Raw genomic sequence first — 60,948 nt, 5'->3', positions numbered from 1 at the left:
TCGCCTCTTGAATTGAACTCTGAACCGCTGCCCTGACGACCAGCCTTGTGGCGGACTGCGTTCAACCTAAACATTTCATATATCTACCAATCTATCCGTTTTAATAAGTTTGATAGCTAAGTTGATAAAACACGAGTTTGTTAGCGTCACATTTTACCAAGAGTTGTTGACGTTATCTTCTTTGTCGGTAGAATAGTCAAAAGTCATGTTTTAAGACAAGGTGCGAGATGATGGTGATAAAGCTGTAAAGTGCTTCAGGAGTGCTTCAAGATAAAGCTATTGGCACCAGTGCCTCCAACTTACTGCAACAAAATGCACTTAAAAACACAAAACTGTAGAAAAATATGACTTTTAATTCCATTAAAAATACAGTAGAAAAGTAACATGCTTTCTGACCATGAAACTTTTTGAAAAATGTTCTTAGTCCTAATATCTTTCAAATATTTTTCAACCTCATGATTCTCTTACCATTTAGGTTATGCATTCATCACTAGGGTGTTAGGGTAAAACAACGGCTCTGGGTTTCATTGGTAGTTTGAGGTTAATTTGATCTGTACCTCCATTTCGGATCGGCTATATGTATTCACCACGTAAGACATACAGCAGCAGATGCTGCCCAATAATGGGTCAAAGGAGGCTAGCGTTACTCCTTATAGTTCAAGGACCTTACGTGTTCTGTTTAAAGGGCAAATTGGCTCTGCCAGCCAAAACAGCATCTAAACAGAAATCGATTCTCAATTGGGGTACGGTTATAGAAACATAAATCCCTCTACTTTCATTTCATATCAAAATAATTTCACAAATGGAAAATACACACTAACTGTACACTGTTTTAACCAGTATTAACACAGCCGACAGTATTGTTCAGTGACAACACGTTTGCGGCGTCTGCCTTCCGTTTACACACAGGTGTTCGGAGACGCAGATAGCTAATTAACACAGGTAGTCGCTTCTGTTTTCTGTCTGTTTTCCATAAACAAGCACTGTAACATGGAGAAATGGCTGTGTGGGAACCTTAACCCCATAAAGTAAATTTTTTCCTCACTGATATGAATATATACACTACTGTTCAAAAGTTTGGGGTCACTTAGAAATATCCTTGTTTTTGAAAGTTTTTATTGCTTCTTTAATCAGAACAACAGATTTCAGCTGTGCTAACATAATTGCAAAAGGGTTTTCTAATGATCAATTACTCTTTTAAAGTGATAAACTTGAATTAGCTAACACAACGTGCCATTGGAACACAGGAGTGATGGTTTCTGATAATGGGCCTCTGTACGCCTATGTACAGATTTTTATTCCATAAAAAATCAGCTGTTTCCAGCTACAATAGTCAGACCCCAAACTTTTAAGCGGTAGTGTACGTTCCTTATGTTTCAAAATTCGTCCCGGAAGCAATGCATGTTCACATTCAGAAAGAGCGTCGGGGCTCTTAACAAAACTCCCCCGGTCAGAAGTTACTATCATCAATAGGCCAGAAAAGGAAGTTAGCGGCTATGAATGGGCTAATGCTATAGTAAACTTGACATTTCCTTAAAACGTTCTGTTTGTCACTATCACACAAACATGCAAGGAAACATCATAATTAAAATGTACAGTAACATAGATAGCTGCAGCACATCACACAGTATGCAAAACAGCAAACTGTACAATTATTTTGGAGGGGATAAACTAATAAAAATGAATGTTTTAACTTCAATAAAATGTACCAACAGGAAAAGTGTTCATTTAATACAGTATACAATGTTGTAAAAAAAATCTAACAAATCCCCAGGGCCCGGTTTTTCTAACGTTATCTATCTGGATTTCGCCTATCGGATACAATTAAATGCATAGAAATAGAATGAATAGGACAGACAAATCATTGACTTGAATGGGGACTTCTGTTCTATTCATTCTATTTCTATGCATTTCAACCTCTCCGATAGGCGAAATCCAGATAACTTTTGAAAAGCTTGGCCCAGTTGATTTGGTCTATGGAGACCATTGTGTGGACAGACAGTCTTTACCATTACTACCATTTAGGTAGAATCCTGGGTCCAGGTCCACACTTGACACAGCCCCATTGTAGGTGACCTTCATCTCTAAAGGCCTGACTTACTCTTAGATGATTTATTTTTCTGAGGAGAACAAAAACAAAAACATTTAAGGCTCTGTATATTGCAAGTTATAGGTCTGAGGACTAAGGCATGCAGTGAGCAGTATAAACATGCTGGAATTCAACGTCAAGAAAGAGCACGTGTGTCTGTCTTGCTACTACTTCTACACCTTGGTAAAGATGAGGATGATAGCTTCCTTACCTTTCTAGGAGGGGTCTTTGTGGATGCCTGTACAGGGGTGACCGGAGTCTCAGGCACTGCAATCTCCACTGAGAGTTTCAGCTTGTTCTTCTCTGTAGAGAGTTTAACACACATTAAACAGACACTCTTCAGTATAAAGTTATTTTCTTGTCTGAGACAAGGACTTTAGAGAAAGAGTCACTCACTTTTCTTCTTCTCTGTTGGAGGATCAGGCGTTCCTGTGGTGGATGGAGGTAGTGGGTCACTTTTAACGCCATTCCCTTTAGTCTTGTTCTTGTCTTTTCCCCGTTTCTTCTCAGTCTCATTGTCCCTGCTCATCTTCACCTGTTTCTTCTCAGTCTCATTGTCCCTGCTCATCTTCTCCCGTTTCTTCTCAGTCTCATTGTCCCTGCTCATCTTCTCCCGTTTCTTCTCAGTCTCATTGTCCCTGCTCATCTTCTCCTGTTTCTTCTCAGTCTCATTGTCCCTGCTCATCTTCTCCCGTTTCTTCTCAGTCTCATTGTCCCTGCTCATCTTCTCCCGTTTCTTCTCAGTCTCATTGTCCCTGCTCATCTTCTCCCGTTTCTTCTCAGTCTCATTGTCCCTGCTCATCTTCTCCCGTTTCTTCTCAGTCTCATTGTCCCTGCTCATCTTCTCCTGTTTCTTCTCAGTCTCATTGTCCCTGCTCATCTTCTCCTGTTTCTTCTCAGTCTCATTGTCCCTGCTCATCTTCTCCTGTTTCTTCTTTCTTTCCTTCTCTTTTTCTGCCCCATTCTCCTTAGTCGTCTTCTCCTTTTTCTTCTTCTCTGGTTCCGTCTTCTCCTCTACAATCTCCTTTTTCTTTTTCTTCTTCTTGGGTTCTGGTAGATTCTTATCTGCTTTAGCCTTACTAATGTTCCCATTTTTCCTCTTTCCTTTCTTGGCTGTCTGTTTTCCATTAAGTGTTGTGGTAGAGAGCATGGAGGGTGGCTGTTTGTCTGCTACAACTATTAGGTCAGCTGTATTACTGTTGATCTCCTCTGCTTGGCCTTCAGGGGATGGGGAGGGAGGTGCTGCCTTCTTCACTTGACTAGACTTGGCTTTACTGTCTTTTGCTGGTGTCTTGGTCTTCCCATTCTCCTTAGCCATGGCTTTTTTTTCAGTTGTAGCTTTGAACTTTTTAGCATGACCAGCCTTTTTCACTGCAGCGTCAGCCTTGGGTTTTGGTGTTTTCGTTGCAGATTTGGCCCTGGGATTGGGGGGTGTTTCCAGTGCAGATTTAGCCCTGGGCTTCCTCGGTGCTCTTGTTTTCTTCGCTGCTGAGGCAGGTGAGGTGGGAGCAGGTGGAGCATTCAGTGCAGTGATGGTGTCTATTTTGGCAATATCAGCGTCTGTGGACAGAGGTAGGTCGACAGTAAATAAACAACATGGCTAACATAGACGGACTATGAACACCTCCTATACTTTATGTAAAATACATAATACAGATGAACTGTCAACACCTACTGTACTTTATGTAAAATACATCATGCAGATGAACTGTCAACACCTACTGTACTTTATGTAAAATACATCATGCAGATGAACTGTCAACACCTACTGTACTTTATGTAAAATACATAATACAGATGAACTGTCAACACCAACTGTACTTTATGTAAAATACATCATGCAGATGAACTGTCAACACCTACTGTACTTTATGTAAAATACATCATGCAGATGAACTGTCAACACCTACTGTACTTTATGTAAAATACATAATACAGATGAACTGTCAACACCTACTGTACTTTATGTAAAATACATAATACAGATGAACTGTCAACACCTACTGTACTTTATGTAAAATACATAATACAGATGAACTGTCAACACCTACTGTACTTTATGTAAAATACATCATGCAGATGAACTGTCAACACCTACTGTACTTTATGTAAAATACATAATACAGATGAACTGTCAACACCTACTGTACTTTATGTAAAATACATAATACAGATGAACTGTCAACACCTACTGTACTTTATGTAAAATACATCATGCAGATGAACTGTCAACACCTACTGTACTTTATGTAAAATACATAATACAGATGAACTGTCAACACCTACTGTACTTTATGTAAAATACATCATGCAGATGATCTGTCAACACCTACTGTACTTTATGTAAAATACATAATACAGATGAACTGTCAACACCTCCTATACTTTATGTAAAATACATCATGCAGATGAACTGTCAACACCTACTGTACTTTATGTAAAATACATAATACAGATGAACTGTCAACACCTACTGTACTTTATGTAAAATACATAATACAGATGAACTGTCAACACCTACTGTACTTTATGTAAAATACATCATGCAGATGAACTGTCAACACCTACTGTACTTTATGTAAAATACATCATACAGATGAACTGTCAACACCTACTGTACTTTATGTAAAATACATCATGCAGATGAACTGTCAACACCTACTGTACTTTATGTAAAATACATAATACAGATGAACTGTCAACACCTACTGTACTTTATGTAAAATACATCATACAGATGAACTGTCAACACCTACTGTACTTTATATAAAATACATAATGCAGATGAACTGTCAACACCTACTGTACTTTATGTAAAATACATAATACAGATGAACTGTCAACACCTACTGTACTTTATGTAAAATACATCATGCAGATGAACTGTCAACACCTACTGTACTTTATGTAAAATACATCATGCAGATGAACTGTCAACACCTACTGTACTTTATGTAAAATACATCATGCAGATGAACTGTCAACACCTACTGTACTTTATGTAAAATACATAATACAGATGAACTGTCAACACCTACTGTACTTTATGTAAAATACATAATACAGATGAACTGTCAACACCTACTGTACTTTATGTAAAATACATCATACAGATGAACTGTCAACACCTACTGTACTTTATGTAAAATACATCATGCAGATGAACTGTCAACACCTACTGTACTTTATGTAAAATACATAATACAGATGAACTGTCAACACCTACTGTACTTTATGTAAAATACATAATGCAGATGAACTGTCAACACCTACTGTACTTTATGTAAAATACATAATACAGATGAACTGTCAACACCTACTGTACTTTATGTAAAATACATCATGCAGATGAACTGTCAACACCTACTGTACTTTATGTAAAATACATCATGCAGATGAACTGTCAACACCTACTGTACTTTATGTAAAATACATAATACAGATGAACTGTCAACACCTACTGTACTTTATGTAAAATACATCATACAGATGAACTGTCAACACCTACTGTACTTTATGTAAAATACATAATACAGATGAACTGTCAACACCTACTGTACTTTATGTAAAATACATCATACAGATGAACTGTCAACACCTACTGTACTTTATGTAAAATACATAATACAGATGAACTGTCAACACCTACTGTACTTTATGTAAAATACATAATACAGATGAACTGTCAACACCTACTGTACTTTATGTAAAATACATCATGCAGATGAACTGTCAACACCTACTGTACTTTATGTAAAATACATAATACAGATGAACTGTCAACACCTACTGTACTTTATGTAAAATACATCATGCAGATGAACTGTCAACACCTACTGTACTTTATGTAAAATACATAATACAGATGAACTGTCAACACCTACTGTACTTTATGTAAAATACATCATGCAGATGAACTGTCAACACCTACTGTACTTTATGTAAAATACATAATACAGATGAACTGTCAACACCTACTGTACTTTATGTAAAATACATCATGCAGATGAACTGTCAACACCTACTGTACTTTATGTAAAATACATAATACAGATGAACTGTCAACACCTACTGTACTTTATGTAAAATACATCATGCAGATGAACTGTCAACACCTACTGTACTTTATGTAAAATACATAATACAGATGAACTGTCAACACCTACTGTACTTTATGTAAAATACATAATACAGATGAACTGTCAACACCTACTGTACTTTATGTAAAATACATAATGCAGATGAACTGTCAACACCTACTGTACTTTATGTAAAATACATCATGCAGATGAACTGTCAACACCTACTGTACTTTATGTAAAATACATAATACAGATGAACTGTCAACACCTACTGTACTTTATGTAAAATACATAATACAGATGAACTGTCAACACCTACTGTACTTTATGTAAAATACATCATGCAGATGAACTGTCAACACCTACTGTACTTTATGTAAAATACATAATACAGATGAACTGTCAACACCTACTGTACTTTATGTAAAATACATCATGCAGATGAACTGTCAACACCTACTGTACTTTATGTAAAATACATCATGCAGATGAACTGTCAACACCTACTGTACTTTATGTAAAATACATCATGCAGATGAACTGTCAACACCTACTGTACTTTATGTAAAATACATCATGCAGATGAACTGTCAACACCTACTGTACTTTATGTAAAATACATAATACAGATGAACTGTCAACACCTACTGTACTTTATGTAAAATACATCATGCAGATGAACTGTCAACACCTACTGTACTTTATGTAAAATACATAATACAGATGAACTGTCAACACCTACTGTACTTTATGTAAAATACATCATGCAGATGAACTGTCAACACCTACTGTACTTTATGTAAAATACATAATACAGATGAACTGTCAACACCTACTGTACTTTATGTAAAATACATCATGCAGATGAACTGTCAACACCTACTGTACTTTATGTAAAATACATAATACAGATGAACTGTCAACACCTACTGTACTTTATGTAAAATACATAATACAGATGAACTGTCAACACCTACTGTACTTTATGTAAAATACATCATGCAGATGAACTGTCAACACCTACTGTACTTTATGTAAAATACATAATACAGATGAACTGTCAACACCTACTGTACTTTATGTAAAATACATAATACAGATGAACTGTCAACACCTACTGTACTTTATGTAAAATACATCATGCAGATGAACTGTCAACACCTACTGTACTTTATGTAAAATACATAATACAGATGAACTGTCAACACCTACTGTACTTTATGTAAAATACATCATGCAGATGAACTGTCAACACCTACTGTACTTTATGTAAAATACATAATACAGATGAACTGTCAACACCTACTGTACTTTATGTAAAATACATCATGCAGATGAACTGTCAACACCTACTGTACTTTATGTAAAATACATCATGCAGATGAACTGTCAACACCTACTGTACTTTATGTAAAATACATAATACAGATGAACTGTCAACACCTACTGTACTTTATGTAAAATACATCATGCAGATGAACTGTCAACACCTACTGTACTTTATGTAAAATACATAATACAGATGAACTGTCAACACCTACTGTACTTTATGTAAAATACATAATACAGATGAACTGTCAACACCTACTGTACTTTATGTAAAATACATCATGCAGATGAACTGTCAACACCTACTGTACTTTATGTAAAATACATAATACAGATGAACTGTCAACACCTACTGTACTTTATGTAAAATACATCATACAGATGAACTGTCAACACCTACTGTACTTTATGTAAAATACATAATACAGATGAACTGTCAACACCTACTGTACTTTATGTAAAATACATCATGCAGATGAACTGTCAACACCTACTGTACTTTATGTAAAATACATAATACAGATGAACTGTCAACACCTACTGTACTTTATGTAAAATACATCATGCAGATGAACTGTCAACACCTACTGTACTTTATGTAAAATACATAATACAGATGAACTGTCAACACCTACTGTACTTTATGTAAAATACATCATGCAGATGAACTGTCAACACCTACTGTACTTTATGTAAAATACATAATACAGATGAACTGTCAACACCTACTGTACTTTATGTAAAATACATCATACAGATGAACTGTCAACACCTACTGTACTTTATGTAAAATACATCATGCAGATGAACTGTCAACACCTACTGTACTTTATGTAAAATACATCATGCAGATGAACTGTCAACACCTACTGTACTTTATGTAAAATACATAATACAGATGAACTGTCAACACCTACTGTACTTTATGTAAAATACATCATACAGATGAACTGTCAACACCTACTGTACTTTATGTAAAATACATCATGCAGATGAACTGTCAACACCTACTGTACTTTATGTAAAATACATCATGCAGATGAACTGTCAACACCTACTGTACTTTATGTAAAATACATCATGCAGATGAACTGTCAACACCTACTGTACTTTATGTAAAATACATAATACAGATGAACTGTCAACACCTACTGTACTTTATGTAAAATACATCATACAGATGAACTGTCAACACCTACTGTACTTTATGTAAAATACATAATACAGATGAACTGTCAACACCTACTGTACTTTATGTAAAATACATCATGCAGATGAACTGTCAACACCTACTGTACTTTATGTAAAATACATAATACAGATGAACTGTCAACACCTACTGTACTTTATGTAAAATACATCATGCAGATGAACTGTCAACACCTACTGTACTTTATGTAAAATACATCATGCAGATGAACTGTCAACACCTACTGTACTTTATGTAAAATACATCATGCAGATGAACTGTCAACACCTACTGTACTTTATGTAAAATACATAATACAGATGAACTGTCAACACCTACTGTACTTTATGTAAAATACATAATACAGATGAACTGTCAACACCTACTGTACTTTATGTAAAATACATAATACAGATGAACTGTCAACACCTACTGTACTTTATGTAAAATACATCATACAGATGAACTGTCAACACCTCCTATACTTTATGTAAAATACATCATGCAGATGAACTGTCAACACCTCCTATACTTTATGTAAAATACATCATGCAGATGAACTGTCAACACCTCCTATACTTTATGTAAAATACATCATGCAGATGAACTGTCAACACCTACTGTACTTTATGTAAAATACATAATACAGATGAACTGTCAACACCTACTGTACTTTATGTAAAATACATCATACAGATGAACTGTCAACACCTACTGTACTTTATGTAAAATACATCATGCAGATGAACTGTCAACACCTACTGTACTTTATGTAAAATACATCATGCAGATGAACTGTCAACACCTACTGTACTTTATGTAAAATACATAATACAGATGAACTGTCAACACCTACTGTACTTTATGTAAAATACATCATGCAGATGAACTGTCAACACCTACTGTACTTTATGTAAAATACATAATACAGATGAACTGTCAACACCTACTGTACTTTATGTAAAATACATAATACAGATGAACTGTCAACACCTACTGTACTTTATGTAAAATACATAATACAGATGAACTGTCAACACCTACTGTACTTTATGTAAAATACATCATACAGATGAACTGTCAACACCTACTGTACTTTATGTAAAATACATAATACAGATGAACTGTCAACACCTACTGTACTTTATGTAAAATACATAATACAGTTCTGTTTATATTGACATAATGAATTATTAAAGGGTGATGCTGTCTGTCTTATGGCTGTTATTATTTTAAATCCTTCACCCACTCTCTGACTCACAACCCTCTCCATCCTCTCATGTCCCTCCTGCTCTCTTCTTCTATCTCTCCCTCCCCTCTCTCCCTCCCTTCCTCCCCGCTCTCCCTCCCCTCTCTCTCACCTGACAGTTCCCGTGCCAGTTTCTTCCACTTCTCCACATCCAGTTCGGTGTCAGAGTCTGAGTCAGACTCGTCTCCCCCAGTAGGAGGAGGAACAGGAGGGGTCTGAGGCATGGCGACCATGACAGTCTCCGCCTGTGGAGGGGAGGGCTTCTTCCTCTTGTCATTAGCGGGCATGTCCCCTGGTTTCTCTTCACATCTCTTCCTCTTGGCTGATGAAGCTGAGGCCTGAAACCAGGGTTGGGTAAGAATAAGTCAGTTAGGGGGAGTTATCTAGCTCACAGTATGTGGTTCACCATGAGCATGTACAGATGAGACAAGTCAACTTAGAGAGTTATCTGTACCTGTGCTTTCTTTGTTGCTGTTGCTTTCTTGTCTTTTGTGGTCACCTTCTTTCCTTTTGGTGTGGCTGGGGCAGCTACATACAAGGGAAAGAGACAAACCTACATTAACTTACACCACCATCAAGGCAGAACACACATAGAACAGAACAGAACACACATAGAACAGAACAGAACACACATAGAACAGAACAGAACACACATAGAACAGAACAGAACACACATAGAACAGAACAGAACACACATAGGGCAACATGCAGTTTGTTTGGAATCATTGGAATCCTTACTAGATGGTGCCTTGCTTGGCGTAGCAGCAACCACTGGTTTAGCTGGGGTAGCAGGAGTGGCTTTTGTCTTGGCTGTTGAACTTGGTTTTGGTTGCTTCACTGGTGTAGCTGTAGTTGTGGCAGCTGTTGTCTGAATCAGCGTAAAGTCAGATAAAACAGTGTTAAGAAAACGAATGAAGATTATTTCGCACTACACAGGGATATACAGTGTCCTCAGAAAGTATTCAGACCCCTTGACTTTTTCCACATTTTGTTACGTTACAGCCTTCTGTAAAATGGATTAAATAAACAAAAATCTCAGCAATCTACACACAATAAACCATAACGACAAAGCAAAGAAAAAAAAAAATCTGAATTTTTGCAAATGTATTACAAACAAACAGAAATACCTTATTTACAAGTATTGAGACCATTTGCTATGAGACTCGAAATTGAGCTCAGGTGCATCCTGTTTCCATTGATCATCCTTGAGATGTTTCTACAACTTTATTGGAGTCTACATGTGGTAAATTAAATTGATTGGACATGATTTGGAATGGCACACACCTGTCTATACAGTGCCTTGCGAAAGTATTCGGCCCCCTTGAACTTTGCGACATTTTGCCACATTTCAGGCTTCAAACATAAAGATATATAAGCACCTAAAGACTCTTGCTGAAACCAAGATTGAACTATTTGGCCTGAATGCCAAAACATCATGTCTGGAGGAAACCTGACACTATCCCTACGGTGGAGCATGGTGGTGGCAGCATCATGCTGTGGAGCGGCAGGGACTGGGAGACTAGTCTGGATCGAGGCAAAGATGAACGGTGCAAAGTACAGAGAGATCCTTGATGAAAACCTGCTCCAGAGCGCTCAGGACCTCAGACTGGGGTCAAAGGTTCACCTTTCAACAGGACAACGACCCTAAGCACACATCCAAGAAAACGCAGGAGTGGCTTTTAAGGTCAGGGTTCTGTTCAGGCCAGTCAAGTTCTTCCACATCGATCTCAACAAACCATCTGTATGGATCTCGCTTTGTGCACAAGGCATTGTCATGCTAAAACAGGAAAGGGCCTTCCCTGTTTGCCTATGGCGATTGCATTGCTGTGTGCTTGATTTTATACACCGGTGAGCAACAGGTATGGCTGAAATAGCAGAATCCACTAATTAAAAAAGGAAAGAAAAAAAGAAAAGAAACAGGTCTGCTTGTCGGGGAGGATGTCTGCTACAAAGACAGAGCACTCAACCCAACTGTCAATCAATGTATCAATGCAACAATCTTCCATCCATACATGTGATTATTTTGCAGTCTATTTTTTGTCTACTTTCATGTTGTGTATCCGCTATTATTTCTTACAACCGACAAGAAATCTTGTAATCCCCACATGTTTTAAGATGACCGCAATCATCCCTGTTCCTAAGAACTCTAAGGTTTCATGCCACAATGACTACCACCCTGTAGCACTCAATTCTGTAATCATGAAGTGCTTTGAGGGGCTGGTTATGGCATATATCTACTCCACCATCCCAGCCACCTTAGACCCACTGCAATATGCATACATCCCCAACAGGTGCATAGATGACGCAGTTTCAATTGCTCTCCACACTGCTCTCACTCACCATCCACATTGATGGGGCGGCAGTGGAGCAGGTAGACAGCTTCAAGTTCCTCTGTGTCCAAATCACTAAAGACTTCAAATGGTCCAAACACACACGCACAGTCCCAAAGCAAGCAGAGTGTGCAAAGCTGTCATCAAGGCAAAGGGTGGCTACTTCGAAGAATCTAAAATAAATGTTGATTTGTTTAACACTTTTTTAGTTAATACATGATTCCATATGTGTTATTTCATAGTTTTGATGTCTTCACGATTATTCTATAATGTAGAAAATAGTAAAAATAAAGAAAAACCCTTGAATGAGTAGGTGTGTCCAAACAAAAGGCATTTCCCTGTACTTGTGCATGTGACATTAAGACTTGAAACATCTGTATCTCCACCCCCTCCTATTTCACCTGTGGAAGCAGACTCTGGCTTTCATCTTCACTCCCTGAGCTGCTGTCACTGTCTGAGCTCTCTGCTGGTTTCTTGTTCAGGGTCAATGGTGTGACCGCTGACCTGGCCTTGACCTTTGCAGCTGGAACATGATTGGCTTTGGGTGTCACAGGGATTTTCTTTAAACAGTGGGGGAGAGGAACAGAGGACACCATCATTAACAGGAAGAATATCTCACTTTGACATCATGACCTATCAGTGTTAACCTCTGAACTGACCAGTGTGATTCCTCACCTGTGGTGGTGTCTCCTCACTCTCTGAGTCTTCAGAGACCTCTGAGCTGTCAGACCCAGAGCTCTCCCCCACTGTGGCCTTTCCTCCAGAGGTGCTCTGCACTGCAGCCCTGCCCTTAGCTGGTCTGGCAGTAGCTGGGCTCTGATGCTTTGGGGTCTGGGAGCCTGGAAAGACAGATATCCTTAGAGTTAAAGAACATGACATACATGATCTTCAGGGCTCTAATTCCAGCTGGCATTAAGGCGGCACCAGTGTCAAACGCACGTTCTTGGCAATTCCGACCCGTTAAAGCCAGTGCTCTGCTATTTTCAAACTGTTGGATTGGTAATTGACCTATCTTCTATCAGCTAGTACAGTGGTTCCCGAACATTTTATAGTCCCGTACCCCTTCAAACATTCAACCTCCAGCTGCATACCCCCTCTAGCACCAGGGTCAGTGTACTGTTAAATGTTGTTTTTTGTCATCATTGTAAGCCTGCCACACACACACTATACGATGCATTTATTAAACATAAGAATGAGTTTTTGTCACAACCCGGCTCGTGGGAAGTGACAAAGAGCTGTTATAGGACCAGGGCACAGATAATAATATAATAATAATCAATCATTTTGCTCTTTATTTAGCCATCTTAAATATAAAACCTTATTTGATCATCAAAAATGGTGAATAACTCACCACAGGTTAATGAGAAGGGTGTGCTTGAAAGGATGCACATAACTCTGCAATGTTGGGTTGTATTGGAGAGTCTTAAATAATTTCCCCCACACAGTCTGTGCCTGTATTTAGTTTTCATGTTTGTGAAGGCCGAGAATCCACTCTCACATAGGTACGTGGTTGCAAAGGGCATCAGTGTCTTAACAGTGCGATTTGCCAAGGCAAGAAACTCTGAGCACAGCCCTGTCCAGAAATCTGGCAGTGGCTTCTGATTAAATTACATTTTCACAGAACTGCTTTTTGCAATTCCGATGAGGCTCTCTTTTTCAGATATCGGTAAGTGGACTGGAGGCAGGGCATGAAAGGGATAACAAATCCAGTCGTTTGTGTCGTCCGTTTTGGGAAAGTACCTGCGTAATTGCACACCCAGCTCACTCAGGTGCTTCGCTATATCACATTTGACATTGTCCTTAAGCTTGAGTTAATTTGCACACAAAAAAAATCATACAATGATGGAAAGATCTGTATGCAGTCCTTGTTAATTATGACAGTGAAGAGTTCCAACTTCTTAACAATAGCCTTAATTTTGTCCCGCACATTGAATATAGTTGCGGAGAGTCCCTGTAATTCAGATCATTCAGGCGGGAAAAAACATCCCCCAGACAGGCCAGTCGTGTGAGAAACTCATCATCATGCAAGTGGTCAGTCAAGTGAAAATAATGGTCAGTAAAGAAAACTTCAAGCTCGTCTTTCAATAAAAAAGTGTCAATACTTTGCCCCTTGATAACCAGCGCACTTCTGTATGTTGTAAAAGCATTACATGGTCGCTGCCTATATCATTGCATAATGCAGAAAATACATGAGAGTTCAGGGGCCTTGCTTTAACAAAGTTAACCATTTTCACTGTAGTGTCCAAAACGTCTTTCAAGCTATCAGGCATTCCCTTGGCAGCAAGAGCCTCTTGGTGGATGCTGCAGTGCACCCAAGTGGCGTCGGGAGCAACTGCTTGCACTCTGTCATGACTGTTGCGACATCAGTACAGATACCAACACATATTGACCACCAAAGTCCATTTGATGTCACAAAGCTGTCCAGTACAATACAAATATCCTCTCATGTTGTCCTGGTTTCCAGTGGTTTGCAGAAGAGGATGTCTTCCTTAACCTCTTGAACCTCTGGGGGCAGTATTTCATTTTTGGATGAAAAACGTTCCCGTTTTAAGCGCAATATTTTGTCACGAAAAGATGCTCGACTATGCATATAATTGACAGCTTTGGAAAGAAAACACTCTGACGTTTCCAAATCTGCAAAGATATTGTCTGTGAGTGCCCCAGAACTGATGCTACAGGCGAAACCAAGATGAAACTTCAAACTGGAGTTAATTTGGAAAACTAATTTCAAACTGGAGTTAATTTGGAAAAAAGTTCTGCGTTTTGATGACTGAATTTTTTTTTTTTTTTTTTTTTTTTTTTTGAACAAAACTGAGCGATTTCTCCTACACAAAGAATCTTTTTGGAAAAACTGAACATTTGCTATCTAACTGAGAGTCTCATTGAAAACATCCGAAGTTCTTCAAAGGTAAATGATTTTATTTGAATGCTTTTCTTGTTTTTGTGAAAATGTTGCCCGCTAAATGCTACGCTAGCTACGCTAGCTATCAATACTGTTACACAAATGCTTGTTTTGCTATGGTTGAAAAGCATATTTTGAAAATCTGAGATGACAGTGTTGTTAACAAAAGGCTAAGCTTGAGAGCTAGCATATTTATTTCATTTCATTTGCGATTTTCATGAATAGTTAACGTTGCGTTATGGTAATGAGCTTGAGGCTGTATTCACGATCCCGGATCCGGGATGGCTAGTTTAATTGACCCCCCATAAATGTAACGGGCATATACCAGCTGTGCCAGGCCCGCCACATCTGTTGACTCATCCCAGCTGTAACGCATATAATTCACTGGCTTGTATAAGAAGCAGTAATTGTTTCAAAACATCTCGTGCCAGGTCACTGATGCATCGTGAAACAGTGTAGTTTGATGAAGGCATTGTCAGTAAAGTTTTTTGGGTCTTTTCCCCCATCTTTGTCCCAGCCATATTCGTGGCAGCAGGAAGAATTAAGTCCTCCACAAAAGTATGGGGCTTGCCTGTCCTAGCCACTCAGTAGCTCACCATATAAAACGCTTCTGGCCCCTTCTTATTAATGGTATCTGTTGCTTTTATACATCTCGTATACAAGTCGTATTTATTCTTGCTAAAATAAACTCCCATGGTTTATTTTTCAAATTTCCATGTTTAATTTATAAATGTCTGCGCAAGAGTGAAGGTTTCCTGCGAGAGAGTAGCAGTTAATGGGATTGGGTGTTAATTATTTGACTAGGCTACCTGTATTCTGTAACGGTTTTCTTGAGGTGAAGGAGAGGCGGACCAAAACGCAGCGTGGTTGTTATTCATTGTTCTTTAATAAAGAAACTATACATGAATAAACTAACAAAACAACAAACGTGAGCAAACCTAAAACAGTCCTATCTGGTGCAAACACAGAGACAGGAACAATCACCCACAAAACCCAACACCAAACAGGCTACCTAAATATGGTTCCCAATCAGAGACAATGACTAACACCTGCCTCTGATTGAGAACCATATCAGGCCAAACATAGAACTAGACAAACTAGACATGTAACATAGAATGCCCACTCAGATCACACCCTGACCAGCCAAAACATAGAAACATACAAAGCAAACTATGGTCAGGGTGTGACAGTACCCCCCCCCCCCCCCCCCCCCCCCCCCCCAAGGTGCGGACTCCGGCCGCAAAACCTGAACCTATTGGGGAGGGTCTGGGTGGGCATCTGTCCGCGGTGGCGGCTCTGGTGCTGGACGTGGCCCCCACTTCACCATAGTCTTAGTCCCCCACCTTGTCCGCTTCCGTGGCCTCCTAACCACGGCGACCCTACTTAATGACCCCACGGGACAGAGGGGCGGAAACTCGGGACAGAGGGGCAGGGGCTCTGGCGTCTCTGGGCTCAGGGGCACTGGCGCCTCTGGGCTCAGGGGCACTGGCGCCTCTGGGCTCAGGGGCACTGGCGCCTCTGGGCTCAGGGGCACTGGCGCCTCTGGGCTCAGGGGCACTGGCGGCCCCTGGCTGACTGGCGACCCCTGGCTGACTGGCGACCCCTGGCTGACTGGCGGCACTGGCGGCCCCTGGCTGACTGGCGGCACTGGCGGCCCCTGGCAGACTGGCGACCCCTGGCAGACTGGCGGCACTGGCGGCCCCTGGCAGACTGGCGGCACTGGCGGCCCCTGGCAGACTGGCGGCCCCTGGCAGACTGGCGGCACTGCCGGCCGCTGGCAGACTGGCGGCCCCTGGCAGACTGGCGGCCCCTGGCAGACTGGCGGCCCCTGGCAGACTGGCGGCCCCTGGCAGACTGGCGGCCCCTGGCAGACTGGCGGCACTGGCGGCCCCTGGCAGACTGGCGGCCCCTGGCAGACTGGCGGCACTGGCGGCCCCTGGCAGACTGGCGGCACTGGCGGCCCCTGGCAGACTGGCGGCACTGGCGGCCCCTGGCAGACTGGCGGCACTGGCGGCCCCTTGCAGACTGGCGGCCCCTTGCAGACTGGCGGCCCCTTGCAGACTGGCGGCACTGGCGGCACCTTGCAGACTGGCGGCCCCTTGCAGACTGGCGGCACTGGCGGCCCCTGGCGGCCCCTTGCAGACTGGCGGCACCTTGCAGACTGGCGGCACTGGCGGCCCCTGGCGGCCCCTTGCAGACTGGCGGCACTGGCGGCCCCTGGCGGCCCCTTGCAGACTGGCGGCACTGGCGGCCCCTTGCAGACTGGCGGCCCCTTGCAGACTGGCGGCCCCTTGCAGACTGGCGGCACAGGCGGCCCCTTGCAGACTGGCGGCCCCTTGCAGACTGGCGGCACTGGCGGCCCCTTGCAGACTGGCGGCACTGGCGGCCCCTTGCAGACTGGCGGCCCCTTGCAGACTGGCGGCCCCTTGCAGACTGGCGGCACTGGCGGCCCCTTGCAGACTGGCGGCTCCTTGCAGACTGGCGGCACTGGCGGCCCCTGGCGGCCCCTTGCAGACTGGCGGCACCTTGCAGACTGGCGGCACTGGCGGCCCCTGGCGGCCCCTTGCAGACTGGCGGCACTGGCGGCCCCTGGCGGCCCCTTGCAGACTGGCGGCACTGGCGGCCCCTTGCAGACTGGCGGCCCCTTGCAGACTGGCGGCCCCTTGCAGACTGGCGGCACAGGCGGCCCCTTGCAGACTGGCGGCCCCTTGCAGACTGGCGGCACTGGCGGCCCCTTGCAGACTGGCGGCACTGGCGGCCCCTTGCAGACTGGCGGCCCCTTGCAGACTGGCGGCACTGGCGGCCCCTTGCAGACTGGCGGCTCCTTGCAGACTGGCGGCACTGGTGGCTCCTTGCAGACTGGCGGCACTGGTGGCTCCTTGCAGACTGGCGGCACTGGCGGCGCTGGGCAGACTGGCGGCACTGGGCAGACTGGCGGCTCAGGCGGCGCTGGGCAGACTGGCGGCACTGGCGGCGCTGGGCAGACGGGTGGCACTGGGCAGACTGGCGGCTCAGGCGGCGCTGGGCAGACTGGCGGCACTGGGCAGACGGGCGACTCTGATGGCGCTGTGCAGACGGGAAGCTCCGGCAACGCTGGAGAGGAAGGCTCTGGCAGTGCTGGACTGAGTAGCTTTGGCGCCTATGGAATGAGGGGCTCTAGCGCCTCTGGACTGAGGGGCGGGAGCTCTGGTAGCGTTGGAGAGGAGGAAGGCTCCGGCAGCGCCGGACAGGCGGGAGACTCCGGCAGCGCTGGAGAGGAGGAAGACTCCGGCAGCGCTGGAGAGGCGAGGCGCACTGTAGGCCTGATGCGTGGTGCTGGCACTGGTGGTACTGGGCCGAGGACACGCACAGGAAGCCTGGTGCGGGGAGCAACCACCGGAGGGCTGGTGTGTGGAGGTGGTACTGGATAGACCGGACCGTGCAGGCGCACTGGAGCTCTTAAGCACCGAGCCTGCCCAACCTTACCCGGTTGAATGTTCCCGGTCGCCCTGCCAGTGCGGCGAGGTGGAATAGCCCGCACTGGGCTATGCAGGCGAACCGGGGACACCGTGCGCAAGGCTGGTGCCATGTAAGCCGGCCCAATGAGACGCACTGGGGACCAGATGCGTAGAGCCGGCTTCATGGCACTTGGCTCGACGCTCACTCTAGCCAGGCCGATACGCGGAGCTGGAATGTACCCCACCGGGCTATGCACCCGCACTGGGGACACCGTGCGCTCCAAAGCATAACACGGTGCCTGCCCGGTCTCACTAGCCCCCCGATAAGCACAGGAAGTTGGCGCAGGTCTCCTACCTGGTTTCACACTTCCTGTGTGCCCCCCCCAAGAAATGTTTGGGGCTGCCTCTCGGGCTTCCTTGCCAGCCGTGTTCCCTCATATCGCCGGCTCCTCTCTCCGGCTGCCTCTGCTCTCCTAGCTGCCTCCACCTGTTCCCATGGAAGGCGATCCTTTCCCGCCAGGTGTAGCAACCCTTGCCCTCCAATACATCGCCCCACGTCCATTCCTCTTTGCGCCGCTGTTGCCCGTTACCACGCCGCTTGGTCCTGTTGTGGTGGGTGATTCTGTAACGGTTTTCTTGAGGTGAAGGAGAGGCGGACCAAAACGCAGCGTGGTTGTTATTCATTGTTCTTTAATAAAGAAACTATACATGAATAAACTAACAAAACAACAAACGTGAGCAAACCTAAAACAGTCCTATCTTGTGCAAACACAGAGACAGGAACAATCACCCACAAAACCCAACACCAAACAGGTTACCTAAATATGGTTCCCAATCAGAGACAATGACTAACACCTGCCTCTGATTGAGAACCATATCAGGCCAAACATAGAACTAGACAAACTAGACATGTAACATAGAATGCCCACTCAGATCACACCCTGACCAACCAAAACATAGAAACATACAAAGCAAACTATGGTCAGGGTGTGACATATTTGACATTGTGTTGTTATTTCACTGAACACAAGATGGTTTCATTTTATTTTTGGCAGTGAAACGAGGCTACCCAGGAGAGACAAAAAACCTCACCCAAATGTATAGCCCCGTTGTAAATTATAAATGTTTTGTTTTTAAATGTGAATTACATTTGTATTTGGCGCACCCCCGATGGCATTGCGCATACTGCAGTTTGGGAAAACGTGGTGTAGTGTATACAAAAGTATGTGGACACCCCTTCAAATGAGTGTTGCTGACAGGTGTATAAAATCAAGCACACAGCCATGCAATCTCCATAGACAAAACATTGTCAGTAGAATGGCCTAAGGGATGCCACCTTTCCAACAAGTCAGTTCATGAAATTTCTGCCCTGCTAGAGCTGTCCTTGTCAACTTTAAGTGCTGTTATTGTGAATTGGAAATGTCTAGGAGCAACAATGGCTCAGCCGCGAAGTGGAAGGCCACACAAACTCACAGAATGGGACTGACGAGTGCTGAAGTGCGTAAAAAACGTCTTTCCTCGGTTGCAACACTCACTCCCGAGTTTCAAACTGTCTCTGGAAGCAATGTCAGCACAATAACTTGACTAGCCTGCACAGAGCCCTGACCTTAACCCCATCACACATCTTTGGGATTAATTGGAACACCGACTGCCTAATTGCCCAACATCAATGCCCGACCTCACTAATGCTCGTGGCTGAATGGAAGCAAATCCCCGCAGAAATGTTCCAACATCTAGTGGAAAGTCTTCCCAGAAGAGTGTAGACTGTTATGGCAGCAAAGGGGGGACCAACTCCATATTTAATCCCCATGATTCTGGAATGAGATGTTCGACGAGCATGGGTCCACATACTTTTGGTCATGTAGTGTATCTTCATCAAGATAGACTTTGTGAGCCTTGAGATATAAACATATCTCTTCACAAAATCAATTGCTCATTAATGTCCATTGCTTTCCTCCACAGTCCTCAGATATGGATCTCCATCTGTGTAGATATTAGAAACCTTCAAACGTCAAATTTATTCTACATCAATTCCTTTCCTTCACCGTCTTAGAAATTCCTCAGACATCGGTATTTATCAGGATAGACTTCACGAGCCTTGAGTCATGAATATGTCTCTTCAGCATACCAATTTCACATCATTATCTGTTCCTTTGACTCACAGTCTAAAAGACAAATCTTGCTGCATAGCTGTATCTCTCTGTCTCAGACCTTGCTTTCCCAATGAGCACAAGACGTTGAAAAGATGTCGAAAAGACATTGAAAATACATATTTAGGTTGAAAACCAAACCATCTTGCTCATTTTGCTCACTGGGTTATCTCTATCAGTACTCAGTAGTAATGATGAACCTTCCTTCAGACTCACATCTCATTGAGATTGTTAGCAGTTGATGTTATTCTTCAATAACACAAACTCCAAAGCAAATCAGAGGGAGAAAAATAGGTTTATTTGAGAAGGACAAATCATAGATGTTATGCTGGGAGATAGATGTTCAGTCTCCCCTGTCCTCAGCTTTTCTCCACAGAACAAAGGAACAGGATGCCATTTATAACCCCCCACCCTAGCCTGGGGATGACCAATCAGATGTCCTTGCAGTACAACTGGGCCAATGGCCAAAGAACTTGCTCCAGACTCAATGTACAGACCAATGAAAACGTGGCACACGTAGCTCTGAGTCCAGGACTGACATTCCACAGATTCTACAGATGTTGAACCAAAGACCAACTATTTACATTGATAATTCCCTATTGACCATTAGTACTCTCGTCCTCTCATCCTCTGCGTTGTGTATTTATCTTCAAAGAATTCTTACTCTGAGACTGAGAAGGTGACAGAGGGAAGAGAGCTGCCAAACTCTCTGACACGCCTTGCTATTATTCTCATCTTACTGGAAATGTTTTGTCTCTGCTCCTGGTGTTGTCTGTGACAGACTGGGTTGATGTGATGTCTCTGCTCCTGGTGCTGTCTGTGACAGACTGGGTTGATGTGATGTCTCTGCTCCTGGTGCTGTCTGTGACAGACTGGGTTGATGTGATGTCTCTGCTCCTGGAGCTGTCTGACAGACTGGGTTGATATATCTGTTCCTCGGCGTACACATCACTAACAAAATTAAATGGTCCACCCACACAGACTGTGTTGTGAAGAAGGCGCAACAGCGCCTCTTCAACCTCAGGAGGCTGAAGAAATTTGGCTTGGCCCTTAAGACCATCACAACTTTTTACAGATGCACCATTGAGAGCATCCTGTCGGGCTGTATCACCGACATGTACGGCAACTGCACCGTCCGCAACCGCAGGGCTCTCCAGACAGTGGTTCAGTCAGCCCAACACATCACTGGGAGCACACTGCCTGCCCTCCAGGACAACTACAGCACCCAGTGTCACAGGAAGGCCAAGAAGATCATCAAGGACTCCAGCCCCCTAGATATGGCCTGTTCACCCCGCTACCATCCAGAAGGAGAGGGCTGTACAGGTGCATCAACGCTGGGACAGAGAGACTGAAAAACAGCTTCATCAGACTCGTAAATAGTCGCCACTAGCCGGCCTCCGTCCAGTACCCTTTTCTGAACTTTAGTCACTGTCACTAGCCGGCTACCACCTGGTTACTCATCCCTGCACCTTAAAGATTGTCACCCAATGTACATAGACATGGAACACTGGCCACTTTAATCATGTTTACATACTGTTTTACACACTTCATATGTATATATTGTATTCTAGTCAAGGCCATATATACAGTTGAAATTGGAAGTTTACATACACCGTAGCCAAATACATTTAAAAACTCAGTTTTTCACAATTCCTGACATTTAATCCTAGTAAAAATTCCCTGTCTTAGTCCAGTTAGGCTCACCAGTTTATTTTAAGAATGTGAAATGTCAGGCTGTAACATAACAAAATGTGGAAAAAGTCAAGGGGTCTGAATACTTTCTGAAGGCATTGTACACTATATGACCAAGAGTATGTGGACACCTTCTTGTCAAACATCTCATTCCAAAATGATTGGTTGTTGTTTACTTTGGATTTAGTCTCATACACTGTATGTCTGACACTACAGTTAGTTAGATGATTGGAGATAAAGGCTGTACCTTTAACAGGAGCTGTTAGATGATTGGAGATAAAGGCTGTACCTTTAACAGGAGCTGTTAGATGATTGGAGATAAAGGCTGTACCTTTAACAGGAGCTGTTAGATGATTGTAGATAAAGGCTGTACCTTTAACAGGAGCTGTTAGATGATTGGAGATAAAGGCTGTACCTTTAACAGGAGCTGTTAGATGATTGGAGATAAAGGCTGTACCTTTAACAGGAGCTGTTAGATGATTGGAGATAAAGGCTGTACCTTTAACAGGAGCTGTTAGATGATTGGAGATAAAGGCTGTACCTTTAACAGGAGCTGTTAGATGATTGGAGATAAAGGCTGTACCTTTAACAGGAGCTGTTAGATGATTGGAGATAAAGGCTGTACCTTTAACAGGAGCTGTTAGATGATTGGAGATAAAGGCTGTACCTTTAACAGGTTTTGTTTCTTCCTCTGCTGAACTTGAGCTCTCTGTGCTGCTTTCAGGGTCTGCTTGACAGTTCTTTTTTAACTTGGAAGAATCCGGTTCTGTTCCCTTTTCTGTGGTCTTGGAAGTACTTAAGAACACAGTTGAATGTTAAAATCAAACCCAATGCAATCAATTTATCAGACAAAATAATGGCTGGTATTTTAAGAAAAAGTGTAGGCTACTCACTCTCCGAACCATTTATTGTAGATCTCCAGTAGTGATGTTGACAAGGCTTCTGGTTCTCCACCCTATACAAAAAATAAAGACTGACAAAATCAAACACAGGGAAATCTAGCTAGCTACATAATGAAAACAAGAAACTCTACACAGCAGAGTTCAATCTATTAGTGTAATCTCCATGTATAGTCTACAGCCTCTACCAAGAGGTCTGGACCTTCATGGCACTGGCACAGTAGTGTAGAGAGCATATAGTAGGGGTCCCCAATAAGATTCAGGCGCGGGACGATTTTTCCTTGAGCGGATGGTCCGGAGACCGGAACATAGTTATAAATAATTTATACACTGCAAATTGACCGCAAGAATCCCACAAATATATAGTATTGGACAAAAACAGAATCATTTCAAACCTTATTTACATTGGGATACGATCACATATGACTCTCTACTTGTGTACTTGGGAACAGGGTTCAAATAAGCAGGCGCGGGCTGCCTATTGGGGAACCCTGCAATTGATTCTTGTTGCATACTCTTGTTCAAGCGTCGCTTCGGCTGTTCCTCCTAGCTACACTGTTAAAACTATTTTATTACATCGTAACACGTTTCCTAAGGAGATAGCGCTAATGTTACAATGGCATTAAGCAGGAAACATAATAGATATATCGACCTTCTTCACATGCTTCTTGAGTTCAGCAGCTTTCTGGAAGCCGTTCTTTTAAATACTGGTAGATCAAATGGTTCAATATTTGATATGAAGCATGCTCCTTCTTTAAAGACATATTCAGACGTTAACACAAGAAACATAATAGATATAGCGACCTTCTTCACATGCTTCTTGAGTTCTTCTGCAGCTTTCTGGAAGCCATTCTCTTTTAAATACTGGTAGATCAAATGGTTCAATTTTTGATTTGAAGCATGCACCTTCCTTAAAGACATATTCAAACGTTAACACAAACACAACAAGATAACGTTACATTTTAACTAATTTAATAAACTTGGCCACATCGGTGTGCATGCTTTCGTTCTTCACATCGGGCATGGTAAACTTTCAACTTTGGCCCATGAGTGTCTATCCGCCCAAGACCGTGTGCATGATGGGAATTGTAGTGCTGCCACTGCGGATGCACTGACTGGGTATTGTACATTTTTTCCAACATTATGCAAAGTCATATCGAGTGTTTCCCATGATGAATTTGACGCGATGGGACCGAACGCTGGTGACTTTCTTCAGCAAAGATGGCTGACAAGAATACTACGATGGAAGCAAATGTAAGTCATGTTAACGTCATAACGAATCATGCAAAACAAATGTACAGTTGAGAGGATTATGCTAGTTAATGTAAAGACAAATGGTTATGCAAATGTTTCTGTCATAAAGTTAATTTATCGTAAGAGTATGGGTGTTAACCCCGGTGTCCTGGCTAAATTCCCAATCTGACCCTCAAACCATCACGGTCGCCTAATAATCCCCCTCCTCTCCCCTGTAACTATTCCTCAGGTCGTTGCTGCAAATGAGAACGTGTTCTCAGTCAATTTACCTGGTAAAATAACGAATAAATACCATTTTAAAAAATACGAAAATCGCTATTTAGCAAGCTAGCTGACTAGCCAACATTAGCCAGCTATAGTAGATTATTATTATCTATAGTAGATAATAAATGACCTGGAGCCAGTGGGTTTGGCGACGAGTATGAAGCGAGGGCCAGCCAACGAGAGCGTACAGGTCGCAGTGGTGGGTAGTATATGGGGCTTTGGTGACAAAACGGATGGCACTGTGATAGACTGCATCCAATTTGTTGAGTAGAGTGTTGGAGGCTATTTTGTAAATGACATCGCCGAAGTCGAGGATCTGTAGGATGGTCAGTTTTACGAGGGTATGTTTGGCAGCATGAGTGAAGGATGCTTTGTTGCGAAATAGGAAGCCAATTCTAGATTTAATATTGGATTGGAGATGTTTAACATACACCCAAATGAGGCCTCCCGTGTGGCGCAGTGTTTAAGGGTGCTGTACCTGAGACTCTGGGTTCGCGCCCAGGCTCTGTCGTAACCGGCCGCGACCGGGAGGTCCGTGGGGCGACGCACAATTGGCCTAGCGTCGTCCGGGCGCAGTGCGCGCTAACCAAGGTTGCCAGGTGCACGGTGTTTCCTCCGACACATTGGTGTGGCTGGCTTCCGGGTTAGATGCACGCTGTGTTAAGAAGCAGTGCGGCTTGGTTGGGTTGTGTATTGGAGGACGCATGACTTTCAACCTTCTTCTCTCCAGAGCCCGTACGGGAGTTGTAGCGATGACACAAGATAGTAGCTACTAAAAACAATTGGATACCACGAAATTGGGGAGAAAACTGGGTAAAATTCAACAAAAAAAACATACCCCCAAATGTTAAATGTCAACAAACGATCTGTGCAGCACCTTTTTCCCCACAGATGCTGATGAGAGTCCAGAACTGGAATATGCTGACATCAATATTCTAAAGAAGATGGAGAATCACAGGGAGGTTCCAGAGGATGTGGGGTATGGACAGGTTGTAGTATTGAAGGGTTCCAGACCAACCACAGAGAGAGACAGACCTGAGGGGCGGGAGGAGACTGTGAATGCTGGAATATAGCTTGACCAATGAGAGAGATTCTTGTGAAGGGTTGATATTTAGACATAGTATTAAAGCTCTGTTGCTTCTTTTGTTACTGTAACTATTAGTATCTAACGTTCCCATATTTCTGTACATATTTTCATAAAATGTAAATGAACAACTAAACTGTATACACTTGCCGTAGTGTGTCCTTCTGTTATTGATTTAATATGTTTTTGTAACGTTTGCTTCCAACTCACACTCTCAAACACGTAGATCCCCTGAACGCAGCTCACTCTCCAAATCCCAATCACCTGAATTTTGATCACCTGTTCACACACCTGTATGTCATTTACACACACTATGTTGTTCAGTTCTTGCACCCCATCACTATGAGGTATTGTTTGTTTTGTGACACACGTCTTTCAGAGTGCTGGTTTTCCCAGTGATTTACTTCTCCCGTGTATGATAGTGTTTGCCTGCCTCACCAACGACGCCTTTTTGCCTTTTTTTGCCCCAGATTTCCTGTTATATACAGTGGGGAGAACAAGTATTTGATACACTGCCGATTTTGCAGGTTTTCCTACGTACAGAGCATGTAGAGGTCTGTAATTTTTTATCATAGGTACACTTCAACTGTGAGAGACGGAATCTAAAACAAAAATCCAGAAACCCACATACTAAAATAACATGCAAAACAGGCAACAACAAAAAAAGCTAGATAAACAGGTGAACTCAAAACAGGTGTCCCACCTGCTCTGAATTACGGGTCACCACTGGCTGTTAATATAATGAAGAAGTGAGACTTCGATGAGGCTCTTCCTCTTTCTATGTCAGAACCGATGAATAGGGTAAAAATTACACCTCTTCTTTTGCTTGTCACACAATGGGTGAATTCTTCTGAGCGGCAGGAACAGCTATCTCTCATACTATCCTTGCATTGGTTTTTGTTTATGCCGTAAACCCGTAGGTACGAGGTAATAACATGGCTATATACACGGACTACCAGTACCGAGTCAATGTCAAGGGGTACCCAGTAATAACATGGCTATATATGTAACAGTATTGCTTCCGTCCCTCTCCTCGCCCCTACCTGGGCTCGAACCAGGAACCCTCTGCACTCATCGACAACAGTCGCCCTCGAAGCACCATTACCCATCGCTCCACAAATGCCGTGGCCCTTGCACAGCAAGGGAAACAGCTACTTCAAGGTCTCAGAGCAAGTGACATCACCGATTGAAACGCTATTAGCGCGCACCACCGCTAACTAGCTAGCCGTTTCACACCGGTTACACTCACCCCCCTTTTGACCTCCTCCTTTTCCGCAGCAACCAGTAATCCGGGTCAAAGTCATCAATGCAACAGTATGGCTTCCGTCCCTCTCCTCCCCCCTACCTGGGCTCGAACCAGGGACCCTCTGCACACATTCGCAACAGCCACCCTCGAAGCATCGTTCCCCATCGCTCCACAAAAGCCACGACCCTTGCAGAGCAAGGGAAACAACTACTTCAAGGTCTCAGAGCAAGTGACGTCACCGATTGAAACGCTACTGGCACGCAGCCTGCTAACTAGCTAGCCATTTCACACTGGTTACATATACACGGGGTACCAGTACCGAGTCAATGTGCAGGGGTACGAGGGAATAACATGGCTATATACACGGGGTACCAGTACTGAGTCAATGTGCAGGGGTACGAGGTAATAACATGGCTATATACACGGGGTACCAGTACTGAGTCAATGTACAGGGGTACGAGGTAATAACATGGCTATATACACGGGGTACCAGTACTGAGTCAATGTGCAGGGGTACGAGGTAATAACATGGCTATATACACGGGGTACCAGTACTGAGTCAATGTACAGGGGTACGAGGTAATAACATGGCTATATACACGGGGTACCAGTACTGAGTCAATGTGCAGGGGTACGAGGTAATAACATGGCTATATACACGGGGTACCAGTACTGAGTCAATGTGCAGGGGTACGAGGTAATTGAGGTAGATATGTACATATAACTAGGAATAAAGTGACAGACAATAAACAGTAGCAGCAGTGCATATGATGAGTCAAAAAAGTTAGTGCCAAAAGGGTCCATGTAGATAGTCCGGGTAGTTATTTGGTTAACTATTTAACTAGCTATTTAGCAGTCTTATGACTTGGAGGAAGCAGAAGCTGATCAGGATCCTGTTGGTTACAGACTTGGTTCATCGGTACCGCTTGCCGTGCGGTAGCACAGAGAACAGTATATGACTTGGGTGGCTGGAGTCTTTGACCATTTTTAGGCACTTCCTCTGACACTGCCTGGTATAGAGGTCCTGGATGGCAGGGATCTCGGCCCCAGTGATGTACTGGCCTACACACTACAATCTGTAGCGCCTTCCAGTCAGATGCCAAGCAGTTGCCATACCAAGCGGTGATGCAAACAGTCAAGATGCACTCAATGGTGCAGCTGTAGAACTTTTTGAAGATCTGAGAGCCCATGCCAAATCTTTTCAACCTCTTGAGAGGGAAGAGGCGTTGTCGTGCCCTCTTCACGACTGTATTGGTGTGTTTGGACCATGATAGATCCTTAGTGATGTGGACACAGAGAAACTTGAAGCTCTCGACCTGCTCCACTACAGCCCCGTCGATATGAATGGGGCCGTTCTCAGCCCGCCGTTTACTGTAGCCCTCCATAAAGCTCTTTTGTCTTGCTGACGTTGAGGGAAAGGTTGTTGCCACGCAGCAATTTCTCAATTACAGAAACGCATATAATTGTACCATAGAGCACCCCGAGAAAACATCCCCAAAATACAAACACTTAGATATATTTTTATAATACTGTAATATTGTTCTCAAAGTTGTGTTTGAGGCTTTCTCCAAATCAGGTCTAACTTTGGAAGCAATCGCACAACACTCCGCGGTCAGCGTCACATGGTGAGGGAATAAAATCCATGCTCACCCTTCATGTACTTGTGGGTAAAAAATAACAACTACAACAACAAAATACATTTGCGGGTCAGTAGTAATGAGCTAGCTAGCAATTCCATTTTTATTCATCAAGATGGCCAAGCTTTGTGTAGATGCAGGTTGTAGCAACACTTGATATGCAAATGTGAGTATCTTTCTATGGGCACGCAAATGAACCACCTCGTAAAAAGAAGAATACATTTGTAAAAATGAGGCGGGCGAATTGGGAATCTATTCGTCATTCTGCGGGGAACATTTCATCCTTGAGAACTTCCATGGCTACCAACAATGGAAGGATAGCTTCAGAAAAACATTGCTTTTCAAATGTAGTGCTGTCCCTACCAACAACGTGGTTATAACGTATCACAAAGCCAGCAGCACCAGCAGAGACAGAGCATTATCAGGGCTTCACCAGGTAAGTTAAAGAGCTTGCTATACTCACAGACATCATTCAAACAGTTTTAGGAACTTCAGAGTGTTTTATATCCAAATATACTAATAGTATGCATCTATTAGCAACTGGGGCTGAGTAGCAAGCAGTTTACTCTGGGCACCTCTGGGCACCTTATTCATCCAAGCTACTCAATACTGCCCCCAGCCAGAAGAAGTAAATGTGAGTCTGGAAGGAGAGTTTACAATCTAACCAGACACCTAGGTATTTGTAGTTGTCCACATATTCTAAGTCAGAACCGTCCAAAGTAGTGATGCTGGACGGGTGTTCAGGTGTGGGCAGTGATCGGTTGAATAGCGCGCATTTAGTTTTACTTGCATTTAAGAGCAGTTGGAGGCCACAGGGGGAGAGTTGTCTGGCTTTGAAGCTCGTCTGTAGGTTAGTTAACACAGTGTCCAAAGAAGGGCCAGATGTATAAAGAATGGTGTCGTCTGCATAGAAGTGGATCAGAGAATCACCAGCAGCAAGAGCGACATCATTGATGTATACAGAGAAGAGAGACGGCCCGAGAATTGAACCCTGTGGCACCCCTATAGAGGCTGCCAGAGGTCCGGACAACAGGCCCTCCGATTTGACACACTGAACAATATCTGAGAAGTAGTTGGTGAACCAGGCGAGGCAGTCATTTGAGAAACCAAGGCTGTTGAGTCTACCGATAAGAATGTGGTGATTGACAGTCGAAAGCATTGGCCAGGTCGATGAATACAGCTGGACAGTATTGTCTCTTATCGATGCTGGTTATGATATCGTTTAGGACCTTGAGCGTGGCTGAAGTGCACCCATGACCAGCTTGGAAACCAGATTGCAGAGTGGAGAAGGTACGGTGGGATTCGAAATGGTCGGTGATCCGTTTGTTAACTTGGCTTTCGAGGACCTTAGAAAGGCAGGGTAGGATAGATATAGGTCTGTAGCAGTTTGGGTCTAGAGTGTCTCCCCCTTTGAAGAGGGGGTTGATCGCGGCAGCTTTCCAATCTTTGGGGATTTCAGTACAATCAGCTACAAAAAATAAAAATGAAAACTCTCTTGGTAAATAGTATGGTCTACAGCTAATCATATTCTAATTCAGACAAGCAGTACCTCGGGACTTCTTGAACATCAGTGATCACTAACCAGTTGTTGTTAACAAGGAGACACACACCTCCCCCTTGAACTTACCCAACGCTACCATTCTATCATGCCGATGCATAAACAGTTAGATGTATATTATCTTTGGAAAGTATTCAGACCCTTTGTATTTTTCCACATTTTGGTAGGTTACAGCCTTATTTTAAAATAGATTTAATTGTTTTTTATCCCCTCATCAATCTACACACAAAAAAACATAATGATTTTTTTACAAAACTGAAATATTACTTTTAAATAAGTATTCAGACCCTTTACTCAGTACTTTGTTGAAGCACCTTTGACAGCGATTACAGCCTTGAGTCTTCTTGGGTATGACGCTACAAGATTGGCACACCTGTATTTGGGGAGTCTCCCCCATTCGTTTCTGCAGATCCTCTCAAGCTCTGCCAGATTGGATGGGGAGCGTTGCTGCACAGCTATTTTCAGTTCTCTCCAGAGATGTTCGATCGGGTTCAAGTTGAGCTCTGGCTAGGCCACTCAAGGACATTCAGAGACTTGTCCCGCTTTGTTTTGTCTGTGTGCTTAGGGTCGTTGTACTGGTAGAAGGTGAACCTTCACCCCGGTATGAGGTCCTGAGTGCTCTAGAGCAAGTTTTCATCAAGGATCTCTCTGTACTTTTCTACCTTCATCTTTGCCTTGATCCTGACTAGTCTCCCAGTCCCTGCCACTGAAAAACATCCCCACAGCATGGTGCTGCCACCACCATGCTTCACAGTAGGGATGGTGCCAGGTTTTCTCCAGATGTGATGCTTGGCAGGCCAAAGAGTTCAATCTTGGTATAATCAGACCAGAGAATCTTGTTTCTCATGGTCTGAGATTCTTTAGGTGCCTTTTGGCAAAACTCCAAGCGTGCTGTCATGTGCTTTTTACTGAGGAGTGGGTTCCGTCTGGCCACTCTACCATAAAGGCCTGATTGGTAGAGTGCTGCAGAGATGGTTTTCCTTCTGGAATGTTCTCCCATCTCCACAGAGGCACTCTAGAGCTCTGTCAGAGTTACCAGTGGGTTCTTGGTCACCTCCCTGACCAATGCCCTTCACCCCCAATTGCTCAGTTTGTCGGGCAGCCAGCTCTAGTAAAAGTCTTAGTGGTTCCAAACTTTGTCAATTTAAGAATGATGGAGGCCAATGTGTTCTTGGGGACCTTCAATGCTGCAGAATGTTTTTGGTACCCTTTCCCAGATCTGTGCCTTGATACAAACCTGTCTCTGTCACACCTTGATCTGTTTCACCTGTCCTTGTGCTTGTCTCCTCCCCCCTCCAGGTGTCACCCATCTTCCCCTGTATATTTCTGCCTGTGTTTTCTGTCTGTCTGTGGCAGTTCGTCTTGTATGCCAAGTCAACCAGCTTTTTTCTCCTTGCTCCTATTTTTCCCAGTGTCTGTTTTTCTGCACCTGACCTCGAGCCTGCCTGCCACCCTGTACTGTTTTATATTCTGACCTGGTTGTGAACTCTTGCCTGTCTCCAATCTACTTTTTGCCTACCCCTTGGACTATAATAAATATCTGTATTCAGTGTCTGCATCTGGGTCTTGTCTTGTGTTGTTATAGTCTCGGAGCTCTAAGGATAATTCCTTTGACTTCATTGCTTGGTTTTTGCTCTGACATGCACTGTCAACTGTGGGACCTTATATAGACAGGTGTGTGCCTTTCCAAATCACGTCCAATCAAGTGAATTTACCACAGTTGAACTCCAATCAAGATGTAGAAACATCTCAAGGATGATTAATGGAAATGGGATGCACCTGAGCTCAATTTCGAGTCTCATAGCAAAGGTTCTGAATACGTATGTAAATAAGCTTTTCATTTCTTTTTTTTAGCACATTTGCAAACATTTCTAAAAACCTGTTTTTGCTTTGTCATTATTGGTTATTGTGTGTAGATTGCTGTGGTTATTTTTGGTTATTGCTGTGTGCTCGCACGTTGGCCTCTCTTGCACCGTTTCTTTCTCTTCTAAGTGTCGGGGATTAGGGCCTGGTCCGGGGTTAGCAGTATGTCCTGCTAGGCCGACTCAGAGCAGCAACCAAACGTGGTAAAAGAGCTGCTGGCACGGTTGGTGAACTTCAACTGGACGTCGATCCCTGTGCGGTACTCCTCGGACGACCCAGACCTGAATGGGGGTGCGTGGGGACACTGGGCTGGGGATGAGGAGGAGGAGCATGGGGACGGAATCTGCCATAAAAAGAGCAAGGGACAGGAAGAAGAAGTACAAACTGTCTGAAACCAAATCCTTCTTCGGGAGACTTAACACTAGGATCATGGCCAAACGAATACAGGAGCTGCTTCAGTCTTAAAGCAACCTATAGCGACAATATGGAAGCAGACTGTTAAATCAATTACACTGTTTACACTCCACAACCTGTACGTTTCTGTATGTCTTCTTGTGTAAACAGTGGCTATCTGATTTGTGTTCAGAATTAAGTTGACAGTGGAATCACATTTTGTACTCTGGGCAGAGCTGTCCTGACTTGCCCTCCTGGATGGAGCTCAAAGGTGCCGGCTAACCAAAGATTTCAAGACCCCCCTCTTCTGGGGGAGTTGGCCAGTTTTATGACGCTCGTAAAACATTGCAGGAACTTTCTCTCCCATTCTATGTAGTATTGAGGGGAAAAAAACTTTTGTTACAAAGTGATTCTTCCCGACAAAACTCCAACATCCAAAAGTGGATAATGAAACAATATTTCTAACACAAAGAATTTGAGAAATGGTCAGGAGGGACTTAAAGAACAATCATGTAAGATAATTTAATGTTTTGTGATATCATTAAAGACGTTATAATGGAAACATTGTAACTTTAAGAGCTTTCACAATGTACAGTTGAAGTCGGAAGTTTACATACACTTAGGTTGGAGTCATTAACCTCTAGTGTCGAGCAATCCCGTATCCAGGAGTGTAATCATAGCCTCAAGCTCATTACCATAACGCAACGTTTCCTATTCATGAAAATCGCAAATGAAATGAAATAAATATATTCAAACACAAGCTTAGCCTTTTGTTAACAACACTGTCATCTCAGATTTTCAAAATATGCTTTTCAACCAAAGCTACACAAGCATTTGTGTAAGAGTATTGATAGCCTAGCATAGCATTAAGCCTAGCATTCAGCAGGCAACATTTTCACAAAAACAAGAAAAGCGTGTGAGTGTATGTAAACTTCTGACCCACTGGGAATGTGATGAAATAAATAATTATTCTAACTATTATTTTGACATTTCACATTCCTAAAATAAAGTGGTGATCCTAACTGACCTAAAACAGGTAATTCTTACAGGATTAAATGTCAGGAATTGTGATAAACTGAGTTGAAATGTATTTGGCTAAGGTGTATGTAAACTGTATTTCAGATTTACATCTAAATGTTGTAAAACTTAGATGATTAAATATGAAACTATTTGTGAGAAGATGAAATGTGATTTTATCCTTCTAGATGAGATAATTGTTTTTACCCAGTCAGTAACAACACCCACGTGAGCACAGACATTACGCCAAAAGGATGGAACGCCCCTTTTTCGAGAGTGCTCATTTATTAATTTTAGTTTTTATTTCACCTTTATTTAACCAGGTAGGCAAGATTCTCTTGAGAAAGACCAAATTAAATATGAATGAATGTGAAAAACATCCCACTTCCAGTGTCTTCCTCAAATGACCTTCCGGAGGTAGATCCAAGAGGTCAGACCAATGGGCCTTCATCACATCACACTGAACTTTGTGGACCAGACATATCAATATATTATTTTGGGCGGCAGTTAGCCTAGTGGTCAGAGTGTTGGGCCAGATTGCAAGATCGAATCCCCAAACTGACAAGGTAAAAATCTGTCGTTCTGCCCCTGAACAAGGCAGTTAAACCACTGTTCGTCATTGTAAATAAGAATTTGTTCTTAACTGACTTGCCTAGTTAAATAAAGGTTAAATTTAAAAAACTTATGACTGATGGAACATTGCCCTTTGATGGAAGTTAGGAGAAGCTACATTTTTATGCCACCATAAGTTTATTTTATATATATATATATTTTATTTGTATTATAAACACAACACATACAAAAAAAAAAACAGAAATATACAAACAAGAGTACATAAACCTAACAGACAGGGAGGGGTATTACATATCAAGATTAATTTTCAATTTGTTAAATACTTTTATGGTGCGTATTGCTTTTTTGTTTTTACATTTACTGATCACTTCAAAATAATATTTAAATTCTATCTTAAATAATGTGAAGAGGGGTTTGTTCTCTGCCCACTTCATTTTATGGATAAAGAATCTTCCATGAAAGATAAAAAAATGAACAATGAAAGTTAAATCAGGACCCATATCATTTGGATCAAAATGAGACATAATATCAGTCTTTCAAATTAAGATTAATAGTAATTTCTTTTAAAATTATATCTTCTAAATCACTCCAAAATCTTCGGACATAAGAACAGTCCCAAAATAAATGGTCAAGAGTTTCTGAGTCACAACAAAAAATACACATTTGTTATCAATAGCTATTTTAAATCTGTGTATAATACAGGTCTTTACAGGGTAGATTCTATGAATGAGTTTGTATGATAGGGCTGCATTCCAGTACATTTTAGCAGAGAGAATAGTAACATATTGACATAGTTTCCATATATACATGTTATTACATGTATAGTTTACAATGTCAATTCCTTCTAATTGTATTGAGGCTACAAAATTCTAAACAGTTGCACTTGGAGTATTGTTATATTCTCCTAAAAGAAGAATAGCAACTTTAGGGACAGCTCTAACAACAATTTGGTACTCCTCAGGAGTGAATGTAACATTGTGTGTTCTCATAAACTCTGGATAATCATATAGTTGTCCATCATTATTCAATTATTGTTTAACCCAAATAATGTTGTTGTCAAACCAGTTCTGGAAAAATAAATACTTTTTTTTGTATTTTATGTCTTTATTATTCCAGATTGTATACCTATGAGGGGAAAAAATTGTGTTTGTACATGAGGTTCCAAGTTAGAAGTACTTGTTTATGAAAGTTTGCAAGCTTAATAGGGATTTTACCCTTATCAAAGTTGCATTTGAGTAAGATATTTTTTGTTGTTGTTTTGTTTTTTGTTGTTGATGAATTTTACCCCTTTTTCTCCCCAATTTCATGGTATCCAATTGTTTTTAGTAGCTACTATCTTGTCTCATCGCTATAACTCCCGTACGGGCTCGGGAGATACGAAGGATGAAAGTCATGCGTCCTCCGATACACAACCCAACCAAGTCGCACTGCTTCTTAACACAGCGCGCATCCAACCTGGAAGCCAGCCGCACCAATGTGTTGGAGGAAACACCGTGCACCTGGCAACCTTGCGTGCACTGCGCCCAGCCCGCCACAGGAGTCGCTGGTGCGCAATGAGACAAGGATATCCCTTCCGGACAAGCCCTCCCTAACCTGGAAGACGCTAGGCCAATTGTGTGTCGCTCCACGGACCTCCCGGTCGAGGCCGGTTGCGCCTGGGCTCGAACCCATGGTCTCTGGTTGCACAGCTTGCGCTGCAGTACAGCGCCCTTAACCACTGCGCGAGTAAGAATTCTTGACCACCAATCTGTTGAAATATTAAATCAATGGTTGATATTCCAAATGCAATCCTTATTTCTTAAATAGTTTTGTATCCATTTAATCTTAAATATTATATTAGAGGTTTTAAAATCCAGAGCAATCAACCCTCCCTCACCTTGGGTGCTACATATTACCGCTTTTCTTAAATAATGAAGTTTATTCCTCCATATGAAGTTAAATAATTTATATCAACCATTTTAGTTACTGACAGAGGAACATCAAAGGCAAGGGAGGTATAAACTCATCTGGACCTCCAGATTGATAAAAGTACACGTCCAGATAAAGAAAGATCTCTTAATAACCAGGAGTTAAATCTCTTTCCAATTTTCTCTACAATAGGAGATAAATTTAAGTTGGTCCTTTCTTTCTGATCTTTGCTAACTTTAATACCAAAATATGTGATCACATCTTTTACAGGGATATTACATACTGAGTTTAAGCTACATCTTTTCAATGCAAATAATTCACATTTGCTGATATTCAGAGATAAACCTGATACACGTGAGAAGGCATTAATACACTCAAAAGCTTTTTTGACTTCATTATGATCTTTCAAAGAAATAGAGGTGTCGTCAGCCAATTGTGAACATTTTATCTCTTTGTCTTGTATCTGAATACCCCTAAAACTATCCTTATTTATATGAAGTGACCAATAAGAAAGGAGAAATTGGGCATCCTTGTTTAATTCCACGTCTAATGTCGAATCTTTGTGAAGTTCCATGGGATAATTTAACAGAGCTGTTACTATTATTGTAAAGTGTCTTAATTACACTTTGAAAATATTGGGCAAAACCAATAAATTGAAGAATCAAAAAAAAAAAAATATTCAACTATATCAAATGCCTTGTAAAAGTCTACAAATAAAATAAAGCTATCTTCCATAATGTGCTCATTGTAGTCTATCAAGTCCAATACTAGTCGAATAGTATTATATATTTGTCTGCCCTTCATAAAACCAGACTGGGTATCATCAATGATTTGGTCAAGACCTTTTTTAATCTTTCTGCCAAGATGGATGCAAGTAGCTTTCCATCATTGTTCATTAATGTGATTGGTCTCCAACTTTCTAACATCATAGAATCTTTGTTTGGTTTGGGTATTACAGAAATTAGGCCTTGTGTCATAGAAACAGGTAGGATCCCTAAACCAATTGCCTCCTTAAAAACATGAAATATAAATTAAATAATATCCTGATGAAAATATTTATAGAATTCACCGATAATGCCATCATTCCCTGGATATTTGTTCTCTTTAAACTTGCTGATACATTTTTTTATTTCATTGATAGAAATAATAAGTCTTCATCTATGACATTTGCATAGTCTTTGACAGAGTCTAGAAAGGCAGACATGTCACTAGTAGGACAGGCATTACTGGTATAAAGGTTACCATAGAATTCTGAAACATATTTTGAAATATCTTTTGGGTTTTCATTTTTTTTCCCTTCTATATTAAGCTTATGAATAGATGTACATTCAGATTTTTTTCTTTCTAAATTGTAAAAGTATTTTGTATTTTTTCACGTTCCTTCAACCATCTCCTTGATCTTACAAATGCCCCTTTTGCTTTCACTTCATACATCCACCCTCTTTTCATTTTCCTGGCAGATAACTTCCACTTTCTTCATGTCACTTTTGAGGGTTTTCACTTCTCCAAAGATGAAGTCAACAGATTTTTTAATGGCCTCAATTTTCATCGCTTTCCCCCTAACCATGTCCCCCAAGCCATTTGCCATTTCATCTATCTTTGCTGTCAATAAGCATTACAATATTGTTTTGCATCTCAAGAAGTGACACACCCTCTTGGCCTCTCATCTTATTCCCCTGGGGCTTGACTGGAGGGCCAGGGTTGTAAGGTAATGGCCATGAGCTGGGGACTGTGCTCACCACATTTTCATCACCTATTGCAGTATTTCCCCCCACAGTTACATTCTGAAGAGGAGTACCCAAAAACATACCAGTAGAAATCATCCAATTGTCATAAGGTCGGGTAAGGAAATCCAATAATTCCTACAGCTACCAAAACAAATGATCTGCGCTGACTGCCATCTTGCCCGCGCACCCCAAGCCACCATAAGTTTAAAACCTCTTCTCTCACTTCCCTTTCAAGTCAGTTCCAGTAGATCAGAAGTGAACCCACTCCAATCTATATAGAGGATCAACAGCATGGTCTGTATCAGTAGAGGCAGTATTATGAGCTATCCTCCCCTCAGCAGCCTCCACTGGTGTGTATGGTGGTAAACAACATGTATAAGCGGGTAAAAAGGCCTGGCTTTGCCTAGTAGCTAATCTAACCAATCAGTTGGCCTACTTGAACAAAACATTATTGTTGGCCACTCAAACTCTCTGTCATCAAACACTTCCTCTTTCAGTCTGATGTGCCAAAGAAATAAACATATCAGTGGTTTTGTCACTGACACAGGCCACCTACTATGCTAAGCCCAAACAAACACATACACATTTAATTCAGAGCAGTATATTGCATGCCAATCAATCAATCAAATGTATTTATAAAGCCCTTTTTACAACAGCAGATGTCACAAAGTGCTATACAGAAACCCAGCCTAAAACCCCAAACAGCAAGCAATGCAGAGGTAGAAGCCAGACTCCATGGGATGTAGAAGTGAGATGTGACCCTTGTGTTAAGCACCTCCCCTGCTCACAGAGGCAACACCATCACTTGGTTTCCTGAATCAACCACCTCACTACTTGTCTGACAACTAGGTTAATCAATATGTTTCTGCCTTTAGGATCAATTAACATTTTTAAGAGACTACCTAAACAAGCTTTTTTTAAGGTAATTGGACTCAGAAGGTTGTTGTGTGAAGTGACATGGAGGCTGTGTTTGGACTAGTGTTGGTGATCTGGACTAGTGTTGGTGCATCAACTACATGGTTTCTATTGTCTACTTTGTTTTGTAAAGATGTGAATGGTTATTGAGTCAAATGCACATACAGCATCATGCATTACATCAGTGTTATTTTTGGCACCATGTCTTTCATTGAGATCCCACTGACAAGATTGTGATTCTCATTTTCTCTCTCTCCTCAGCCACAGACATGGTGACCACCTGTAATGCTACTCAGAACTTATCCCAGTGTTCCGTGGTTCTGGATGGAACTCTGGATGTCTAGCTAATGACCAACGCTAGTGGACGGGAACTGCTGTTTAAAAAGAACCTCTGAACCACAGGTGGCCAGTGTGAAAAATTCTATGACGTACACTTTCAGATTTCTCCAAATGTTCAGATTTTCACACTCAACTTCACACTTTTTAACATAAAAACAAAAACCAAATGATGTTCTAAGCCCATAACAATTCTTAAACCACATCAGGAGATAACTTTTGACGTCTGCACCCAAAAGTGTGCAGGCACCTAGCAATGTTGTTTAGTTTGCAGTGTTTCTGTAGCACATGAGATGGAGTTTGCAAAGGAAATGGCTACTGGTTTGATGCAAATAATCATGATATCATGATATCATTCTGATAAGCTACTTTGGAGCTACTGTAGTCAACATTTAATAGAGAGTTAACATTTAATACAGAAGGTTTTTGGGAAAGCCTTTCCATCTACCAGAAGACGGTTAGGCCTATCATTACCATTGCTATATTTTTCCTTTTCCTTAATTGTTTGAAACCTGGACATTTTACTTCATATTATGAGGATGACTTACCTTGAAAGTAGCCTATCACCAAAATCCCACCATAGAAACATGGAGGATAATGCCTTCAACATTATCCTCACATCTCCATCTGAACCGAAAATGATTTGCATTGATACCCCCCCCCCCCCTTTGTTTTTACACTGCTGCTACTCACTGTTTACTATCTATGCATAGTCACTTTACCCTTACCTACATGTACAAATGACCTCGACTAACCTGTACTCCTGCACATTGACTCGGTACCGGTACCCCAAGTATATAGCCTCATTATTGTTATTTTATTGTGTTACTTTTTAAAATTAACTGTTTAACTTTACTTTATTTAGTAAATATATATTTGTTAACATTTTGTTAAAACTGCATTGTTGGTTTAGGGCTTGTAAGTAAGCATTTCACAGTAAAGTCTACACCTGTTGTATTCGGCGCATGTGAAAAAACATTACCAGATTGAAACAAACCTTCCATAGTTTACTACACTATAGAAAGCAGTGACAGAATGTGAAACTAATAATGAGTCTGTGGAAGGTCTATACCATAAGAGGGATTTCTGTGTCAAATGGTTGAGAATGTGGACTTCATTACATTCAGAATAACCTAGGTCACACTTTACATTATGTTGCACTGATATGTCAACAGGAATTGCTCAACTGATTTGCTCTGTAAATAAACCCATCTCTCATAGCAAAAGTCTTATTTGATTTAGTCCTATTCTTTACTTTTCATTTGAACTTAATTTTTTTAAACTTTCGACAAGTAAACAACTTATATGTTAGGATCACATCTCCATCTCAACCAAAAATGTATATTAAGGAAGAAGATTAAGCCAGTGGCTCAGATGAAACTATCCAAGCACCTTTAAATGTTGATATTTGGTTGTGTTGTCAACCAATCACAATTCAATATTACTAATGTAAGATAGTAAATGGTCTTCAGCGGGGGTGTCAAACTCATTCCATGGAGAGCCTCGTGTCCGCAGGTCTTTGGGTTTTCCTTTCAATTAAGCCATAGACAACCAGGTGTGGGGAGTTCCTTACTAATTAGTGACCTTAATTCATCAATCAAGTACGATGGAGGAGAGAGAACCTGCAGACACTCAGCCCTCCATGGAATGAGTTTGACACCTGTGGCCTAAAGAGTAACACATCACTGGCCACATTTTGAGGTTACTGTCACTATAATGTCCTCTTATGTAATCATAGAAAGTGTTCATGTTCAAGATAGCATGCAAAGGTCACAGGTCTGTGGAGATCTTCGCAATTGCTATAATAAAGAATCTCAAACAATGTTGTTCACTTGCACTATACATCGCGTGCACACTTTTAATGTAATCTCAACTGCAATCCACGTCTTTTGGTTGTACTATAAGATGATGCACTGTGAAAATACATAAAGTTGTTTGTTACATGTTTTAGTTTGTCAATTTATGTTTAGAGGTTGTATTCTGGCACATATAGCTTGTTAGCACGTAGGGCGCAGATTGCCGTTATTCGTTAGTCAGTATGTGTTACACCTGTGCTGGTTGCCATCTTGTTAGTGGGAAGGTGTTTCACCTGTGCTGGCCCAGGTGCTATTTAAGAGTGGCTCCAGTTGTATTGATAGATGTGGAGGTTTAATCTATTTTGTTAGTGTGCCTTAGTTTGAGGTCTAGACAAACAGTCCTTTATTTGATCTTCCCTGTTTTGGTTTTGCACCACTTTTTGGTTTGCTTCCTGTCTGGTGTGGGTTTTTCTCTTGTTTGCCTGTTCTTGGGCAAATTTACTGGCCACTCATGGTGGGTGTCTATTAGGTTCCAGTTGTTGTTGCTCGTCAACTTTCAGTGGACACCCCCATGAGTGTCGTTCAGAACCCCACCGGTTTTGTTTTAGTTGTTGTCAGTGACTTTTTGTTAGTTCCCCTTTCTGTTTGAGCTACATTATTTGGTTTTCTAGTTGGGGAACGTAACATATTGTATAAATAAACAAAATATCTGTCATTGTATTCACCTTTCAACTTTTCTGTGCATTTTAACTAAACTAAACAAATCCAAAATTATTTTTCCATTGGAATTTGGTTGTTCTTTTAGATGGTTGAAAGCATAGTGATAGCACATTGGGTATTCAACACACTGGGTATTCAGCACACTGGGTATTCAACACACTGGGTATTCAACAGATTGGGCATTCAACACATTGGGAATTCAACACATTTGTGTCTGTCTTTTTGAGTGAGTGAATATAGGATCTCATCTCTCAACGTCTCACAAATATTACCCATTGTCCAAGTTGAAATGATGTGGTGTTCCCTGTGGGAACTCTATGGGTGTTGTTGGCTGGTAACAGTCACCTGAATTCAGTCAAGGTCCTGCATCAGCTACAAATATAGGTAGTGTGTATTTCCATTAATATGCTCATCTCTCCACCATGTTAACTCTCCTCTACCTAGGACCAGGTCTACCGATGGTGCTCATCTCTCCACCATGTTAACTCTCCTCTACCTAGGACCAGGTCTACCGATGGTGCTCATCTCTCCACCATGTTAACTCTCCTCTACCTAGGACCAGGTCAACCGATGGTGCTCATCTCTCCACCATGTTAACTCTCCTCTACCTAGGACCAGGTCTACCGATGGTGCTCATCTCTCCACCATGTTAACTCTCCTCTACCTAGGACCAGGTCTAACGATGGTGCTCATCTCTCCACTATGTTAACTCTCCTCTACCTAGGACCAGGTCTACCGATGGTGCTCATCTCTCCACCATGTTAACTCTCCTCTACCTAGGACCAGGTCTAACAATGGTACTCATCTCTCCATCATGTTAACTCTCCTCTACCTAGGACCAGGTCTAACGATGGTGCTCATCTCTCCACCATGTTAACTCTCCTCTACCTAGGACCAGGTCTACCGATGGTTCTCATCTCTCCACCATGTTAACTCTCCTCTACCTAGGACCAGGTCTAACGATGGTACTCATCTATCCACCATGTTAACTCTCCTCTACCTAGGACCAGGTCTACCGATGGTGCTCATCTTGGGGTCAGGTTCAGCTGGTAGTCTCCTCCCAGTAATTTTTATTAGGATCCCCATTAGCTAATGCCATAACGCTAGCTAATCGTCCCGGGATCCAACACCAATTAACAAGACATTACAAACAATCACAATCAAGACTTCACAAACATTCAACAAATAGACAATACAGATGATTAAAATACCTGACAGGAAACATATTCAGGTGATACTTTCTATTTGCTGTCCAGTCATATGGTCTATCACATTATTCTTTTTTTATTTTTCTTGAAGGTGGAATTACTTTTTGTCTGAGAAATATGGATTGGTAAAAGGTTCCATTCAGCTATGGCTCTATATAAAACTATCGATTTAAGGTGATTTGTCCTTGGCTTGAGTTGTTTTAGCCCCCCTTAATTTGCCTGTCTGGTTTGGTGGTTATGCGTGTTGCTAATATGTACTAATTGGACTGAAAAATACTGTGTTTTTTTGAAAAATATGACATTCCTAAGGAAAATCAGAAGACTAGATAGTAATTTGTTTTTAACGTGAAGCCATGAGAGATTTTGATGCATTTGGATAATATTCATACGGTTAGAGCAATGAAGAGAATCTGGCAGACATGTTTTGAGCCATTTGGAGATTTTTTAAATATCTTTCTTTGCTGCAGATGACCATATAACTGGACAGTACTCTAAGTGTGATAGGACCAGGGATTGACCATATAACTGGACAGTACTCTAAGTGTGATAGGACCAGGGATTGACCATATAACTGGACAGTACTCTAAGTGTGATAGGACCAGGGATTGACCATATAACTGGACAGTACTCTAAGTGTGATAGGACCAGGGATTGACCATATAACTGGACAGTACTCTAAGTGTGATAGGACCAGGGATTGAACATATAACCAGACAGTACTCTAAGTGTGATAGGACCAGGGATTGACCATATAACTGGACAGTACTCTAAGTGTGATAGGACCAGGGATTGACCATATAACTGGACAGTACTCTAAGTGTGATAGGACCAGGGATTGACCATATAACTGGACAGTACTCTAAGTGTGATAGGACCAGGGATTGACCATATAACTGGACAGTACTCTAAGTGTGATAGGACCAGGGATTGACCATATAACTGGACAGTACTCTAAGTGTGATAGGACCAGTGATTGACCATATAACTGGACAGTACTCTAAGTGTGATAGGACCAGGGATTGAATCAATTTATTTAGTGTTACATAATCAGAACAATTCCCTTGCCCATATTAATAATAATATTATCTGTGTTCTGACCGTGACAAAGCTGCGTCCAACATGACGCCTAGGAGTTTTGTTTTTTTCACTTGCTCTACATGTATTATATTCATCAACAAATTCAATTGGGGATCATCAGCAAGCATATCTCTTGAACTAAATACAACACATTTAGATTTAGAAATGTTCAACACCAATTCATTCATATCAACCCACTTAGACATCATTCTTAGTTAACTGCTCAGTACATCTATTAGCTCATTACATTCTGATGCTGTGCTACACATTACTATTTAAAAAGCTACCATTAAAAAACACACTTTTTTCCTTCTCCTGGATAGATAGCTTTCCATCCAGGATAGAGCTGCAGACTTAAAACCATAACATTTGAGTTTTCTTAGTAACAGTTCATGATCAATGACATCAAAAGCAGCACAGAAATCCAGCAACACTGCACCAACTAACTTCCTGTCATCCATACTCTTTAAACAATCAACTGTCATTTGTGCTGAGGCCGTACTCGTAGAATGCCCTTCTTTGTATGCATACTGGAAACCCGTTATCAGACCATTACATGAGAAATAATCCTTGACTTGAACAGATACAATAATTTACTTAACACAAGTATTAGGACCAGTGAATGCAGATTTTTTATAGTAGTGCTGCTGGTAGCCTGCTGTACTCAGAGGAGGAGGAGAAGTCTAGCACCACAGGTTAGAACACAGCAATCACCTCAACCTGTCACGCCCTGGCCTTAGTTATCTTTGTTTTCGTTATTATTTTGGTTAGGTCAGGGTGTGACATGGGGGATTTATGTGTTTTGACTGGTCTAGGGTTTTTTGTATGTTTATGGGGCTGTTTCCTTTCTAGGTAGTTTGTATGTCTATGGTTGCCTAGATTGGTTCTCAATTAGAGGCAGCTGTCTATCGTTGTCTCTGATTGGGAACCATATTTAGGCAGCCATATTCTGTGGGTACTTTGTGGGTGGTTGTCTTCTGTCTTTGTGTCATTGCACCAGAGAGGACTGTTTTGGTTTTCACATTTGTTGTTTTGTATTTTGTAGTGTTCTCATGTATGGTCCTGATTAAACATGTTGAACTCTAACCATGCAGCATTTTGGTCCTCCTCTCCTTCAAAGGAAGAAAACCGTTACAGAACCACCCACCACAACAGGACCAAGCAGCGTGGTAACGGACAGGAGCAGGAAAGGCAGCGATGTCAGGATTATTGGACTTGGGAGCAGAATCTGGACTATACAACTTGGGAAGAGATAGACAGGTGGGCGGTCGACCCACGGAGAGTGCCGGAGCCCGCCTGGGATTCGCTGGAGCAGTGCGAGGAGGGTTACAGGAGAATGGAGTTGGAGAAACGAGCACGGCGGCACGGTAGGAAGCCCGAGAGTCAGCCCCAAAAATGTATTGGGGGGAGGCACACAGGGAGTATGGCGAAGCCAGGTAGGAGACCTGCGCCAACCTCCTGTGCTTACCGGAGAGAGGGACCGGGCAGGCACCGTGTTGTGCGGTGTCTCCAGTGCGGGTGCATAGCCCGGTGCGGTACATTCCAGCTCCTCGGATCGGCAGGGCTAGAGTGGGCATCGAGCCAGGTAAGGTTGGGCAGGCTCGGTGCTCAAGAGCTTCAGTGCACCTGCACGGTCCGGTCTATCCAGTGCCACATACACGCACCAGCCCTCCGGTGGCAGCCCCCCCGCACCAGGCTTCCTGTGCGTGTCCAGAGCCCAGTACTCCCTGTTTCTCCTTCTTGCGCTGAGGTGCGTGTCCTCGGCCCAGTACCACCAGTGCCGGCACCACGCACCAGGCCTACAGTGCGCCTCATCTCTCCAGAGCTGCTAGAGTCTCCCGTCTCTCCAGGGCCGCTGGAGTCTGTCGTCTCTCCAGGGCCGCTGAAGTATCCCGCCTCTCCAGGGCAGCTAGAGTCCCCCGCCAGTCTGCCAGGAGCCGCCAGTTAGCCAGGAGCCGCCAGAGCCGCCAGTTAGCCAGGAGCCGCCAGAGCCGCCAGTCAGCCAGGAGCCGCCAGAGCCGCCAGTCAGCCAGGAGCCACCAGAGCCGCCAGTCATCCAGCCCCTCAATCAGGAGCTGCCCTTCAATCAGGAGCTGCCCCTCAGTCCCGATCTGCCCCTCAGTCCCGATCTGCGCCTCAGTCCAGTGGGGCCATTTAGTAGGGTTGCCAATACTAGGTCGGCGTACTTTGTGGGTGGTTGTCTTCTGTCTTTGCGTCATTGCACCAGATAGGACTGTTTCAGTTTTCACATTTGTTTTGTATTTTGTAGTGTTCTCGTGTATGGTCCTGATTAAACATGTTGAACTCTAACCACGCTGCATTTTGGTCCTCCTCTCCTTCGACGGAAGAAAACCGTTACACAACCATAATGTTACTATCAATGAGGCTACAGTACAGATGTGTGTTCACCTAGGATCTGACTAGTCTTGGATATCCCGACCTTGGAGCATCGTAATTAGGGCTGGATTACCGAACGGGGTACGCAGGGCACGTTGGTTGGGGCCCCCTGGAGGTCGAGGGACCCCCAGATAGCAACTAATAGCAATGTGTAGAGTTGCAAAAAAATGGCTTAAACTGCAACATTTTCTGTCATCCTCATGGCAAAGTGTGAACAAAAGCGTGAGGTGAGCTATAAAACAACAACAAAAAATCACTGCCCCCATTGCAACATGTTGAAATGCAGGAAGTTAGTTGATTTCCCCCGTGGCCGAAAATGTGGTAGTCCGTCCCTGATTGTAAGCCTGTAGGCAACTGATTCAAAGATTGCAGAAGTAAGCCGTCTGGCTCGAGAGACTAGGATCTGATTGTGTCAAATAACTGATTTCACCCATCTCATATTTTCAGACCAGAACTAAATTGATCTCAGCCTTCAGAATGATCAAACTTGTGGGAACTTATAACTGAGATGAGAGAGGTTGTGCGCTCTTTAGTAGGCCAAGCAGAGAGTGGTTATTGACAAGAAACTGCAATGGAGAGAAAATGCCCTTTTCAAGAAACCCAAACTTGTTTAGATTTCCCTTATTCCTTTATTGCATAAAATACAATGCAGTACTGCTACTCTGCATGTTTGTTCTACCAAAGTGTTGTTGCAAGTGGGCTCACTTATGCAATTATGTTCTGGAGAGAGGATTTGAATCACATCATTCACAGTGCTTGAATTTGTAACCCTGGCAATAAGATGTATGGACTCTGCAGCAACCATAGAGTCAATACATCTAGCACAATCCGTACAATATAAAACAGGTAGATGCTCGTTGAGGCAACAGAATGAACAAAACCTTTCGTCAGGATAACAGATGAATGACTGCATTTTAACTTGCTAATAAATATGAATGTAATGTGTTTTTATATGAAGATGTTTTTCAACCTAACAACTATGTCGTTGTTGCTTTGAACTTTAAATGTGTGTGCTGCCCCATACTACATGGTGTGATATTCACTTCGTCACACACAACTAAAAGATACAGTGTACTTCAGAAACATGTTTTAAAAGAGTTCTGGATCAGGACTGGGGCGAAGGTTCACCTTCCAACAGGACAACAACCCTGCGCAAACAGCCAATACAGCGCAGGAGTGGCTTTGGGTCAAGTCTCTGAATGTCCTTGAGTGGCTCAGCTAGCGCCCGGACTTGAACCTGATCAAACACGCCTGGAGAGACCTGAATATAGCTGTGCAGCAATGCTCCTCATCCAACCTGACCGTGTTTGGGAGGATCTGCAGCGAAGATTGGGGAGAAACTGCCCAAATACTGGTGTGCCAAGCTTGTAGCATCATACCCAAGAAGACTCTCGGTTGTAATCACGGCCAAAGGTGTCACAGGGTCTGAATACTTTCCGAAGGAAGATTAGAAGATTAGATACATGGGGAATGTTAAACTGTAAAACTGATATATGATTAGATACATGTGGAATGTTCCACTGTAAAACTGATATATGATTAGATACATGGGGAATGTTCCACTGTAAAACTGATATATGATTAGACACATGGGGAATGTTTCACATTTTAAAACTGATATGTGATTAGATACATGGGGAATGTTAAACTGTAAAACTGATATATGATTAGACACATGGGGAATGTTAAACTGTAAAACTGATATATGATTAGACACATGGGGAATGTTCCACTGTAAAACTGATATGTGATTAGATACATGGGGAATGTTAAACTGCAAAACTGATATGTGATTAGACACATGGGGAATGATCCACTGTAAAACTGATATGTGATTAGACACATGGGGAATGATCTTGAGGTCAATAATCAAGAAAGAGAGGAGGCAAACATTTATTTATTTACAATATTCATTGTTAATAAAAAAATCATTATTTATGGATTCAAGCAAAATGTCCTAGTTCTGTAGATACACTAACCAAGCATTAACAGATTGAGTAACATTTTTCTAAGTCATTTCTAATCTGAGTTACTGTGTTGTTACTTTGTACCTCGTGTTACTTTGTTCCCCAGTCTCCCCTATTGCGTTTCTGAATATGATAATATTTTCTCTGGATTTGATAACTAAATGTGAAGACTTCTTGTCTAGAGACAAATGTGTCATTGTTTTATCAAAGTAAGGAAGTTAAATAACAACCTTGTGTTTCCGCACCCTTTTGTCAGAGAAAGGGGGGCTAGCTAATGTAAGAACTGCTGGATAAGAACTGTTAATTCTAGAACGAGGAAGACAACACATCAAGAGAGGTTTCAGTTGCAGATTCTTCTCAGTTTGACTTGCATAGCCAGACTTGTGGACAAAAGTAAAGGAAACGTCTTTTTGGGACTCATTTGAAGTCAGTTAATTGAATTAGGGAGTGAAGAGAGAGACATGGAGGCTGTTTTTGGATTGTTGGTGATGATCGCAGGAGTGTCTCATGGTAAGTTATGTCTTTATTTGTGTCGTAGCTCATTATGCAAGAGCCTACTATTTTCAGACTGTGAAGACTATGGCTATATGGCGACAGGAGGGAAGAAGAGAGTTATAGAGAGGTTTTCCATTACAACCATATCTGAGTAGAACTGTTGATTGCTTGTGTGTCCTTATCATTGCAACAGCATAATTGGTGTCTGGAAAATATATTGATAAAAGATATGCCAAACCTGAGACGGCTCCATCTGATTGTTCCTTTCGATACTGTTTTCTGCTGTATCCCACTCATTGTATAAGTCATCTTTGAAGTTATTGGCAACTCAGTGTCAGACAATTAAATTACAAGAAACCACTCCAGTTCAGTCATACTTATGACAGTAACATATTTTCACTTTATCCACTTATACCAGTTGTGTCAGCATTGTGACACAATGTTCAACTTTGTCCTCAGGCATGTTGACCTCCTCCTGTAATGCTAGAGAGGATGGATGTCAGTGTTATGGAGCTCTGGGAGGAACTGTCTATCTCCAGCTGACTGATACCACAGTATCTGAACTCACATTTAAAAAAGATCCCACTGGTGTAACTACAGAGATACTCCGAATGAGAAGAAACAAAATGATCATCGCTGACTCCATTAAAGCTAGATCAGAGTTCTTCATGAACAACAAGACATTTAGGATGGATAACACAGAAAGGACGGATTCTGATGAATACCTCTTAGAAACATTTCATTCTAATGGAAGTTCATTGGCCACCAGAAGACTACACTTGTTCATTGAAGGTAAATAGCTAACCCTCTTTAAAAAATATATAGCTACATGACTGTATAGGGATACTTGAAAGTTGGGGCAATCCTTGTCTGGCAAGGAAACTTTTCTTTTTTAATCGTTTTCATTATTTGAGCCCAAAAAATACATTTAGGGAATTTTAAAAGGTAAAATATTTGCAATATTATTCATTTCCATGTTGGGCTCTGTGCCAGGAAATGCCCTTGTCTAGAGCAAAGGTCCACAATTTCAAACTCCCCCAAAAAGTGTTTGCGAAACTTGCGAAAATTTATAATAACTGTTAAAGGAGCTCATGTAGTTTCCTGCAATAGCCCTTTCTGACTTAAAATAATATTTCTCTCAAAACTGTGATTCCTAAAAAAATATGTGTCCAGAGTTTTGGTCAACTTCGTCATATTTGTCTAAAATCCTAAATGAATCTGAAAGGATCGGGGTCAGCTGTACCATGACAACGCCTTCATCTCCTGATTAACTGCAGTGCAACAAGACAGTGCATGGTCCTGAAAGTCCTCTACTTTTGATCGATTTAAACAAACAATATTGAAATCACCATGGTCACAGCGGATATGCAGCAAGTGCAGGTGATTTGCATGCGATTCTATTATTTCATGTCACAGCAATATATCATATCTGTTAGCAAACAATTAAATTGTATTTAAACAATGTGTTCATATAAAGCATAAGTGGTTGCTTTCCCATTGTATTGTTTTTGGTAAATTTGTATTGAGTCAGGCAGCTCCAAAATGCAGCTGTTTCAGCCTCACTCTGTTCTTTCTGTGGTGGAGGGGCAGACAGAGAGCATGATTGGCTCAGGGTGCTGTTACTCATGGGGACCCTACTTCATTGCAGCAACAGCTGGGAGAGCTAGCCAGCAAAACATCAATTTTTGTAAGGGTTCTATTTATGAAGGCTGAGGGTATATCTGGGTTTGTTTATACAGTTCGATTTCTTTTTGTACATGAATCCACATGTAAGGAGATGAATAACTCATTTACCAATGTTGTATGGAAAAACAAACATCACCACCTTAAAAAGAAAGTGTTCTCTGTGACTAGGGTAGAAGGAGGTTTTCAGTTATTGGATTTTGTGGATATGAATAATGCCTTTGAGATTAAGTGGTTGAAAAAAAGGCATAACATCTCCAGAGACTTTATACTTTTTTATTCCTCATAACATTTTTAAGAAAATTGTGAGTTTACAATTGTTGTTGTCTTGTAATTACAACATACTGTATATATTTTTCTATCAGCAAGCCCTTATGGCATGGGCATTATGTTTTGTGCATGACTTTTCACCTCTTAAAGCTATTCTGTGAAATAATGGTAATATCACTATTAAAAACAAAATTATTTTTATGCAAAATTGGACAGAGAAAAACATAATCTTTGTAGGTGACATGTTTGATAGTGGTGGCCAAATGTTAAGTTATGAAGTAATTCACACTGGAACCGCCTGGCCTTTCAGCCTATCAGCACCCCCTAGAGAACGTTGGGGGAATCTACTTTAGCATATGCTTCAGATGCATATCAACAATGCTTGATAAATAAATACTTGATAAATATATTGTAAAGGAAACCTCTTGAAACTAGGGGGCACTATTTTTATTTTTGGAAAAATAACGTTCCCAAAGTAAACCGCCTATTTCTCAGGACCAGATGCTAGAATGTGCATATAATTGACAGCTTAGGATAGAAAACAGTCTAAAGTTTCCAAAACTGTCAAAATATTGTCTGTGAGTATAACAGAACTGATATTGCAGGCGAAACCCTGAGGAAAATCCAATCAGGAAGTGCCTCTTATTTTGAAACCGTTGTGTTCCTATGCACCCCTATTGGCCATTGAAAGGGATATCAACCAGATTCCCTTTTCTACGTATGCCCTAAGGTGTCTACAGCATTTTGATGTAGTTTCACACCTTTATGTTGAAGAATGAGCCAGCTGAGGGCTCTCAGAGTGATTCTAGCTTAAAAGACAGAGGTAGTCATTTTTCCTCTCGCTCCTACTGAAAAGTAAATTGTCAAGGTTGATATATTATCGAATAGATATTTGAAAAACACCTTGAGGTTTGATTATAAAAAACGTTTGCCATGTTTCTGTCGATATTATGGATATAATTTTGATTTTTTTTCGCCGTTGTCGTGACCGCTATATCCGGTGGATTTCTCAACATAACGTGACCAACAAACAAAGGTATTTTGGGTATAAAAATAATCTTTATGGAACAAAAGGAACATTTGCTGTCTAACTGGGAGTCTCGTCAGTGAAAACATCCGAAGATCATCAAAGGTAAACGGTTAATTTGATTGCTTTTCTGATTTTTGTGACCAAGCTTCCTGCTGCTAGCTGGACATAATGCTATGCTAGGCTATCGATAAACTTACACAAACGCTTGTCTTGCTTTGGCTGTAAAGCATCATTTCAAAATCTGAGATGACAGGGTGATTAACAAAAGGCTAAGCTGTGTTTCACTATATTTCACTTGTGATTTAATGAATATGAATATTTTCTAGTAATATTTTTTGACCGTTGCGCTATGCTAATTAGTGGAGTTGATGACAATTCTCCCGGATCCTGGGATGGGTAGTTCCAAGAGGTTGCATGAATAAACATTCATGGGAATATATCAATAAAAAAAATAACAACAATAGTTATTTGTTTAGCCAGAGTCAAGGATATGTTTTGAACAATTCTACAAAGTCCTAGAAAATACATCCGCATATAGCCTGTTTTAGTTTCCTTTACATTAAAACATAATTGTAGTCCATTTGACCAACTTTATTTGTAGATTCGATTAGTAATAGTTATAGTAATAAAGTCCAGTTACAGGTTACTTTGACAAAGAAACGAAAAAGAGGATAATAATAATAACTGGTGAAATGATTTGCTGTATTCCTAAAGAAAATCACCCGCGGATAAACAATTGTCAATGATTAATTGCACAAAGAAATATTGGTTAGTGTCATAGAAACTGCTCAATATACTCTTTCAGATGCAATATAGCAATCAAAATATTTTACATGCATATCCCTGCATCTGTCAATTACAAGATGTGCCAATCTCTTCATGTACAATTTGACAACTGATAGGCCTAATATTGTCACTCATCAGATTATTGTCAATTAAATCTATAACTCGTATTATATGTGAAATTAGTTTTGGTATAGTTTAGGTGTAGTTTCGATGTGCAGGCATCGTTTGTTTCCCGCTCATCAACGTGGACAGAGTCAATGATATGTTTAGCATTATTCGAAAGGCCTCCTGCAACATGTAGCGTTTTTTGGTTCCGTTAAAATACGTGTGATTAGTAATAGAGCTACAGTAAATAAAACAGTCCCAAAACAGGTTATTTTTACAAAGTAAAAAGGTACGTGGTCAAATATTTAACATGATCGCCAACACTGATAAATACAGTGGGGCAAAAAAGTATTTAGTCAGCCACTTAAAAATATGAGAGAGGCCTGTAATTTTCATTATAGGTACACTTCAACTATGACAGACATAATGAGGAAAAAAAATCCAGAAAATCACATTGTAGGATTTTGAATGAATTTATTTGCAAATTATGGTGGAAAACAAGTATTTGGTCACCTACAAACAAGCAAGATTTCTGGCTCTCACAGACCTGTAACTTCTTCTTTAAGAGGCTTCTCTGTCCTCCACTCGTTACCTGTATTAATGGCACCTGTTTGAACTTGTTATCAGTATAAAAGTCACCTGTCCACAACCTCAAACAGTCACACTCCAAACTCCACTATGGCCAAGACCAAAGAGCTGTCAAAGGACACCAGAAACAAAATTGTAGACCTGCACCAGGCTGGGAAGACTGAATCTGCAATAGGTAAGCAGATTGGTTTGAAGAAATCAACTGTGGGAGCAATTATTAGGAAATGGAAGACATACAAGACCACTGATAATCTCCCTCGATCTGGGGCTCCACGCAAGATCTCACCCCGTGGGGTCAAAATGATCACAAGAACGGTAAGCAAAAATCCCAGAACCACACGGGGGGACCTAGTGAATGACCTGCAGAGAGCTGGGACCAAAGTAACAAAGCCTACCATCAGTAACACACTACGCCGCCAGGGACTCAAATCCTGCAGTGCCAGACACGTCCCCCTGCTTAAGCCAGTACATGTCCAGGCCCGTCTGAAGTTTGCTAGAGAGCATTTGGATGATCCAGAAGAAGATTGGGAGAATGTCATATGGTCAGATGAAACCAAAATATAACTTTTTGGTAAAAACTCAACTCAAGAATGCTGAGTTGCATCCAAAGAACACCATACCTACTGTGAAGCATGGGGGTGGAAACATCATGCTTTGGGGCTGTTTTTCTGCAAAGGGACCAGGACGACTGATCCGTGTAAAGGAAAGAATGAATGGGGCCATGTATCGTGAGATTTTGAGTGAAAACCTCCTTCCATCAGCAAGGGCATTGAAGATGAAACGTGGCTGGTTCTTTCAGCATGACAATGATCCCAAACACACCGCCCGGGCAACGAAGGAGTGGCTTCGTAAGAAGCATTTCAAGGTCCTGGAGTGGCCTAGCCAGTCTCCAGATCTCAACCCCATAGAAAATCTTTGGAGGGAGTTGAAAGTCCGTGTTGCCCAGCAACAGCCCCAAAACATCACTGTTCTAGAGGAGATCTGCATGGAGGAATGGGCCAAAATACCAGCAACAGTGTGTGAAAACCTTGTGAAGACTTACAGAAAACGTTTGACCTCTGTCAGTGCCAACAAAGGGTAAATAACAAAGTATTGAGATAAACTTTTGTTATTGAACAAATAATTATTTTCCACCATAATTTGCAAATAAATTCATTAAAAATCCTACAATGTGATTTTCTGGATTTTTTTTCTCATTTTGTCTGTCATAGTTGAAGTGTACCTATGATGAAAATTACAGGCCTCTCTCATCTTTTTAAGTGGGAGAACTTGCACAATTGGTGGCTGACTAAATACTTTTTTGCCCCACTGTAGATACAGCACAAACTCATCATTACACTATTGTTGTTCGAAATTAAATCAACCTCTTCACCCTCCTTATCATTCAGTTAGGCCTAATTTAAGTACAATTGTGAAGGTGCACAATTATCGCCCATTCGTTGTTAATTCAGTGAGGAGAGAGACGCATTAGCACCTGTCCTACAGCATTTTGTCTTGGCTGTAGGTAGGAACAGGGGTGGGGAAAAGGCTCTAAATACTTTTCTGTTTGTGATTAAAAAATTATGACAAATGAGCTTAGCTTTTTTTTATAGCTTTTTGGGGGGGCTGATTTTTTAAATTTACTAAATCAAATGTTAGTGGCCATTAGCCTATGGGGTTCTAGTGTTCAGAGTCAAAGCCTGCCCTAGTTACACACAAAGAATATTGTTCTGTGGTTAATGCTATTCACTCAGGTATCTCCCAGCTAATGAAAAGTAAAATGTTCAAGGTATACTTAGAATAGTACCCAGTCTATGTATTAATGGTATTGATATCAAAGTCCCAAGTGTACAAATAAACACATAAAATAATACTTTTTATAGCAAAAGAACAAGGAAACAGGGAAATCCTTTTGTAATTAAACAACTATCAGACCTTCAATGGTGAAAGGCTTGGCTTTGTCCCTTTACGTGTTGCATTTCTATAAGATAAAATAGGTGCACCTAAAGATTCTGCACAATATATACCTCTCCAACACAATGGTGTCAAGGTTTACATACATTGATGTCAAGTGTACTTTCTGCAGTGATGGACCTGAAATGCTGACACATTTGTTTTCCAGTTGTTACACTATTAGAGTTTGGTGGAGTACATACTGAGTATTTTTTTTCATCAACCCCCTGCTTTATAGTGTTTTGATAGACATTGTTTTTAATTGAGCCTCTGAAATAATGACAAAAGCTTGTCTACAGTCCAATTTTATAACAAATACTTTTCTGAATAAGTGTCGTTAGCTAGATTTCAATCCAAGTGTTGACAGATTTTCACGTGAAAATTCTAATATGTGTGACATTTTCCCACCAGTGGTGTTTCCACAAAACTGACTTGTTGCGGATAAAAATCAGTGCTTGACGACGTAGTGCACACACAATTTACTTTTTGCTTAAGTTTTCATGTACCGAATAAAAATCTAAATTTCAATCTGTTTCCATTGCATTTTAAACTCACCAATAGTTTCGTCACAAAAACTGTTGCGTTAAATAGCAAATAAGCCTATTCTGGTCTTGGCAGGTGCACTCTAGCCAACAGCTGGCAGATACGGTGCAGGTATCTGAATAAGAGCTAGTATGTTTTTATTTGTCAAATGGCAGCTAAGCATCGATAATCATGTCACCATAATAAGACCCTGGATATTTACTGGATAGTAGCATCAAGCTCATCACCGTGCACCTTTACCACTATGTGAAGTTCATCATCATTTATTTAATCAGTAGCCTAATGGACTGTATGGTTTCCCAAGTAGTGGGAGGACCACACGGCAATCCATTAAACTACTACTGTATATGTACTATTCTATCTTACGTATTCTACGTATTCAAGCTCTGTCAGTTTGGATGGGGAGCGTCACTGCACAGCTATTTTCAGATCTCTCCAGAGATGTTCGATTGGGTTCAAGTCTGGCCTCTGGCCGAGCCACTCAAGGACATTCAGAGACTTGTCCCGAAAAGGGGTTGTATGTATTTTCTCTATAAAAACAATGAGCCGGCACTATTCGTTGAGCTTTCAACTATGCACTGTTCAGTGGATAGTTGATTCTCCATTTTTGCAAATCTTATAATAAAGTGTTGTTTGAAAGAATCTGCAGTCTCTGTTCTTTATCTTGGCTCTGTACCTAGGTTCATTGTCCTGTTGGAAGGTGAGCCTTCGCTCCAGTCTGAGGTCTTGAGCACTCTGGAGCAGGTTTTCATCACGGATCTCTCTGTACTTTGATCTGTTCATTTTTCCCTCGATCCTGATGAGTCTCCCAGTCCCTGCTGCTGAAAAACACCTATAAAGCATGATGCTGCCTCCGCTATGCTTCACCATAGGGATGTTGCCAGGTTTCCTCTAGACGTGACGCTTGGCATTCAGGCCAAAGAGTTCAATCTTGGTTTAATCAGCAGAGAATCTTGTTTCTCATGGTCTGAGAGTCATTTAGGTGCCTTTTGGCAAACTAAGGAGTGGCCTCCGTCTGGCTACTCTACCATAAAGGCCTGATTGGTGGAGTGCTGCAGAGAAGGTAGTCCTTCTGGAAGATTCTACCATCTCCACAGATGAACTCTTGAGCTCTGCAGAGTGACCATCAGCTTCTAGGTCACCTCCCTGAGCAAGGTCCTTCTCCCCTAATTGCTCAGTTTGGCCAGGCAGCCAGCCTGAATGATGGAGTACACTGTGTTCTTGGGGACCCTTCAATGCTGCAGACATTTTCTGGAACTCTGTGCCTCGACACAATCCTGTCTCAGAGTTCTACGGACAGTTCCTTCGACCTCCTGGCTTGGTATTTGCTCTGACATGCACTGTCAACCTACTGAACACCACTGAAAATGGCACCAATAGATAGGGCAGCCGTGCTATTAGCCCCGAGGCAACTTTGCAATATTTTGTTTTTTATGTGTTATTTCTTACATTATTAGGCCAGAATTTGTTTAGTGTTATTACATACAGCCGGGAAAAACTTTTGGATATCAGAGTGGCAGTAACTCACCAGCATTACCAGCATTACGACCAGGAATTCGCCTTTCCCGAATTCGATCCTTTGTTCATACCACACAGGGTAATTGAACTGATTCCAGAGGTTGATCCAAAACACTGCCGGCGGAGAAGAGATTTTCGGAGTGGACTTCTAGTCCAACTCAGGCGGTGCACACAGCAGCCACCGCTTCTGAGTATATTACTCGCTAATGTTCAGTCTCTGGATAATAAAGTTGACGAGCTCAAGGCGAGGATTTCCTTCCAGAGAGACATCAGGGATTGTAACATACTCTGTTTCACAGAAACATGGCTCTCTCGGGATATACTGTCCGTACAGCCAGTTGGGTTCTCAGTTCATCGCTCAGACAGGAATACCTATCTCTCCAGGAAGAAGAAGGGTAGGGGCGTATGTTTCATGATTAACTACTCATGGTGTGTTTGTGATAACACACAGGAACTCAACAGACCAAGAATACCTCACAATCAACTGCCGACGGATCGCGCTGCTAAAACACTCGACACTGCTACTCCAATTTACAGGATGCCTACATGGCCTTCCCCCGCCCTCCCTTCGTCAAATCTGATCACGACTATATTTTGCTCCTCCCTTCCTATTGGCAGAAACTCAAACAAGAAGTACCCATGCTAAGAACTATTCAAAGCTGGTGTTATCAATCAGAATCCTCGCTTCAAGATGGTTTAGATCAAGTGGACTGGGATATGTTCCGGGTAGCCTCTGAGAATAATATTGACGAATACAATGATACAGTGACTGAGTTTATCAGGAAGTGTATAGGTACAACATCTCCTATACACTTCCTGATAAACTCAGCAACTGTATCAGTGTATTCCAACTCATCACCGGGGGCAAACTACCTGCCCTCCACGACACCCACAGCACCCGATGTCACAGAAAGGCCAAAAAGATCATGAAGGACAACAACCACCCGAGCCACTGCCTGTCACCTTGCTATCATCCAGAAGGCGAAGTCGGTACAGGTGCATCAAAGATGCGACTGATGGACTGAAAAACAGTTTCTATCTCAAGGCCATTAGACATAGACTTGAAGTCCCTGGCTACTTTAATAATGGAACACTAGTCACTTTAATAATGTCTAGATATTTTAATCTCATATATTTATAATGTATTCTATTCCATTCTACTGTATCTTAGTCCATGCTGCTCTGATATTTCTTGTCCAAATTTGTATATATTCTTAATTCCATTCCTTTATTTTAGATGTGTGTGTATTGTTGTGAAATTGATAGATATTACTTGTTAGATATTACTGCACCGTTGGAGATAGAAACACATGCATTTCGCTAAACCCGCAATAAAATCTGCTAAACACATGTATATGACCAATACAATTTGATTTGATTTGAACTGTGGAACCTTATGTAGGTGTGCGCCTTTCCAAATAATTTCCAATCAATTGAATTTACCACAGGTGGACTCCAGTCAAGTTGTAAAAACACATCAAGGATGATCAATGTGTATATAAACAATTCCAAGATGACGTAGCATTGAATACGTGTTTTGTTCGTCCTCTCGTGTACTTTTGTATTTTTCGTATTTTTTGTGTATTTTTCAATTGTTTTTTTCTCAATCTCTTTTCGATTTTTAATTTGATTATACCTTCCGGTAACCTGCCTCACCCAATGTGATACGGAATCGCTATTATTTTTAACTTTAGAACACATTCAAGAACCTCCAGAAGCTAACCAGCTAATTAGCTACAAGCTATTTAGTCATTGTTAGCCACTGCTAGCGGCTTTTACCATCTGCACAGATACCAGCCCTGTTCTTAGCTTGGATATTACTCGCCAGTCTACCAGTATCGGACTGTCACTCCACAACAACGCCGGATTCCTGCCGTAATCCCTGGGCCACTACTTCTAATATTCACAGCTAGTTTGCACCCTCCGCGGCATCCAGTACCGAAGCTATTCACCCGAACCCCACTCATACATGGCTAGAGCCCAATGCTCCACCGGATCTTTGCTGTAAACTCTGGACCTTGAAACCGGATCATCGCTGCTACCGATTGGCTATAGTGGCTAACGCCACTGCCACGAAGCAAGCACCAGTTAGCCGTGAGCCAGGCACATCTCCCGGCTAGCAAACAAAATACTACAATACCTCTTTCGCCATCTGGCTTGGATTCTCTGTCGACACGGCGCCCCGCCGCACCACCACGTCTGGTCTGCCGACGAATACTCCATCCGCTGTGCCTTCAACCGGCCTCCGTCTGAGCAGACCCCCCTAACACCCCCGGGCTACTAACTTTAAACGCTGTGTCGCCCGCGTGCTAGCGTAGTGGCGGTTTCCCTGTTCCATCTACTGCTGACCCCTGGACACTATGATCACTTGGCTGCATAGCTGATGCCTGCTGGACTGTCCATTAATAATCACGGTACATCATTCTGTATATTTATGTTTTATCTGTCGGCCCCAGCCGCGAACTCAGGCTCTGTGTGTAGTTAATCCGACCCTCTCTGCCTAGTCATCGCCATTTTACCTGCTGTTGTTGTGTTAGCTGACTAGCTGTTGTCTCACCTGTTGTTTTAGCCAGTCTCCCAATCAACACCTGCGATTACTTTATGCCTTGCTGTATGTCTCTCTCAAATATCAATATGCCTTGTACAAGGTTGTTCAGGTTAGTTATCATTGTTTTAGTTTACAATGGAGCCCCTAGTTCCACTCCTCATACCTCTGATACCCACTTTGTCCCACCTCCCACACATGCGGTGACCTCACCCATTATAACCAGCATGTCCAGAGATACAACCTCTCTTATCATCACCCAGTGCCTGGGCTTACCTCCGCTGTACCTGCACACCACCATACCCGTCTGCACATTATGCCCTGAATATATTCTACCACCCTCATAAATCTGCTCCTTTTATTCCTTGTCCCCAACGCTCTAGGCGACCAGTTTTAATGGCCTTTAGCCGCACCCTCATCCTACTCCTCCTCTGTTCCTCGGGTGATGTGGAGGTAAACCCAGGACCTGCATGTCCCCAGGCACCCTCATTTGTTGACTTCTGTGATTGAAAAAGCCTTGGTTTCATGCATGTTAACATCAGAAGCCTACTCCCTAAGTTTGTTTTACTCACTGCTTTAGCACACTCTGCCAACCCTGATGTCCTTGCAGTGTCTGAATCCTGGCTTAGGAAGGCCACCAAAAATTCTGAGAATTCCATGCCCAACTATACAATTTCCCATCAAGATAGAACTGCCAAAGGGGGAGGAGTTGCTACTGCAACTACTATCTACTGCAGAGATAGCTTGCAAAGTTCTGTCATACTTTCCAGGTCTATGCCCAAACAGTTCGAACTTCTAATTTTAAAAATTAATCTCTCCAGAAATAAGTCTCTCACTGTTGCCGCCTGCTACCGACCCCCCTCAGCTCCAAGTTGTGCCCTGGACACCATCTGTGAATTGATCGCCCCCCATCTAGCTTCAGAGTTTGTTCTGTTATGCGACCTAAACTGGGATATGCTTAACACCCCGGCAGTCCTACAATCTAAGCTAGATGCCCTCAATCTCACACAAATCATCAAGGAACCCACCAGGTACAACCCTAAATCCGTAAACATGGGCACCCTAATAGACATTATCCTGACCAACTTGCCCTCCAAATACACCTCTGCTGTCTTCAATCAGGATCTCAGCGATCACTGCCTCATGCACTGAGGCTAGGTAACAT

At 42.0% G+C, this 60,948-nt stretch overlaps 2 protein-coding genes across 3 annotated transcripts in view; one reads left to right on the top strand and one right to left on the bottom strand.

The window, feature by feature from the left end:
• Positions 1–333: 333 nt before the first annotated feature.
• Positions 334–24,389, bottom strand: LOC139391025 (uncharacterized protein DDB_G0286299-like). Of its 2 annotated transcripts, XM_071138493.1 has the most exons (12): positions 24,153–24,386; positions 23,343–23,404; positions 23,117–23,244; positions 12,944–13,107; positions 12,670–12,828; positions 12,279–12,441; positions 10,677–10,806; positions 10,393–10,466; positions 10,051–10,276; positions 2,486–3,649; positions 2,301–2,392; positions 334–2,120 (listed from the first exon to the last, which is right to left on the bottom strand). In XM_071138493.1, the coding sequence occupies exons 5-12, from the start codon at positions 12,693–12,695 to the stop codon at positions 2,085–2,087; spliced, it is 1,911 nt and encodes a 636-aa protein (XP_070994594.1). In that variant the 5' UTR covers positions 12,696–12,828; positions 12,944–13,107; positions 23,117–23,244; positions 23,343–23,404; positions 24,153–24,386; the 3' UTR covers positions 334–2,084. The 2 variants fall into 2 exon arrangements, with proteins under 2 accessions (XP_070994594.1, XP_070994593.1); XM_071138492.1 differs by lacking the exon at positions 12,279–12,441 and having other exon boundaries at positions 24,153–24,389.
• Positions 24,390–48,590: 24,201 nt separating this feature from the next.
• LOC139391032 (uncharacterized) overlaps positions 48,591–60,948 on the top strand; it is a 19,961-nt gene continuing 7,603 nt past the window's right edge. Inside the window, exons 1-2 of the mRNA XM_071138506.1 lie at positions 48,591–48,798; positions 49,243–49,575. Coding sequence (XP_070994607.1) covers positions 48,750–48,798; positions 49,243–49,575 — 382 coding nt within the window. The 5' untranslated portion in view covers positions 48,591–48,749. The remainder of the gene's footprint in view (positions 48,799–49,242; positions 49,576–60,948) is intronic.

Source organism: Oncorhynchus clarkii, chromosome 31, assembly GCF_045791955.1.
Source record: "Oncorhynchus clarkii lewisi isolate Uvic-CL-2024 chromosome 31, UVic_Ocla_1.0, whole genome shotgun sequence".
NCBI lineage: Eukaryota > Metazoa > Chordata > Actinopteri > Salmoniformes > Salmonidae > Oncorhynchus > Oncorhynchus clarkii.
Note: the sequence above shows the minus strand (reverse complement) of the source record. Positions and strands in the feature narration are given on the sequence as shown.

Coding starts and splice junctions, on each gene's coding strand:
- LOC139391025 (XM_071138492.1), bottom strand. CDS start 24,269: ATGTCTTTAAGGAAGGTGCATGCTTCAAATCAAAAATTGAACCATTTG. Junction 10,807..12,669: donor GCCAGAGTCTGCTTCCACAG/GTGAAATAGGAG, acceptor ACGCTGATTCAG/ACAACAGCTGCCACAACTAC. Junction 3,650..10,050: donor ACTGGCACGGGAACTGTCAG/GTGAGAGAGAGG, acceptor CTCTGTCCACAG/ACGCTGATATTGCCAAAATA.